Source organism: Sminthopsis crassicaudata, chromosome 4 (genome assembly GCF_048593235.1).
Source record: "Sminthopsis crassicaudata isolate SCR6 chromosome 4, ASM4859323v1, whole genome shotgun sequence".
Classification (NCBI taxonomy): domain Eukaryota; kingdom Metazoa; phylum Chordata; class Mammalia; order Dasyuromorphia; family Dasyuridae; genus Sminthopsis; species Sminthopsis crassicaudata.
The window spans coordinates 164674769-164746857 of record NC_133620.1 but is presented as its reverse complement, the minus strand read 5'-3'; positions in this window follow the sequence as shown (position 1 = coordinate 164746857).

Sequence of the window (72089 nt, the reverse complement as noted above, 5' to 3'; positions counted from 1 at the left end):
GAATTTCAAAACATCTCTTCCCCAATCTCCCCATGGGAAAAACACTTCCACAAATACACAATCATCCATAGAATGAGTGTGTTTAAACAGAGTACAATGGTAGTGAGGTATAGGGAACACATGCAATTCATAGTTCCAGACCTGCAGGATCTAGTTTCTCTCCTTCTACAATCCTCTCTGAGATCCAACTCTTGATTGCTAAGCTAGTTCTCTCTTGAAGCTATAACCAGTTCTCTGCTTCTAGAGGTTTTCTTCATCCCTCCAGCGATTGATTTTCTTTTAATCATGGTCTATCTGGAGTATGTTGTTTTTGCTCCCTAACTAGATATATATCTCTTCTCAGTGAAATATCTATATTTCAAAGCAAAATGGTCCCATTTTTCCTTCCTTTCCCTTCTCTTTCCCTTTCTCCTCTTTCTCCTTTCTTCTATTAAGATGAGGGGATTGTTTTAGATGACTGGTTAAGGGAACCTACCTAGTTAAATAACTGGTATGTTGTAAGGTCACATTAGAAACCTAGGATTCTTAGTCCAGAACTTGTTTCATTATACTGTTATAATTTATATTACAAATATAAATTATAATAACTATGTTATAATATGTAAATTATAATTATATTCTAATTTACACATTAATGTGCTACTGTGCATTTTGTTATATCATATTTCAGAGGTAACAAGCAAATATTGTTATGGAAATATTTAATTCATTTTAGAATTTTCTGATTCATTTTTACATTATTACAGAACTTGGAAAACAAAAGAACTGCATTCAAATCAGGACTCCAATACTAATTAGTTATATGCATATAGGATTAATAATAGTACCTATCTCTCAGTGTAAACTAGGAATTACATGTTATTTGTAAAATGCTTTGTAAAATCTTAAACCACTAAGTGAATGCTAATGAAGGTATTATTACTATCCTTAATTAATCCTTGAACAGTTAAGTTTTCCAATTTTATGGTATGAAGTCACATTGAGAGTCTTGAAAACAATATATCACATTCATATGCCATAAGTTATGATGAAATAGATAATAGGAAGACTTATGTGAACTGATACAGAGTGATGTGAGTAGAACTAGGAGAATAATTTATACAAGGAAAAAAAGATTATAAAGAAAAACAACTTTGAAAGACTTTAGAAAATACAATCTAGAGGGCTGAAAATAAAGCATGCTGTCTGCCTCCTGGAGAAAAATGATAGACTCAAAAGACAGAATGAGATATGTTTTTGAATACAGTCAATGTGGAAATCTATTTTACTAAACTTCACAGCTTTGTTGAAGGGTCTATTTTATTTGTATTGTTTAAGAGAGAGGGAGAGTGGGAGAAAGAGAGAATGAAAATTTGTAAAATTAAATAATCAATAAGAGAGTTTAATCTAAGGGAGATGAAAATATGAAAGGGCCAAGTTGGACACATGTAGTTTAAGACCAAGTTGATAGACACACAAGATGTCAAGTTGTTCTATTGTTTGCACTCAGCCTGGCCCCTCATTACAGTCATTTGTTCTGCATGGTTAGGGCACAGTTCCACATTTTGCTTTTGGCAGCTGAGAGCTATTATTGGGCCCCACAACATCTGTTTTCAACAACAGTGGGGTCCCTGGTCAGCAAAACTAATTAAAAAAGAAGTCCAAAATGAAATACCATAACTTATGTTGTGCATGTACAGTAAACATGGTTACTAGTGAAAGAATGAAAACTCTTTCATATGGTTAGAATTATTTACAAATCTATGACAAGTGATGAAAGGCTTCAGCCTTATTCTGAGTGTGGGGCTGTAGAGAATGGCATAAACCAAGTTCCCTGATGTGGGAAGCTTCACTAGGGGTATGCTAATTGGTCATGGTAACCCTCTAGAATTATCAGCTGTACATGTAGCAGTCAGGAACAGATCCTACAGATTAGCTTATTCATTCTCTCAATTTTAATTTCCATCAAATGTTCATTCGCTAAGATGTTAGTAAAGATTCTGGGAGCTTGCAGAAATGCTAAAATACTCCCCTTCAACTTCACAGGACAGAACAAAAAAAGTTTCAATTGGGCATCTGCCTAATAGTATGGTATGACTAAGCAGCTAGTAATATAGTAAAGACCTGATTTCAAATTTGGATGAAGATATTTATTAGCTGTGTGATGTTGGGCAAGTTATTTAATATCTCTTGTCTCAGTAGTGTTATCTATAAAATTTATTGCCTCTTTTTTGCCAGCTGTAAAATGTGGTTTAATATTAGTACCCACCTTCCAGAATCTTTGTGAAGATAAAATGAGAAAATATTTATGAAGCCCTTAAAACACTAGATACATACTAGCTATTATTATTCTTTGTGGGAGAAGAAAGGAGCAGATGAAGAGTAAAAAAAAAAAAAGCAGAATTAGAAAATTGTAGAATTTCAGTTAGTTCCTTTTTCATTCTGTTGTTACAACCAAGGAAACTGAAACATACTTCTTTCTCTTCCCTTTTCCACTTAGATGAATATATTCCCAATTGTTTTATACTTGAATAGACCTGTACTGATGATGGAAAAGAGCTTTTTTCTGCTTCAAGACATTGCCAGTGGTCCAAAGCATATTTAGCATTTGAGCGTTAAGAGAAGGCACAAAGCCTTCACACCAACTCTGAGGTTTTCCACATCAGTGAATCAAGCTGGACGAGACATTTCTCATTCCACTAAGTCCACTGGGGCTTGGGGTAGATGGGAATAGCCTATTTAGTTCAGTCAAAGCAGCTTAATCCTGAAGGGCAGCTGAGATAGTCAGAATTAGGAGCCCAAGGAGAAACTGTTCTTCATCTAGTTCAGGGAGCATCTATCCACCTGGGTACAATATTGAGGATTAAGATGGAAGAGAGCAACTTCCTATTTCTATGACTGACAAATTATGGCCTTATATGTAATGGTCTATATCTTTTAACAGTCACTCATTATACCATTTCCCCCATGTTTTTCCATGACACAGATTGATAAGACTGTATTATGCTTTAAACAGTCAGTTTTGGTGACTGGAAATATTTCCACATCTAGCTGAACTAGAACTTTTCAATCCTGCATTTTTCATGATATATATATTTATACATATAGTATTAGGGAATTGCCCAAGAATACTGAGGAATTAGGTGACTGGCTCAAGGTCACACAGCTGGTATTTATCCAAGGCAATACTTGAATCCATGTCTTTCTGACTCCAAGGTCACCCCCATTCACCAGGTCATGCTTCCAAATAAAAAAATAAACAAACAAAAACAAAAATCTCATATATAAATAATAGCCTGGCCTAGAGTACTAATGCTTATAGTTAGGAATTCAGATATTGTACACTGGGTATATGCTGCAAGTAGTTTTCTAAATTATCTACTATGTCATGGGATTATGTCTGATTGGTGTTGGTGGAAGATCATCCCCATGCTGATGAAATAAATTACAGATGCCAATTCTCTCCCAGCTATTACTCAGTTTTCACTCCCCTCCACATGTTAGCAACTTCACCTCAGAAACACTGTACCTGGAGTTCAATGTAGTGATGTCATTTTAGTCCTCTTTGAGAGCAAAAGACAAGAACCAACCAGCCAAGAGATTTTTCTGCTAAAATTTAAAATCCCTTCATATTCTCAGATGGAGAAAGGAAACTTTGTTCAATACTTGCAAAATAATTCTTTCTATACTTAAATATCTCTAGGCTTATTCCAGTTTCTTTTTCACAAAAGATAAAATGCCTAGCTCATTTTGGTTGTATGTTTCATTTGCCTATTAATATATCTAGTTGAAAAGATGAGAGATAAAGTCTTATACTCAAGTAATATGCACTTATTACATCCCAGGGATATTTTTTTTAATGGAGTAATAGGATCAGAGGGGTCATGTGCCATCATGGATCTTGAGGTTCAAGTTCTAGCTCAGATAGCTTAGTAATTATCTGGTAGTGAGATTATTGGCAAGCCACAATCTCTTAGTACCCCTGGAAATTCTGTAAACTCAATCGTAGTTGAATTGGTTAGCTATATCCATAGAAGGATTTTTTTTTTACATTGGTAGTTCTTCATATAGAAGAAATCTCAGATTTCTATTCTGTGCCCCTGAAAAAATATAGAGTAAAAAACAAAGTCAAAATTGGGAGGAAAAAAAACATAGGTGCAATATAGTATGGATTATAGTAGAGAAATAAGATAAATCTGATTTTCAGTTCCAGTTTTCCATCAATTACTAGTTAAGTGGCATTAGGTAAGTTGCTCAGTATATTGGTCTCATTTTCTTATTGTGTATATTGTTGGATGGACACTATTATCTCTTCTGAACCTAAAAATTTAGGATCTATTATTGTAAAGATTATTCCACTCTATTAAGCAGTGATCAAATCACTTTCAAAAAGTCCCATATTTTTCCTTAAGGAAAAAAATGGAATATACACATATGAGAAAATTCTGAATTTGTCCATCCCATGAAGCATGCATTGAGTGCCACATTATATCCCTTTGATGTTCCTTAGTCTTTTGCTGGTACAATACATGTATTTAAATTCAGTGCAATAGATCCGGGATTTATGGTAGATCAACCATATAGTTGTGTGCCAATCTGTAATGATCCTTGGCTTCACATATCGTGCTGGGTTACCAGAGCTATCAGCTAGCCAAAGAGCCATGGAGATTTCTTTGGAATGCTATAGACTCAGCCGTGAAGGTAGAATCAGTTTGGATATTTTTCTATTCACAGGAAATGTGGGCAGCTAACTGCTGCCCTAATTCTGAGTCGGTAGAAATGTGGTAATTCTATCCTTTTTATAATGGATTGTCCTTAATGTATTTTACAAGGTGAAACTAAATGCTTTTGAAACTTCACCAAAAAGTGATAGGTCTGCCTTCTGTTCTCTTAACTCCCTTCAGACATTTGTAAATATATAGAGTTTTGACAGGAATGATGGCACTTTTGTTGTGTGGAGGAATTAGGGATTCTAAAATCAATCCCTTTTAGCTAAACAACTCCAATGAAATTTTGTTGATAACAAACTATAAAGTAAAATAAATATATGACCTTTTTAAACTTAGTGTGACAATAAAATTTATGAAAACATAATCTAAATGCCATTTACATTCTGTATAAATACTTATTTAAAGTTTTTGCATCTGATTATCTCTGAATTCATTCATTTAATGATTATCTCTTAATTCATTAATTCCTTTTTTACTTAGACACAAAGAGCATATTGGAAGATGCTCAAGTTCACACTGAAGGAAAATTTTTAAAATTGAAAATCCCATTCATTCTTTCAGAATAATTTTAAAAAAGCAATGCTTTCTAAAAGTTATTTTATTGCCAGTCTATCTGTCTGGAAATGTCTCACTTATACCTTAGGTTAGGTATCTGAAAATCATCTTTAGAGGGAATTCTGTTGAATAGATTTATTAAGCCTCCTGTCTGATGCTTTTAGCTCCTTTAAGATTGTCTGTGCTAAATAAACAATGGAAAATAACAATAATATCTATACATTTATGCATTTTATAAATTGAGTATAAAAATAAGATTTTTTATTTTATTATTATTATTTTAAAAAAGCTCTTTTCAAAGGTACTTTCTTTTTATTTTGTACTTTACCTGGTTCTAAGAAGTAGTTTTGCTCTATTCCTTCATTCTGACTTTTAATGGAGTATCACAGAGAAGAAAATGGAGGAGAAAGAAATCAATCTTCTTTCCAATTTTCTGCTTGAATTATGACTTTTACAGAGTTTAAGAAGATTCTAGTGGAAGTCAGTGGTCTCTGAGGTAGGGAGATCAAGAGCCTTGCTTATTCCTTCTGGTCTACAAAATGGGAGCCAGCATCCCCTTCATAGCTGTAGCTTATTAAAGATATATGATCAGGAAGATAGACCATGTGCACCTTTCTCAAGAAACCTCTCTCAGTAGTTGTTCTCTCTATACCATTCCTCCAGGACAAGCTCCCAAATTCCTCTCCCAAAACCAAGACCATTAGACACTAGCTATTCCCTAGCGACACTTTCAAGTTCTCTCAATAGAACATTCATATCAATGGTAAGCCATGGGAGACACTGGACAGAATCACTGTCCTGCCCATATAAAAGAAGGAGCTATTCTCCATGAGCAAAGCAGAATGTCAGTAGCTCAAAGGAAACACGAAGAGCTCAAATCCACAGTCATCACTATCCCACGTGTTCTAATGGACTACTTTTGCCCAACTTCTGGCAGTCTTCCAAACTCCTATTGGACTTATCAGTCACACTGAGCACACTATACTCTGACCATCTTAATTTGGAAATTTCTGTAATACTGTGACAACTGGAACAAGATTACCAGACTTATTGGAAGTGATAAATTCTCCTCCAAAATTTTAAATGCATTTTATAGTTTTTTGAAGATATCATTTTATGATTTGATGAAGATATCTAATCATTTAATCAGTAAATATGTTTCAAATGTCTATGTTATATATATTGATATGTTTTAAATGTGCCAGGGACTATGCTAGGCACCAGAGAAACAAATATAAAAAAAGAAACAATTCATACTACAAAGGACATAACATTATAAATCTTAGGCTTCTTTTGAGAAATTCCAGACAATGATGGCATTCTCTGCCAATCCCACCTAATTACCCAGGACCTTATCAGTCCCTGCTTTCATGAAGCTTATATTCTTCTAAGCTCTCTTAAGTAAGGGAATGATATGGTTTGCTTTGTGCGTTAGGAAGATTGTTTTCAGTTTTCGAGGGATAGATTGGAAACATAGAATGTAGAAGAGTCAAGGGATCATCCTTATTATTCACAAGGGAGGTAATGAAAATCTCAACTAGCATGATAACAGTAGAGTGGGAACAGCTGGAAGAGATATTATAGAGAGAATTAAGATTAAATGTTGAGGATCAAATACCTGGAAGATCAAAGAAATTATGAGGTTTCAAATTTGGAAGATTGGAAAGTTACAGCGCTGTGAATAAAAATAGAGAAGTTGGGAGGACAGGCAGATAGTTTGGAGGAAACTATAATAAATTTGCTTTTGGAGATGTTGAATTTGAAGTGCTGGACATGTTTGCCAAGATAGATGAAAATAGAACTAGTACATAAGTGTATGTGTGTGTGTGTGTGTGTGTGTGTGTGTATGTGTGTATGAGATTATAATATATATTAAACACATATAAATATACATTTATATTATATATACACAATATATAAATGAATAAATATAAACATGATATATAATAATCATGCCATAATAGTATATATTAAATATGTATTATATAATATATATATATATATATATATATAATGGATTTGGGAGATTGCTATACAATACTATATTATAAATGTGTGTACATACAAATATACATGCATACACACACATATATGAATGGATTTGGGAGACTCTGTAGAGAGATTATAACTTAAGTCATGAGTAGATGAGATCAACTAAGGAGAGAGCTGAGAAAGAAAGGCATATAGAATTGAGGACAGATGATCCTAGGAGAGAAGAAGAAAATTTAAAGGAAGGAAGGAAGGAAGCTGTTGCTCATAGAAGTTGTATGGAGTAAATAAAAAATATTCTGAAGGAAGAAGCATTGGCATCTCTTAGAGAACTGTGAAATAAGAGATTGGGGATGGATTGGAGAATGCCTAGGCTGGAAACAGGCCCTTTGCACAATGTAGGTTTTGACTTGATAGGTCTTAAAGGGAAAAGGAGAAAAAAAAATGAGGAGTTAGCATATTACAGGCATTGGGAACAGCCAGTACAAAGACATGGGATGATGAAGTTCTGTGTAGAAAACAACTGCAATTGGGCCAGTATAATTGTTCCCTAGAGTGCATGAAGGAGGGTAAAGTATTAAAAGATGGCAAGGTAGAAAGGGAGCAGATTATGAAGAGCTTTACATGACAAATAGAAAACTTTCCCTTTGATTTTGGAAGAAATAAGGAGCCATTGGCATCCACTGAGCAGGGTGGAGAGTGACATGGTTTATATCTAGACTTTAAAAACACTTTTAAAAAATCACCCTTGGCAGCTGAGAAGTGTGTGTGTGTGTGTGTGTGTGTGTGTGTGTGTGTGTAGGGAGAAATCTTGAGTCAAGGGACCTGTTATAAGATTATGAAATAGTATAGGCAAGGTATGATGGGGGGTATGACCTAGGGTTATGGTTGTATAAATGGAGAAAAGGGGACAGAAATAATGCTTGTGAAATAAAAAATATTCATTTTGAGAAGATTGCATAGTATTGTGACTATGAAATTCAGTGCAGAGTATATATGAATATATATGTACATGAATCCAATAAATATGTATCTAAACTTTTTTTGGCATTATCTTTGAATTGAATATTCATCCCACCTCTAACAATAGAGTTTGAAGTTCTATTTTCTTTAAATCTGTATTCAGTAACGCCCTCGGCATTTCTCAAATTACTATTGTGGGTTAAGAGAAGAAGAAAACAAGAATGTTAAAAATATATTGTGTCTTTATGCTACTACTACAAAAACTGAGCAAACCAACATGTCAGAGAAGTCTTCATTTTCAAAGGATGAAAATGAATTTGGGATTTATTTAGTCCTATCAAGTTTTATTGTTGTTCTTGTTTTTATCCTTAGTTTCTAAAGAGGAGCAAGACCTCAAAGAGGTAGTAATAATATGCAAGTGAATTGGATTGAATTGAGGGAGGGTTGTGCAAAGTCATTAGCCTCACCTTTGCCTTCACAGTCATCTAGGTCCAATGGCAAGATTTAGATCAGTACGACTGGAGTTAGCCCTGGAAGAAGTAGGAGACTTTAAACTTTTTAAACTAAGGTTTTTAACAGATGTTAGTTTGACTGAAGCAATATCCAGTCAGTGATTAAGGCGAGATAAGAAATGAGACAGAGAATGACCTTTTTTTACTCAGTGGAAAAAAAAAAAAAAAATTATCTGGGAGTGAAGACCCTCAGGGTTTTTGGCCCAAACAGAAACTATTGTTATTTATATTCACTTTGAACCAATCTGGGCTCAAACAATGACCAAGTGGGTCTTGGCCTGGTACCTATTGTTGCTCAATTTTTGAGAGCCAAAGTGATTTGGTTTTTAAGGCATAGTCCTAACACTTATACCTCAATACATCTTGGGAGATTTCTGCAATCAAAATTTACACTCTTTTGGACAAAGCATCCACTGATGAGGATATGATTCCCTCACTGAATTGAGGGAAGAGAAGAGAAAGAAGAAAGAAAAGGAAAAAAAAAAAGGAAAAGCAAAGAGCTGTGTTGCCCAACTAGCCCATTCCAGGTGGCATCCTCAAGGGGACAGCTCCTATTTCTACTTACAGAGGGTTATTTCTCCTTTCTCAAAGAGGACCTTGACAGGGAAGTAATGCCATGACATGGAAGTAAATTGGATTAAAGTGAGGGAGAACTGTGCAAGATCACCTGCCTCACTTTCTTCTCCAGAGACTTCTGGGTCAAGCTCTGATCAAGGAGATGTTGTATCTTCAAATCATTAAATCAAATTAATTTAGATTCAGTGAAAGTCATAGCTATTCCCAAGATCACTTTGATAATTTAGAGGATGATTGGGTCCTCAGCAGTGGTTCTCAAAATGGGGTCGAGAATCCTGGGAGTGTCTGAAAGCTTTTCGAAGGGTCTACAGATTTAAAATAAATTTTTATTTCTAATATTGCAAATATCTGTAAATATAACCCACACAAGCAAGAAATCTTTGGACAGATCTTCAATAATTTTTAATAGTATAAAAGGATATCAAGAACAAAAATTGGAGAACACTGTTCTAAAGACTCGAATTCTAAAATGTTCAGGGAACACAAATCTTGGGTCATAGATTTAGAGTACAAAGGGAACTTAGGGGCCATTTAGTTCAACTCTGTTATTTTAAAGATGAGGGAACTGAAGTACAGGGTTCCCAAGGGACTTGTTCAAGGTCATTCAGATAGTAAGAAATACATGATAGGTTTCAGATCTAAGTCTTGAGACTTTAAATATAAATTCTAAAGAATTTTTGACTTTCTCTCTCTCCAATCCCCACTCCTTTAGTAGCTCATGGGACTTTGATAGCTTTTGCTTATAGCTCTAAAGCCATGTTGCCAGAAGTAGACCTAGACAATCATATTATTGAAACAAAATTAATTGTAGTTAGTGATTTCAGAAAGGGAGCAAATGGGTCTATAATCAATGCAGTCAAATAGAAATTTTAAGAATTGAGCCTGTTAGGGAGATCTCTCCCCCCCAAACAATAACAACAACAACAACAACAAGATACTTATGACACGGATACAGGAACATTTCACTAGATATGAAGTTCAAAATGGAGGTGGAATAATATGTTCCATGAAAGAGAAGTGGACCTAGTTTCAGCTATGTCATTAATTAGCTGCGTGATTTTAATCAAATCACTTATGTTCAGTTTTCTTCTCTATAAAGTAAAAGGCACAGCTTCTCTAAGGTCCTTTCAAGGTCTAAAATTCTGATTCCAAGAGTCTCTTTCAACCTAAAAAGATAATCTATTTTCCATGCAAAAGCATTACAATTACATGTTACAATTATAATTTGCTTTTGAATTAAGATGTTGGCAGATATGGAAGTTTATACTGATGGAAAAAACAGTTTAAGGTCCCCCCCCCCCCCCCCGGAGGAAAAATCATAACTTGTAGCACCAAAAAAGTCAATGAGTTTATAAATCATTAATTTACCTATTTATCATTCTAGAGGAAGTTAAGATTACTTTGCCTTCTGTGTCTGATGCAGACCTCATAGTTTGAATATGAATCACGTACTAATTGCAAACATATTTGACTACTTTTCCTTTCAAAATTAAAATTTAATTACATTTTGGTTGTTATTTGAAACATGCCCACTACTAAAGGTTATGCTACTTTATGGTTAAAGAAACTAATGTTTTTCAAGTTCTTACATGCATGACAAAGCTAACCATTTATGGGAAATGAGACACAGAAATTGGTACATTCTGTGATTTCTAGGAAATTCACTCTAGTCAGTGTGACCTAGAGTAAACTCGAGCCTGTCCAAATTTAAACTTTACCTGAAAGCCACTGTCTAGGCTTGCTGCACTAAACTGCAACCTTAGAAGACCCTGAATGTTAGGAAATGGAACTACTTCTGTTTCTAGATCTTTCTTATACTTCCCATGTGCCCTTTGCCTCTTATTACAGTAGCATGAACCCAGTGAGTTTTTAGTTTGCTATTGATGGTGAGTGAGATATTTCACTTTTGTGATTACTTTGATTCTGCTATTTCACAAACTAAGAGAGAAGATTGGCATTCTATCTCACTTTAATAAAACATATAAGGATTGATGAAAGATATGTTGCAAAAGTACTCCTTGAATATTTATATTTGGGACTCAAAAGAAGGAAAGGAAGAAAGAATTTAGTAGGCACCTACTATGGATAATATGTATTAATTGCTTGAGAGGGAAGGGGCTATTATAATTTTCATTTTCCAGTTGAGAAAACTGAGGTAGAAAAAGGTTAAATAATTTGCCCATTGTCACATAGCTAGCAAAATATCTGTAGCTGGATTTGAACTCAGGCCTTCCTGACTCCAGGATTAGCACTGAATACACTGGAACACTTAGTTCTCTCTATGAAAATAATTTAATTATACTCTGACTTTATACATGGGATGTCTGAGTTCTGTATGGGGAAGAGAATGATTTGCCTGGGACTAGAATCCAGGTCTTCTAAGTCTCAGGATAGGCCTGTTTATTATATCATACTTCCTAACTCCCCAGAGAAAAGTTTCATAAATATAAGGTCTTAATTGAAACTAGTTTGAAAATAAAAAGCTTGAGATAAAATGCCAAATTTCTGCATAGGTAGACAAATTTTTGTTTCATGGTGTAATAGGATGAGTCAGTGGGATGAGCAAAAGGACTCAAGGTCTTCAGTTGGAGGCTCCTGAGTCTGTCTTGTAGCAGATGACAGTAGTTGCCATCTGACAGTTATTCTGTGGCTTAGGGGAAATGGCTTGTGGTTACAGTCCAATCCCTTTTGGACAGGTATCCACATCATAAAAACCACCACTAAATTTGGCATCAGATGAACTGTTCTAGGCCAGAATGAAAGTAGGGCAGAATCAGCATTCAGACAGGAGTGTCTTGACCATCTAACCTGGTCACTTTGGGTCAGAGCTAAGCTGCCATCTGAAGTGATACATGAAAATGTTACTAATCATTATCATCATATTAGCTGATCTTTGGGTAAACTTGGGAGTTCAGAGTCTTTCCTCATCTGACACACTTTGCAATCATTTCAATTCATAAAGAGAATGAAACAAAATCTCTATAAAGTCAGAATGGTTTTCTATCAGCCTGTTTTTAATATAACCAGATAAGAATACCAATACTAAAGTATTAAGGACAGTTTCTATTACTCTGTAGAAGGTCATACTATCAGGTAAAGAATGAGCAATGAAAAGGTAAAAGAAATCAATTGTTGATGCCCCTTCAATCCCTTTCTTTCTTCCTTCCCTTCCAAATAATTTGTTAGTAAAGTATATCTCTTACTGAGCTGACAGATACCTGGAAATCTTTCCACTGTGTAAGTCAAAAGCAACAGGGACTAGGGGAACTCTATAAGCAGAGGTGTCCTTTCACACATTTTTTATGTCTGAAGGGGAATAGAAATATTATCAAGTTTTTTTCATTAAGAATCCATTTTAAATAAGCAATGTATAATGGTAAATGAAGTGGCTGATTTAGAACTAGGAAGCTGGTTCAAGCTCTGACTGTAACATATATCCACCGTGTGACCATAAGCAAATCATTTGATCTCTCTATACCTCAAATTTCTTATCTGTAAAATGAAAATAATAGCAGCAACTTCTGGAGATTACTCTAAGAAGACAATGTTGAAATATGCTTCGTAAATCTTAAATTGCTATAGGAATGTCAGCTGTTATTATCTGATATCTTCAAGACTCCATACCTGTTTATTTTGATGTCACATACAATTAAACATGACAGCAAAGAGATAGAGCATACTAAACCACTCCAGGTATTCCAAGGACATTTCCACCCAAGAAGTAAAAGCAGTGCTTTCAGGGGACCTGAAGACATTTAAGTGGGCAAATATTTGGGGTATAACTCATTTGGAAGGTAGCATAGCTAAGTTTGTTCTCACAGGGGAATGTGGGTGCGCCTTTCTCTGGTCAGCAAATGAGGTCAACTTAATGACAGTCTGAGGTGAACACAAATTTTATTTCTTGGCCCAGGCTGACAGCATAACTGTCAAGAAGGCACACAAGATGATTTTTAGGAGTGAGGAGAGAAGGGCAAACTGCTTGTAAAGTGCTTAAGAAGTGCTTATAAACATTGAAAAGGGACAAGGTCCTGGAGAGGAACGCCAACTTTCCAAACCAAACTTCTGCAATGTAATTCTATTTGCTGAGTTATAACTGGAGATAAGTTTCTGGTTGAACTTTACAGTACAAGGGCTGACTTTTGCCAGAAGGAGTCAAGTAAACATGGCAGAGAAATATTTCTCTCCTTTAGGGAATATTGGCTTTTTTGTTTCCCTGGAACTGTGTCTCTTTCCCTACCTGGAAGCATTTATACTCATAATTGTATCAAACAAATGTAAAATAGATGAATTAATCTGGAAGGTACTTAGTATCAACACGTGATAACCTAGACCCAGCACTAAAATATGTCAATACAAATGTTTTCTTTCTACTATGTTCACTTTGCTCCTTTGTATAAACATAACTTTTGGAGAATGAGGTAATAATCTGGAGAGGAATTTAAAAATGGAACAGCTGTTTTTACTAAACAAAATACCCTCTAACTATGACCCAATACTACTCTAAGATGACAAAAACAGTACTCAGAAAAAAGTTTAAAGACATGAGGACAGAACTGGTCTAAATGATAACCTAGAACTCTCACCTCAGCTGTCATCATAAATTGTGGTCTACATAAAAATTCATATAATGAAAGGAAATGATCCATCGTCAAAAATAATCTTTTTTGCTTTTCATTTGAATTGAAATCAGACTCTATGAGGCTTTTTACTTTTAAAATTATTTTTAAATTTTAAGAAGGGTGCCTATGAAAAGAAAGAGGAAGTTTGGTATAAAGGTAAGAGGATTCTGCTTAAGAGTTATAAAGATTTGGCCTTAAGTCTTGTCTCTAATAGGACCCTGGGCAAATCAATTAATATTCCAGTGCTTCAGGCAATTGGTAAGACTAGAAATTTCAGAGAAAATATTGAATGTTGGTAGAGGATGTTTCTTTAATTATAATTATAATTAATTATAAATTATAAATTTTCATTGCTCTAGTTTAAAAAAATCCATCAAAACTTCATTAATGAAGTCCTCTGAATATTCTCTAGACAGCTTCCAAATTTACCCTGTTACTTTAAATATGGCTGGTCATCATGCTTCATCATGCTATATGTCTCCTTCATATACTATTTGCCACTATTAGTCTATATTTTGAAATCAGAAGCACCTTGTAATGACAAGGCTATTTTTTAGCCATCTAAGTCAATGGTGTCAGACTCAAATAGAAGCAGATCTCAATGGACCAAAGATTGTTTTAGAAAATCACAAATTAACATTATCTATGTTGTATTTTTATTTATTTTGTTAAAATTTTATCCAAATTACATTTTAATTTTGTTAGACCATACTTAGGAATCAAGCTGGCTGAGGCTTTGCATTGAGACTTCTGTTCTAAAACTCTTTAGTAATTTATAGCAAAAACTTGTCCCAGTTAAATCTTATTATTAAGCAAGTCTTACTGTGATGTATGCAGAATTAAAGAAAACTTGATTTTTTTTCCCCCTCAGTAGACGACATCCTCCATGAGGCTTTAGAGATACCCCGTAAAATAACTTCCTGAAGAAAACTACCCAACAATTAGAATTGTCTAAAAGTGAAATGGATTATTCTGAAAGGGGTTGGTTCCCTCCATTGCTTGGATATCTTCAAGCAGAGACTGGGTGCTTATTTTGTGTATCTTTTGATTGAAGTGGTTACTGAAGTCTCTTTCTAATTCTTTAATTCTAAGATTTTGCCATAATACACAAGTGTGGAAGGCTCCTAGGAGGTAGTTCATACCAAATTCATATGTACATCCTTTTTAGATTGTATCATCTTATCTGATTTTTTCTTTAAACAAAGTAAAAGTTCCATTTTAGAGTAATGGCATATTGAACTGGCTTCTTTCTTCTAGATTCCTTGGACACTGTTTAAGGTGAAAGACTGTGCTTTCCCCTTTGTTTTCCCTGAGCTTAGCACAAAGCACAAAAATTATGAGCACACAGTAGGCTCATAATAAATGCTTATTGATTGGTTGGTTGTTAATTTTGGCATTCCTTCTTTAATAGCCATAGGGAGGGATAGGTGCAACAGCAGTAGCCACCACCAGGGGATGCCAAAGGATCAGCACCTGTTAGTATAGCCATGGAAAAAAAAAAAGGATAAAAACATTCTCAACAGCAAAGGGCTCTTCTTATGGTTTGGATTTTATATATACATTTGTAGCTTATTAGAGATGAAAAGGGCAATGCTCTAATTTTACAGATGAGGAAATCGAGGCCCAGAGAGGTAAAATGATTTCTCCAGGATGTTTAATGGTAGAGAGTCAGATCTGGAAGTCAATTCTTTTTTGTGGTCTTTCCCCTATAATACAATGCAAAGCCTTAAGCGAAATACACACCTGGGGCCTGGTAAACTACTGAGCTCCTAATTTCCTCTTCAGCTCTTTGGAAAGGTTGGGGAATTGTCCCCTTTCCAGAATTTCTAGACTGAATCACATGAACTAGAGAGCTACTTTCACAATTTGTTCAAATCCCTAAGGGGCATTTGGATTTGTCCCAGCTACCTCCAATTTTGCTTATGGAAAACAAGTTTATTTTTTTTAAAAAAGCTTTTTCTTTGCTTCTTTAAATCTTCATGTTTCATTAGGTTCCACAGGGTCCATCTTATTTCTTTCTATAGTCAGAAGGTACATTGCTGCTTTCTGGCTCTATGTCAAAAGTACCAAAATCACTCGTGCCAAAAAACACATCAGGGGCTCATATTTTAAACCATATTGAAAAGTCCATGCTACAATGCATGCTAAAACCCTTCTCAAACTGATGCAGATGCGATTACTCACATTTAAAACCTATGCCAGAGACTTGTACTAGAGTCTCTGGTTTTAAAACTAATGAACAATCACAATCCATATTATAAACCCAGATTTAAAAAAAATTATACTAAAATATAAATTAGAATTTAGATCAATAGCTCATTTAGCAAGAAATCTTTTTTTTTTTCAAGGACCAATTTGGGTGTTTAACTCACCTTTTCTTTCAAGTGGCCATCAATGATTATACTTCCTCTAGAAGTGACAGCTGCCTTCTCTGGGTTGGATCTTGGATCAATGAACTTAAAAGTTGTCAGAGTTAATCAACCCACCAAAATACAAACAAACAATTGGGAGGCTTGTTTCAGCTAATTCCTGCAATTGTGCAGGTTGGGTGGGCAATACTTATACCAGGGATTCAAAAAAATTTTTTTTAAAAATTGGGCCAAGTATGATCTCACTTCCAGATAAGAAGAAGGCAAAAATCAAGAAGATGGATCAAAAAATGCAATATAAAGCAAAATATATGTAGCATTTCATAATTAAATAGCAATTTCCTATAGAATATATGACTAAGTACCACCTCTGCCTGGTCTATGTCTTGGACTAGTTTCTTGTACTCTGGCTGGACAACTTTCAAATTTGTATTGGTGATTCAGATCAGGGATCCGTTTTTAGTATTTCTTTTGTTCAATATACCCCCATGGCCTCCATATTGGGGTTTTTGATGTGAGAGCTCCTCCTTCCTCATCCAAACTTTTATTCTCTCCTTGCCCTTCCCTCCTAATCTTATGAGTAGTGCCATGAATGCTATTCAGGTTGATACCCATCCATTTTGTTATGAAAACATCATTCTATTAATATAAATACCCAACGGCATTTGCCAGGGCTAACTAGAACAGGTGCAAAGTCTTCGGATGTTTGCTCATACTGAGAAATGAAAAGAGTGTACAAACAGTTTTCTCTGGTGGTGGCAGTGGTGGTGTCAATGTAACATTCATCTCTCTTGCATTCCTTGATATTCAGGGAAGATAGCCCATGAAACTTAATATGTCTGGCTTACAAGGTAGTAGCAGGGAAAGGAGGAGGAGGAAGAGAAAGATAGGGAGAATACTGGCTCACCGACTGTTTATGCCAATCCCCTCCCTTCCTCCTTGTGCTCTATCCCAATATGGGGCATACATACCCTGTGCCTACTGTTGGTTCTGTTGCCATGGATCAAAAGAGATTGCCAACACAAGTATTCTGCTGATTTTGAAATCAGAAGGCAGCCCAGAGGCTCCTGATGTCTCAGCTCTGTTTTTAATTTTATCTGAGTGACTGCTACTCTGTTTTGCCTCTGGTTTCAAATTCACTTTATAGTTTCCTGGGTAAAGGGAAGCCACTGGAGAAACAGCTCCCTTGAGTTCCTGTTTGTTCTTTTGTAATTTTCAGTGGGGCCATTGCAAAGAAAAGGCAGTTGTTAACTGAACTGGCCACAAGAGTAGATAGGAATTTGTAGAATGAGAACTTTTACTGTTCTTTCTTTTTGTCCTTCTTCCTTTATCCATTCCTTTTTCTTCTTACTCCATTGAATATTTGTCAAGTGTTTACTATGTGTAAAACATTGTATTTGGTGCTGAGGGAGACATAGAGACAAAGAAAACATGGTTCCTTATTTCAAACTCTTTAAATGGCATCTGGCAGACACAAATGTTATTTAATTTGATCCTCACAATAATTTTAAAGATTAGGTGCTCTTATCCATCTGAGTTCCAATCCAGTCTCAGACACTTACTACCTGTGTGACCCTAAGCAAGTCACTTAAATTGAGAAAACTGAGTTTAAGTGACTTAACCAGAGACATAGATCTAATAAATGGCTGAAACTAAATTTGAACTCAGATCTTCCTGGCTCCAAGACCAGTGTTTTACTAGTGCCAACTATTTGACTTAAGGGAAAGTATGGCTATAAGGAAACAACAAAAAAAAATAGAATAAGTACATAAAAAGTACCAAAAATATTTGGAGAGTGTCTCAATATTTATGAATTCCAACTTATAGTGGTTATTTGTGATTTGGATTTCAAAAATACTCAACTTTTAATGAGAGTTGGTATAAAAGATTCATTATTTTTCAGTCATTTGACTCTTTGTGACTCCATTTGGATTTCCTTGATAAGATATTAGACTGTTTTGCTATCTCTTTCTCTAGCTTACTTTACAGATGAGAAGACTGAGGCAAACAGGATAAAGTGACTTGCTCAGGGTTACAAAGATGGTAAGTCTCTGAGGCTGGATTTGGATTCAGGTCCTTCTGACTCTAGATCCTAGCACTCTATCCACCACATCTACCTAGATGCCCCCAAAACATTCATAGAATCACAGAATCCTAAAGTTTGATCAGCTCTTTGAGTTCTGGTCTAGTCTATTCGAAAAGCAAGTATTCCTAACATATATCAACTAAGTTTATATTAGTGCTCTTTGGAATCAAATTTTGCCATTACTAATGCTTCTTCCCAACCCTACATATCAGGGAAATTCTCAGGTAAAAAGTCATACTTAGAACCTGTTTTTAGAAGTCAGGAAAGCAAATATTCCTAACATATATCAACTAAGTTTATATTAGTGCTCTTTGGAATCAAATTTTGCCATTACTAATGCTTCTTCCCAACCCTACATATCAGGGAAATTCTCAGGTAAAAAGTCATACTTAGAACCTGTTTTTAGAAGTCAGGAAAGCAAAAAAGCATTTATTAAGAAATTATACAAATGCTTTATAAATGTCATCCCATTTGATTATCACAACTACCCAAATGCTAAATATTATTTTCATTTTACAGTTGAGAAACTGAGGTGAACAGAGATCAAATAAATTGCCCAGAATCAATAACTTAAAAATATCTAAAGGCTAAATATAACTCAGATCTTTCTAACTGCAGACCCAGTTTTTTATCTACCTTACTAACTAGCTAACTGCTTTTGGATATTAAAAAAAAAAAAAACTTTTGATTTCTATTGTGAAAAATGCTTTTATATCTTTTTCCTTGTACTTGAAATCCAGAGCAGATCATTAGTTTTTGCAGCTATTACTAAGGGCAATAGGATGAGGATGAAGAATAACTTTATCACTCTGTGTTTGTAGTTACTAACAAGGCTCTTATTATGTATTATAAGATCAACGTCTTATACTTATTTAAAAACATGATTTTCACATTGAAAATTTCATCTGATCACAAATGTTATTCTTCATATTTTCCAGATGTGGAAACAAATTTCAAAATCCTTCTATCTTATGATGCCCTGGTCCTTTCAGCACATTATATTGTGTTCTCATGGCTATAATACATAATGTCTTGCAGATTTTTTATTTACCATTGCTTCCCTTATAGGGTCGAATCTCTAAATTTGAATTTTGACCTGAGGCCTCAAAACTCTTGACTTCATCCTACCTCTGACAAATCTAATTTAATTACATTTATGTTACAACAAAGATAGGGATATCAGACTTGAGTGAAGAGGCCTAAATTTTAAATAAAAAAATCACTTTTCAATCTAAGGTAAGCACTTATTAAAAATCCCGAAGATAGTACTTCCACAGGAACAGGGAAGTGCTAAGTTCAAAATATCTGCTATCTGTAGAACAGCACCTCTAGAGGGAGGGCTTGCTAAACTTTTTTTTTAGGGCTACTTATCCACCTTTGTTATCCATCTGATTGATCCAACTTTCACATGTGGCTCCAAAAAGCTATAGCATGTACAGTAGTTATACCCTGATAAACCATTTCAGCAGATGGACTAAATCAGTTGGGGGTAAGTAACAGGTCTCAAACTCATCAGTGAATTGAAATGGGGAGTGTCTATCCCAAGCATGTGAAGACTGAATGAGTAGATGAAAATTCTTTGTTCTAACGGCCATGAACAGGCTGAAGAAGGCTCTCTAGAGTGCTTAGAATTTGGCCCGGCACTGGAGATGCCAGAGTTATCCACTTCACTCTGGGCCAACACCAGTTGACTTTTGTCTTGTCACTGGACTTTGATAACTCTGGGAGAATGAGTCTGTCTACTTTGTGCAGTTCTGCCTCACTTAAAACCAATTTGAATGCAAGTTAAGACATCACACTGTGATGTTACTGGTCTTCAAAAACAAAGAACGAACAAATGAACAACATATGGGAGAGTTCTAAAAAGAAAAAAGTCTGAAGCCATTTGAACATTTGAAGGAAAAATAAAAAACAAAAACGTGATATGGATCTCATCACTTTTAAACATGTCTTCTAGTCTCTGTATAATGTTGAAGAAAAGTGGCATATAGTGGGCCCCTTGCCTTTCTGTTTAGGAAGCACTGAAAAGAATTAGACATAAGAGCATTTGGAACCAAACTAGACTTTGGAACTAGTTGCATTGTAGAGCTCACAATACATTGGGAGTGGTAGGTTAGGATTGAGGCAGAAAGACTATATTTTCTAAATGGGCAAGAAATCCCAAGAGTTATATGAAAGGAGCTAATGGGACCACTATAGGAACCCTACCCTCAAGGTCAAGAAGTCCACCCCATCACAAGTGAGAGATCAATGCCTTAACTCAGATGGTCTCATAAAGGCTTCATAAAAGGGATGGTGAATATCATTTTGAATGCCTTTTAATGAAATTTAAGGATAATGAATTCTGAAGGTTCACATGGTGACAATTATCTTCTCCAAGTATATGAATATAATTAGGATGGCATGCTTAAAAAATGACATGAACTCTTTTAGATCAGAGGATTCCTTAATACATCATTCCCTTCAGTAATAATAGTGGCCTGAAAGACCAAGCCCCATTTAGTGTCAAGAACCCATTCATAATCAGGAAGAATCAGGTTCAAATAGTCTCAACTATAGCTGCTAGATGAAATATGTAGGCCTTAGATGTGAAATTGGAAAACCATGAAATTTCCAGGGCAAATAATTCCCAAAGGCCTTTGCTTCTGAGGTTTCTAACATGTCACCTTACTATGTATGCTGTACTAGAGGTCTACAAATTGTGGTCTACTGAAATCAGTGCTGAACTTAGAATCAAGAGACCAGCATTGGAATCCCAATCATGACCTTTTCCTGAGTGAGAAAATCCCAGATGACAGTTAGACTCCTTGAGTCCATGTTTTCTCACTGTAAAATTCTGATTTCTAGCTATTCTAGATTTTTACAACTTATTCAGAATCATTTTTTCTTTTGAGAGTATATAGAAACTTCTTACAGTCATGTCAAATAAGCCAGATAGGAAAGGTATGACTGAAGTTCCACTATAGAATAATCATTTTGAAAGGGTCTTCACTTTAAATGAATTTAATATGGTACCTTCCTACAATAGAAAGTTAACTTCAAAATAAATGTATACATTCATTTAAAAAATAGCATAGCTAAGGCTGTAGCTGGAATAATTAAGAATACCATTCCACCTGCCTTGAAAGTGAAATTGAATATAAACAACCTAATTTGAGGTTTTAGGGGAGGTGAAAGAAAACTTGCTCATTCATTTATTAAACCATTTTACTAAAATCCAAGTCGTCTTTGGTGGTCAAATGAACTGCAAAACAAAAAAGGCCAATGTTCTGTCTGGAGCCCCTATTACTCTAAAGCATAGCAGCCAAAATTACCTGTGACCTTTCCCAGTAGGGTGAGCAGGAACCCCTCCTTGGGAGAGCAAGCGATAACGAAATTTGGACTTCATCCTTTCATGGGTTTGCTCCTAGGAATGCTTATTGGCAGGATGCTAAGAATAAACCAGTTATTGAAGAGGGGACCTGGGAAGTTGACAGGCATGGCTAAACCCAGCAGGGAAATTTGATGAGGAAATAAGATGCTTTGTAGATGGTGTGTAGTGATTAGTCTTTTGAATGCTGGGATTTATTATATAAGTGAAAGGGGGAAGGGAGGCTTATTGTACTTCACAGATACCACTTATACTGGTATTCTTCGAGCTAATGAGACACATAATGCCACATTTGTTTAATACATTTCTAGCGAAACCCCTTTCTGTGGAGAATTTTAATAAGACTGAAAACCAGAAGAGTCAAAGCTACACTGTTTTTTTTTTTTTTTAAGCATCCACCCCCCCCCTAAAAAAAGAGGCAAAAGGAACAAGAATAAAAACCAGTTTATGTGACAGGGTTTCTTTAAACAGAGAAGATGGACTTGGGAAGCTGAATGGAGGTTAACAGTGAGATTCATAGGTGATTATGGGATAGCTCCATGATGAAACAAAAGTGAATCACAGAACTCAGTCCTAATTTTCTAAACCCAAGGATGACTTGTATGCCTTCATTCAGAGCTAGAGCACCGCAGATCTTTTCCCCAGGGCACAGGGCACTTTAAGTACATTCAGCCCTCATCAGTATAGAAACAAATGAGTTTAACACCTGGTTAGCAAAAATAATAGATTTAAATAGGAAGCCATCAGTTAGTACCGTCCTCTCTCTCAGCAGCAGCACCGTACATATGCACTTACTCAATTATCCTCATTTTGGAGTCTCTGTCCTCTTTTGTTTCAGTTCCTTTCTTACTCAATTTGTCTTTAAAAGTTGATTTGAGGACATAGATTTTTGTGTTGCTTTCCTCTAGGTGCCAAAATTGCTAGTTCCAATTCTGCCCACACTCCTGCCTTCTCTTTGAAAAGCATCTTTCTAACTTTGCCATGTAGCTGGTTAAAAGCAAGTGGTTAGCAATTATGCTAATTAGCTGTGAAAATAAATTGGCCTAAACAGGTGAAATAGAGGCTGCAAGGAACCTGAAACTACCTAGTGAACTGCTTCACCTCCACCCATGCAACCAGAGTCAAGAGACTGCCTCAGTGACTTGGAGCTGGGCTAAAAAGATTTTCTAACCTTTTGTGAGAAGAATTTAACCTAATCAGATTAAAAACTCAAGTTGACTTTAAATATATTTCATGTTTCATATCATACAGATCATTGTTTCCATCTGATATTGCACAGTTTCTGGTAATTTGTGATCTCCTTGAGCACAGAGACAGTTATTTGCATCTTTTTGTGTCTTTAGCACTTAGCACACCTGCCTAACAAAAGGTAGGCACTTAATAAATGTTTATTGACAAACTGAAAAAAATAATTACCTCTCTAATGTCAAAACTAATCCAAACATAGCTAGATTAATGGACCACTATACATTTTTGTACTTGATTTTAACTGTATATTTTTTTCTCCTTATTACATTTTGTTAAATATAAATTAATATAGCTAGCTTTTGTTAGTTGACATATATTAATCTTACTTGAAATAACATATTTACTCTTTAAGTATGAATCAGTAGAGAATAAAATTCATTTTCTTAGGAAAAATCTTGGAAGAATAATTAAGAATAAATCTATTATGTACCTATAAATGACACATTGTAGTATATAATTCTCTTAAGTATACAATATTGGATTTTCTCTTTGTGTTAAAAGTGCATTAAGTGATTATAAGGGACTTGTTTGGGTCAAAGGTACTATAAACTGATTTACATATGATCCCCTTGGTTCACAACATCACAGTGTGAAACTTGCTTGCCTTCCTTCCTTTGAGACAATTGGACTCAGGCAGCAATGAATAACTTGTTAAAGCAAATACTTTTATTTTTTTAAGAATCCAACTTATTTACAAAAAATGTGTGATTAAAACCACATATTTAATCAAGGCATACCATGTGAGATGAAACAAACTGATGGGTTAGGGCAGGAAAGGCATTGTGGTAAAAGGGGGAAAAAAACAAAACACTGACTTGTAAAGTTAGAAAAACCTGGGTTTAAATCATAGGTTAGCCACTTATCCACTCTATGATTTCACTTTTCAGTCCCTTAGTGTCCTTATCTGTAAAATGAAGACACTGTACTACTTGACCTATAAGGACATTTCTAGCCATAAATCTATGACTTGTGACTGCACAACATAGTCTCTAAGCTTGAAAGAAGAAAACGATTTGAACCATCATTTTATATACTTATGGATAAAAAGAAAGAACATATTATTTGAATTGATTTAGGAAATAGAAATTTTATTATCCTACTCAATTATTAACTGTTACATTAACAATATCATATAAAATCCAGATTGCAACAATATCTTCACACTAATTAATTCTGCTGATGGGATTGTAAAACTTGGAGTTTGAAGGGATGTTGAAGGTTGCTGAAGTGCCTCATTTTATATAGGAGGAAACTGAGGAAAAAAAGGGTGAATAACTTTCACGAGATGGTAAAGCCAATAGCCAAAGTGATATTAATTTTCAGCTGAATTTTTAAAATATTTAAATGAAAAGCATATAATATGTGTTTTGAAACACCCATTTTTTCCATTTCATAATGTTTTTACATGTTGCTAAATAAATATTTTGAAAAGTAAATATAAACTGTCTCTGCAGTAATTATTCCACATCATAAAAGATACAGCATTGTGTAAATATGGTACTACTGAATACTGGAATTAGGCAAGAATGTCTGCTTTGTTGTTGTTGTTTCCTGTGCCAAACCAACAATATTTGGGGGTGTTTATTTTACCTTAAAATGGAAGAACCAGAGGGAAATTGCATTTGCACCTTAAATTTAAAGACTATATTTAATTTATTTTCTGCAACAAATGAGTTACAGTAAAGAGTATTTCTTTCATGATAGATTCCAATGTCATCTTTTAAAATTTTCCCTTATCCTTTCTTACTGAGGTTTTTCAGTTCTCTTTTCTAGTTGAGTTGTTTTCTTTTTGCTTTTCTATTTTATCTTAGTCATCAATGTAACTTTTTATAAACAGTTTCAATATGAATCTTTTATGACTGTTTTTTCAGTCATCTGAGTTATACTGAATGCTGAAGGCAAAAGGATATCTCTACTCGGGGATGCTGGCTAAGAGAGAAGCAACATGCAGTCCACACAAAGGAAATCCAATCCTTTAACAGCTCATTAAAAAAGCATTACCTTCCACCAGTGCTGACCTCCAGCCATAGAAAGGATAAAGATGGCTGTCTGTCAATCATGTTTACCTAACGAATTCTGGCACAATATGATGATGAATGGACAGATCTAAAAAGAGACGATATTGCTCAGAACTCTTCGGTACTCTTAATACCACTTTTAAAGAAGCAAAAGACCTCATCAGTAATCTGAAACTACTGCTTGGGGACTAGGGCTACACCAGGGCTAAATTTGCCTGGTACTGACTGAAGATACAAGATACATGAAGTGCCAGAGACACATTTTTAAAACATCCTGTGAGATTTTGATGTGAGTGTATTCAAGAGACTGCAGTAATTTCGTGTATCTTTATTCAATACTGTGATATTTTGGAGATCTTTTGGTCTTTTGAGAGTAGAATGAAGATTAAATGGTGGACTCTTTTTGACTGACAGTAATCACAGCCTCAGGGAGTCCAAAGGAAACTTGGAAATTAATTTAGTCCTTCTTCCTTCTTTCCAGGTAGGTGTGCACCAATCAGACTCTTGATCTTAGAGGTCATAGGATCACAGATCACAGAATCATGGTATCATAAGGCCAGAATTGAAAAATACCTCTGAAACTATGTACTCCAAACTCTTCATTTTACAAATGAAGAAACTGAGGTTCCTTGGCAGCTTAAGTTAGAGCTTAAGTTAGGCAGAATCATCTATTTCAAAATTCTTCCTTAAACCAGAGAAAGATTTTTCTTTCTTAGACTAGCAACATTCAAGTAAAGAGGTTCTAAAATCACTCTTGCCAATGCATTTTAAAATTTCTCATCTTTATAGTGTGAAAATTCTTTCCATAGTATAATCTAAATTTTGCTGTAATTTGGGTAACATCATAATCCTCTATGGATTTTGTAAAAAAAATTTTTACTGCCATCCCTGCTCTCTCCTCTCCCCCCAAATTATTTTATGTTCTTAAAGCTTTGGATTAAATTTATCTCTGTTCACCTACCCCAATTTTGCTTTTTTAAAGGTAAATAAGTGACAATTGCTCTAACCTTCTTTTACAAATTCCAATTCTAATAATATGAAGCCCTCAAGAAGTTTATATTGGAAGCCATCTTGTCAAGAATGTTTTTCCCCTGAGTAGGAATAAATAGGGAAATTTTCAATAATAAAAATGCAAATTAGGGAGAGTGTTTACTTCCTTCTTCCCCATATTCTCCCTAAAGTACAGTACCCTTTTCCCAATTACTATTTATTGATGATACATACAAATGTATATTTGCATATTCAATATAGACACATATATACATACATACACACACACACACACACACACACACACACACACATATATATATATATATATAAAAAACTGGGGGAATATATATAAGTGTGCGTGTTTCTACCCTGTGCTTATTTGTTGTTTGGGTCTAGATTGTAAACTTCAATAACACAAGAATTATTTTAAAGTCTCTTGTGCCTCAAGCATATGGGACATTGATATTCATTGATTTTGATAATAATCTTTCAGACTTTCTCCCTATTGTGGGCAATGCAGTGTACAAATGTAGAAGACTATAATGCTCACTAATGAAGATCTTATAGAAAAAGGCTATTCGGTATTTTCTATATACTAGAGACCTATAATTCCTAAAGTCGTTTTTTTTTTTAAATAATAACCTTATTTTGCTGATTCAAATATAATTTTTGTTCTACCATTGCTATCAGGCCCATTTCTTTCATAATATTCATACCTTGTCAGCCTTTTTCCATATTCTATTTATATAGATTTTTCAGGCAAGTAGATAGAGCAGTGTATAGAATGTTAGATTTAAAGTCAAGAAATCCTGTATTCAAATCTTACCTTAACAAATTCTCTGAGTTACCCTGAGCATTCTCTCAACCTTCTTTGTCTCAGTTTCCTCATTTGTAAATTGATAATAACAGCATCTACTTTCAAGAGAGTTGTGCAGAACAAGCAAGGCAACATATATAAAATGCTTTGCAAACCCAAAAGCACTTATATAAATGCTTGCTATTAATATGGCATATCTTCAATATTACTGTATTATTTTGCCTTAACCTGCACGTTTTGTAGATAGGACAAAATTAACATCTGTTTAAGTGTCAAATACTTCTTTTTTTTAAAAGCTATTTACAGCATTCTGAAAGTAATCTTCCCTAGCTATGACTTCAATTTAGTGATCTGAGACTCAGAGCTGAATGAAAGAAGAGCAAGAATTAAGGGAAAGAGTTGCTGGCCCCATGGTCTGTTATCACAGGTCTACTAAGGCATCTGAAAAAAGTAACCTTTGGGGGGCAATCAGTATCATATTCTGTTGATGGTAGAGCAGACACAGGCTAGTGATTAGTCAAACATTGGATTGAGGGAGGGACCATCATCCCTGAGAGATGGAAGATAAGGATTCAAATGAAAAAGCCAGGTATTGTTGGCATTAGAATGTCTTGAAAGCATTGAACTCTGAGGGGCTATAACAAGAAGGAAAACTAGTTACAAAGCAAAATTTTAGACCAGGAACTCAGTACTAAATAAGAGGAGAAATACAAGGAATGGTGGAGAGCTGACTGTCTCAATTTGTTTCTCCAAAACTTAAGACTTTTTACTATCAAAAATGCCAACCATAATAATCACTTGAAACCAGACAAGACAGTAAATAAGGCAGATGAAAAGGCAAGCTTCCAAGTCCTGAATCTCAAGGTTTCTAAAAAAAGGAAGAGATAGATGCGCTATGCTAGAGCAGCAGAAGGAATAGAATAAGCACAGGTCAAAACACAAGGGAAGAAATCTTGGGGAGGCTAGAAAGGAAAAGGTCTTTCTCATTCAAGGAGTTAGAGGAAATACAAACTGTAAGAATTCATTATCAAAAAGTATGAAATTGATAATATAGATATATTATTCAATATTTAAACCAGAGGAGGTACATATTCAGATAATTTAAACTGTCCAAAGGTTGCCTTCAGTGTAGTAAGTAGTTGTTTCATCATTGCAAATCATAAAGTGGAGACTGAACTGGATGGTCATTTTATGGGAATATTGTAGTGGAGATTTCTCTTGAATTGCACTAGATGGCCTCTAAGCTTCCTTCTACCTCTAATATCCTACAAATCAACACACACATTCACATAGTTCTTGCATCAGTAGAATTAAATCAGGCAACCTCCCTTTTGAAGTTATCATAAAAATTCATTAAGGCAACATCCATCTTTGTTTATTCTAAGGATTAATACATCAATCATTCCACATGTCAAGGCCCGGGGCTCCCATTCCCAGAGATAAGAATTGCAGATGTGGATGCTAGAAGGGCTGAGAACTTTGCAGTTTTACCAATCTAAATTCATTGGCTAGAGATGGAGATAATATCTAGCTTGGGCAGTGGGCCCATGGACTCTGAGGACAAAAGCTTGTAGAAGTCAGGAGTCAGCCAGGAAAAGGAAGAGGAACTAAGAAAGACAAGATTTAATGATAAGATCGATATAAACTTTGTAACTTTCCCCTTTGATTTGTTATTGTAGCCCCCCTCCCACCATGTTTCCCTCTAGTGCATGTTAGTAAAACACTTTAAACATACTTAAGGCCATTGATATTTACAAGGAACCAGAGAAGGGAAAGGCCTTGTTTCCTGTCAGCCTTAGCTGTGTTCTGTGTTGAGAAACCTAGTACAGAATGGAAATCCAGAAATCCAGGGCTTTCTGGTGGGAAAGAAAAGTAGAATTTGGGAGTGGTAGGGGAGATAATTCTTACTTTGTATAAGGCACTATTTTAGGTTACTGAGATACAAAAATAAAAACAAATTTAAAAAAAAGACTATGCCTTCAAGGAACTTACATTTTAATTGGAGCATTTAATGTATAAAAGTATAAATAAATATAATTTGAGGAAGTATCAAAATATGACAATTAGAAAATGACTCCTGAATATAGTTAAGGATGCTAAAAGATGAAAGTGGGGATAAAGCATATCTTAAGTGTGGAAAACTGCCTATTCAAGAGTGAAGAAGAGAAAGGGAACAGACAACTGTCCAATTTGTTAAAGATTTGGAAACTGATTAGATATAGTGATGAAGAAGGAAGAGTCATGGGTGGTTGAGAAATTGCATATTTGAAAGGATGATTGATGGTGTTTTCTATAGAAATTGTGAATTTTGAAAGAAGTATAGGTTTAGCAGGGATTATAAAGGAAGAGAATGACCTCTGCTGCCACACTCCCTAATACATCCCATCTCTATGAAACAGAAAGTTATGGTGTCTTAAGGAATGGTGAATTTGAAGAATTCAAAGAAATGTGGAGAGAACTTATAAAGTGATGCAAAGAGAACCAAACATAACCAAAAGACTAATATACACAATGACTATAATTCTATAAATGATGACAATCTTAGGAAACAAAACTCAGAGTTAAAACATCAGAAAACATTGACTAATATATAAGGCTTACCTCTTCCTCCTCTTTTTAAAATAAAAAAAAAGCTACACTTTTATAATGTTTTATAGAAATTACACATTGTTGAGGAATCTGTGAGGATTTATATAATATGTTACCAGTCATGAAAAATTTTCTTCTCTTTTATATAACAATGATATCATATTAATTATAAATGATTTTATATAACAATGATATCATATTAATTATAAAAATCCTCCCCTAAATTATTATTTTGCCCAATTCAATCCATTTTTTTCAGAAAAATATTGCATAGTTTATGCTAAAAGTCAGTTTTCTAATTGCTTCATAGATCTGAATATACATATGCACATATGTGTGTATACATATAATCTAATATATATCTAATATAGTTTTAGCTTAATTTTCTTCAAGATAGAGACTTCATCTATGTACACATTTGATTATTGAATCACTTCTCTTTTTAATCTCTCTCATATGTAGTTGCTAAATTAATATTCCTAAAGCAAAAATTTTACAATTTTATTCCCCATCTCAAGAAACTTCACTGACTCCCTATTGCCTCTAAAATAATATAAAACCTTCTATACTCCAATATGACTCCAACCCATCAAATTTTAATTATTCTCCCACATATACTTTATGTTCCTTTCACACTGGTCTACTTACTGTTTCCCATAAATGATTTTCCATCTCTGTTACATCTTCATATATTTGTACAGATTATCCCCCATTTCTTTTCACTTCCAACTTTTGAATTCCTTTAAGGTTCAGCTCAAATACCAGAATTTATGTTCCTGAATTTTTCATTTGTAGGTGTTTTCTTCAACTTCCTCACATTTCTTTGTATACATTTCTTTTCTTTTTACTTATCTCTGTATATGTTCAAGAGAACATAAACTTTTAAAAGTCAGGAGCTGTTTGTTTTTCCTTAATCTTTATATTCCTAGAATCTAGTAAAGTACCTGGCACATAGGAGGTACACAAAAAAGTTGGTTGATTTAAATTGGTGATAGAATTTTAGAACTGAATCCTGTCTTCTCAGATGTTCTTAGATCCTATTTTTGTGTTATTGGCATATGTTCTATTCAAAAATTTAAACAGTTGATCTAAAATAATTTTTCCCCAACCTAGTATTTATGAACATATGTAGAGTTAGAAGATAACCATAAAAATCATCTTGTCTAGATGTGAAAAATGAGCTCAGGGAAAGTGAAATTTCTTCATCATTGTCACATAAGTAGGAAGTTGCAGAATCAAGTCTCAAACCCAGGTCTCGTAACTCTCAATCTAGTGCAATTTCCACAAAGAGGTAAACAATGACTACAAAAATGTCCATGGAAAGAACAAAATCAAGTGTTAAGGACCATGCCTAAATGTGAAAGGGCAAGTCAATTCTCCAAAAGTCCCCACAGCTGTGAATTGCAAATCAGCTTTTACTGAAGCAAATGTTGCTTGTGGATTGGGAATGAAATAAATTACAGGCAAGAGAGAAGAGGAGAGAGGTCAGAGATTGCAACTTTCTGTCAGCCTCCTGTATCATTATCATCCTCTCACATGAAGGGATCTATTCAAAATTAGAGCCCCAGTATCCACTAGCAGGAGGCTCCTATAACACCCAACAGCCACTAACAGGAGGCTCCCATAAAAATCAAGAAACTGAATTACTATAATTGTAATGATTTGGGAGTTTGATCTTGGAGAAGAGTTGATCAAATGCACCTTCTATCTTCCCCTTCTTTTTTAAATTTTTGGACACTTGGGGAATTATGAGAGTGAATTATTGCATATACAGACTCAATTGATGTCATTTATTTTTCCTGTATTGCTTTTTAAAAAATCTTCTTTATTTTTAAATTCTTTGTTACCAGATATAGATTCCTAGCTAGTAGGGAACGAATGGGGTATATTTGGAAATAAAGATAATGAAAATATAAGATATTAGTCAATTTTAAAATTATTTCTGTTTCTTTGCTAGACATATTACTCTGTGAAAAATAATATCAGACTAATTTTGTTTCCTTCAATTATTATTGTTTGGAATCTTACTCCTTATTCTATAATCTTTGCACTTGAAAATGGATTTATCATTTTTTCCAATTATGAATATAAGCTGTAGTATAAGAAGTATGGAAATTTATTATACCATCCTTTGGATTAGTTTTTATACACTAAAAATATGCCCATAAAATTCTTAGAATTCTTCATACCTGTATTGCTGTAGAGTTGCCAGTGACTTTTAATTGTGTCATTGGGCAAAGTTTATGTCTCTGTTCAACTGGACTTCTTTGTTTTAGATCTCTCTGCTACACCTCTCTCTGTTAGACTCAATGTTGTCTGTCTTGGTCATGCATCTCTATTGCTATTCTCTGTGTCATCCTCTGGGCTGCAGCAGGAGTGTGGCTTTTTCCCTTTCAGATATGTTTATTTCTCAGCTCTTTAGATTATAGCCCTGGGCTTATATTCATTCAGCTACAGAATAAAACTCTTAGACTTTAAAAAAAAGTTTTTAAAATAATTCATCTCCATTTCCACATTTGATTCTAATTTATCTGAACTATATTCAGAAAATACCTTTTAATTCCTACCATCCAATAGTTACAAAAAATGAATCACAGGAGGGTTCAACTAAAAATCTGCCTAGGACCTTCATAAAGCTCCATTGTCCCTCCCTATCAAATGTGCCTTTTGTTCCATGCAAATCACCAAGGGTGATTTCTATAGAGGTGACAAGACTTGATCAAGGCCACCAGCTAGGATTCAAACCCAGATCTTTGGTTCCAAGTTTAATGCATGCCCCACCCCATTGTATCACTAGAGACACCTGAACAATTCATTTCTTCCCATAATTCCTTTGTAAATTTGGGAAGCCATATCTGAATCAGATCAATTCAAAGCCACTTCTTCACTATCTAAAAAAAAGTAATCTTTCTAATTTGGATGCCTCTTCTACCAATGCAGAACCACAGATCCCCTATGCTTGTACTAAGACTGAAGGCAGTTTCATGAGTTGCTTTTATCAACCACAAGTGCATTACATGGTGGTTATTATATACATGATAAGCTTCCCTGTTCTTCACAATGTTTGCTCTTGAAGGTTGTAATCTATTTATGGACCTTCTAGTAAGGACTTCAAGAATTTATTCTATGTTGTCCTTTCTTCCAAGAATTTAAGGTCCTCCCCTCGACAATGAGACATTGGAACAGCCTCAGTGGAGAAAGGAAAGATCTGGTTTCTTGGTGCCCAGATCACAAACTAGAAATTCAGAAGCTGAAAATTCTTCTCTTCACTCTGCTGCTCATTTGTGGCATGACTTTGCAACAAACATTCTGAAATGGAGAGGAAATGAGAGGGACATATCCAGGATGCTAATCTATTGGACCATGCAATGTAAAATAGCAAGAACTGAGCTAGAGATCAAAGAATTCCTAAGAACTTTCTATTTAGTGCTCTTGGAACTCTTGGAATAGTTGATCAACTCACAGCAGGAAAACCACTTTCAGGATCTCTGTTCCCCTCTCTATGTAAAATGAGGGTTTTGAGTCTGATTCATAGAACTTTTATGAAGCCTTATCAAGCAAACATCTGGCAAAACTGTTACCATAACCATACTTTAATGGTCCAGGTGAAAGTTTATGTATTGTGCAAAGAACACTAGTTCTAGAGTCAGACTCCCTACATTTTAATTCTGGTACCATTATTTAGCTATGTGACTTTGGCAAAAATTTTATCTCTAAAGCTCAGTCTTCTCCTTTATAAAATAAGGATTTGATGCTTTAAAGCCCTATCCAGATATGAAATAATGTGTGATCAAAAATTGTCTTGATGTTTCCTTCTTAGAAAAGCCTCTTTAAATATTGAATTGACTGAAATATGTTTTACTGCATTTTATTTCATTTTCTTGCCAGAGAAATAGCAACAAAGTACAATAGATATAACAGTATGTTTAGAGTCAGGAAAACAAAAGTTAAAATCTTTTTTCAGATATTTAGTAGATAACTTAGACAAATCATTTCTGTCTGCCTAGTTTCTAAAATTATAAAATTGTGATAATAATAACATCTCCCTTCCATAGCTATTTTAAGGATTAAATAAGATATTTGAAAAATATTCAACATAGTTCCTGGAACATAGTATGTGCTTAATAAAAGTTTTCTTCCTTTCTTTTACTTCAAAATGCAAAATGTATGGTAAGAATTGAGCTAAAGTGAGCTAAAGGGAGAAACAAATAACATAATAGTCAATTCTATTTAGGATGAATTAAATAATATATACCAATTTTTGTGCTAGATGCTAAAAAACAAAGAAAAAATTTAGTGCCTATACTCAAAGAACTAACATACTACATATTAATTAATTATAGATTATATACTGCTCTAACCTGTGATAATAGCTGACATTTGTGTAACATTTAAAAGTTTGCCTTAACTATTTTTATGATACATTAGTGTTTTAACTCTATTTAAAACCCTGGGAGGTAGGCACTAAATACATGTTATTCTCTAAATAAGAAAGCTCATGTAAGTTAAGTGACCTGCTTAAGGTTATACAATTGTAATTCTGGACTCAAATCAAGTCTTTCCTGACATCAAGTCCTCACATTCTATCCACTTTGTCTCTTGAGAGCAAAACACTTTAGCATTAAAGTTAACAGCTATATGTTCCAAAGTCCATCCTTGAGTCAACCAAACTGTGCTAATCATATGGTATGTATTATCAATCTTGCCATTTCACTTGAGGAAGAGATCTAGAGTGCTTCTAAATTTCCTTCAGCATTTAGCACTATGTGTGGCGCATAGTGATTGTTCAGTTAATATTTGTTCATGATTTGGTAATTGACTGAAATGTAAAGATGCTTTTCTAATAGGTGATGTCACAGAAAGAAGAGGTACATATGAGAAAGTGTCTAAACTATCTTTAGTTAAGGGCTGTAATTTGTATTCCTACTATGCTCAAAGGGCTATAAAACTGTGCACACCCTTTGATCCAACAATATCACTACTGGGTTTATATCTCAAAAAGATCACAAAACAGGGAAAAGGACCTACATCTGCAAAACTGTTTATAGCAGCTCTTTTTGTAATGGTAAAGAATTGGAAATTAAGTGGATGCTAAACATTTGGGGAATGGTTGAATATTATGGTATATGAATGTTCTATAAGAAATGATGAGCATGCTCATTTCAGAAAAGCCATTCACTGATGCTGAGTGAAATGAGCATAACCAAGAGAACATTGTATACAGTAACAGCAAAATTATGTGATGGTCAACTATGATGGACTTGGCTCTTCCCAGCAATATGGTGATTCAAGACAATTGCAATAGACTTGGAATGGAAAATGCTATCTGCATCCAGAGAGAGAACTATAGAGGCTGAATGTGAACTGAAGCATAGTATTTTCACCTTTTTTCTTTGTTTATGATTTTTCTTTCTCATGTTTTTTCCCTTTTGATCTGATTTTTCTTGTACAACATGACAAAAATGCAAATATGTATCAGAGGATTATATGTGTTTAACCTATATCAGATTGCTCACTGTTTTGGGAAAAGGAGATAGGGGGGGGGATGAAGAAAAACTTGAAACACAAACTCTTACAAAAATTAATGTTGTAGGGGCAGCTAGATGGCATAATGGATAGAGCACGGGCTCTGAAGTCAGGAGGACCCAAGTTTAAATCTGGCCTCAGACACTTAACACTTCCTAGCTGTGTGACCCTGGGCAATTCACTTAACTCTAATTGCCTCAGCAAAAAAAAATAATGTTGAAAACTACCTTTATGTGTGTTTGGAAAAATAAAATGTTATTGAGGAAAAAAATGTATCCCCAGGACAATTTTTGCAGATAACAGCCATTGTCAGGTCCTTACCAGGTGGTCTCTAAGAGAAATACTGATCTCAAAGTTTGTTTTGTTCTTTGTTCTTTGGACTATGCCTTTTTAAAATGAAGAGAACTCATTTAGAAAGTGATTTACCAATGGACTGAACAAACTGTCTCTAATTCTTGTCATTAAGAACTGATAGCCACATGCAGAGTAATGAAAAAAAATACTATATTTTGATTCAAGAATCCTGGATCTAATTCTGGGTTCATTACTAACTAATTGTGTGACCTTGAGGAAGTTCTTTTGATTTTTCTGTTTTTGTGGATTGAAAATATGTGTGCTAACATTGTGCAATGATCACCTGTGATAGACAACATTTCTCAGCAATACAATAATTCCAAAGAATTAGTGATGGAAAATGCTATCTACATCAAAAGAAAGAACTATGGATTCTGAATATAGATTGAACATAATATTTTCACTTTTTGTTTGTTTTCTCTTTCTCATAGTTTTCCCCTTTTGTTCTTTGTTTTTCACAATATTAATACCGTGGAAATATAATTGAACATATATAACCTACATCACATTGTTTGCTGTCTTGGGAAGGGGGAAGAAAGGGAGGGAGGAAGAGAAGAAAATTAGAACTCAAAATTTTATAAAAATAAATGTTGAAAACTATCTTTACATGTAATTTGAAAAAAAAAAAACTTAACATTATGGGGCAGGGGAAGAAAATTTTTGTGCTACTTACCTTCCAGGTTTGTTGGGGAGTTCAATTAAGATAATGAAGGTGAGCATTTTTCAAAAGTATAAAGCATTTTAGAAACTCCAAATACTATCTCTTTTCAGGAAACATCATCATAAAATTGATACAAGATCAGCCTTGGAGACCAAAGAATTATGGTTCAATGACTATCTTTGATATACTCTGTGTGATCATGAACAAATAACTTAAACTTTCAGAGTACCCAGGAAAATTCTCTAAGACAGAAGGTACAGAGGAGTTTCTAATTTGCATTCATAGAAGAAGTTATAATTTTGAGAATATCCTATAATATGGAATTACAGTTCTACACTAAATACCCCTTCTCTCATCAAATTCATTATTAGGATTCTAGAGCTCCTAATGAATTAATCTCTGAGCCTGGCTTTTATAACACGGTTAGGGAAAAGAAACAATTCTTTAAATCTAACTGCTAACTCTTTTCTCTGGAGTACAGCTATACTATTGTTACAATACTAGTATGTTCTTCTATTGCCCATAATCTGGACCTAACTGAAAATGTCAATTAGAAAAGAGAAATCAGCTATGCTATGTTTTAGGAACATAGATTGGTTAACTTGTCCCCGTTTTGAATTTCTTGGATCTCCAGTCAGCTTTTTTCATATGTTTTGAGTTTAGCCAACTTTATTTTGACTAGTGATTGCCTTCTCCCATATATAAACTATGCATTTTGTGAGAAATGTGGTCAAGTACTTTTATTTTGTTTCCATTTAGATAAGTGTGAATTTGTTGGAGACAGCTGCTGGGGGGAAAAGAGACAAATTCCAAATTTCAGTCTTATTAGATTTTATTTTCCTGTCAACTATTTGATTTTACCTTCTGCTGAGGGCAAACAAACTTGAACTTCTTTATGTTCCAGCAGTTCAGTGGTTTCTAAACTTGACCAGATCTGACCTATCATCTTCTTTTAGGTTAGGATTTTTGTTTTGAAAGCAGGATTCTGTCCATCATCTCTTCAGGAGATGTCAGTTACATTAAAAAAGAGAAGGGAGTTGGTTTACTCTTTTGTAATCCCCTTTTTATTTAAGTTCATCTATTCATCAAAAGCTTTCACTCTAAATGAGCCCCCTGGGATGAGTCTTATTTTCAGAGAAGTAGTGGGGGCAGCAGCTTCTAATTGTTTTCCATATGTACAAAGGATCTACAGAAGAAAATAACACACGTGAGCAAAATCAAGGCCTCTGGGCCCCAAGAAATACGGCTTTCAATATATTAGGCTGTCTAGTTCAGAGAAATGGCCTGATTGAGGAGGCAGAGCTGGTGCCATGTGATTGGAACATATGGAAATAAAGAGAGAAAAGTTAGAAGAAATGGAATTAAGTAGCTTATTTATGTCCACTTCTTCTCAGCCCACAACATAATTATCATTTTACTGGGATCCCTGGGCAATCCTGATGAAGTGTGAGCAGATGTATTCACCAAAGCAAAGACAGAATCAAAGCTTGGATCTTCAATATTCATGGAGCATTTGTGAGTCTTTCCAGTCAAAGTGAGTTACTCCTCAGGGAAAATGGTGAAAAGCTTCAGAACGCTTTTCTACTCAGTCTAGTTTGTTGACCTCCCCAGCAAAGAAAAGTCTCTTCTCAAACCTGTAGAGAGTAGAAATTTGGTTGAAATCCAATGTAGGATATAGTGTTAAATGTAAAGCATTTTTTCAACATGTATCATTAACCTATAACACTTTGAAACATTTGTTTCATCCAAAGACTTAGATGGAGAGCTTTTAGCAACATAGGTCTGTTGCTCAGTAAAAGGAATTTTGCAATTACTATTAGCAGTAGACTATAATTAGTTTAATTTAGGTTTGTTTATTTTTTTCTGTGTAGTATATTTAATTGTCTTGCTCCATAGTGCCAAGCTTCTATTCAGATTATGATTGGCATTTAGAACTCAGAATTCAAGTTTGGATTGACAAATCAATGATTAGGAGAAGTTTTCTTAAATATATTAATCTGCATCTTCAGTCTGAACTTTTGATCAATTCACTCTTTTTGTTTAATAAGTTTCTCTTTGGGAACCTATCTTGTTTGATCCAAAGACTGATCAAGTTTAGATTGAATTTTCTTTCCATGTTCTACAACAAATCTCTATTCATTGTTAGAGACACAGGTACAAATTTTAACTAGGGTACAAATAAACTACTGTAGTGTGAAAATATTTATGGCACGCTGTTTTAAATCTTTTCAATTTTGTCTCACTAGATCTTAAGAGAGAGAGAGAGAGAGAGAGAGAGAGAGAGAGAGAGAGAGAGAGAGAGAGAGAGAGAGAGAGAGAGAGAGCGCAATGGAATAGTGTCTGGAGAGTTAGCCCTGGAGTGAGGAAGACTAACATTTAAGTCCTACTTTTAAGACATATGGTTATGTGACTCTGGGTAAGTTCACTTAAATTCTCTGTGTTTTAGGTAATTCTGTAAGAAATATACTTGCAAAAAAAGTGTCAACTTCCATTCATAGAAGCAGTTTTCTTACCTGGGAGTCTTCTATATTAATAAAATCATAATGCTAGGTTCTATCTCTTGAATGTTGAGTACATAGAGAAATAAAGACATTTTCTTGTTTTGAAAAGTCCATTACAATATATATATATTAAAATAATTGAGTTTGGGTGGCAGAATACATTGGGTTGGAGTAAGAAAGGGTGTTTTAGGATTAGCTTCAGATTGCTAGACATACATACTCTAATTAGATGTGTCCAGTAGCACTGTCTGACCTATAATAGCATGGAAACAATTGAGCTTAATGTCTTATTAGAAAAAAATATTTGTTAAAATTGTAATCTACTTGAAAATGATCCAGGGTTAGTTCATATTCTACCCTGTTTTCCTTCTTTTCTCTAAGTTATTGTTATAATCTCAAGATCAAATATAAAATTATATGATTGATATTTAGTGATTTTTTGTAATCCAATCCTTTCCCAACTTTTCTTGCTTCTTATACATGACTGCTTTCTACACGGTCTCAAGCCATTTTTGTTGGTTTTTATATCTGGTGTTTTCATCTCCCATCTTTATGCCTTTACACATCCATGATTCCCTGTTTAATTGGATCTCTTGGAATGCTTTATTTCCTTCAAAACTTAGCTTATGTACCACCTTCTCTAAAATTATTCTGATTAGTCCTGCAGCTATTACTTTTCTCCAAAAACCACTTTATTTAGTATATGTTTCCCCCAAAAGAAGATAAAGTCAAAGATTGTTTCACTTTTGTTTTTGTATGCTCAGTGCTTAGCACATAGCCTAATCCACTTATTGATTAATTGTTTGATGTCTGTCAGTCATTTTATTCATATTTTAAGTTTTTCTGAGGCAAGAAGTCTTCTATATATGTAATTGAATATTTAATATCACATGATTGATTCATGGATTCTGTATTCAATTCCTGTTCTCTCTAAAGCTAACTTAACTTATATGGGAGTCCTATATAGAAAAAAATGTCCAAAATCACTAATATAGAGAGAAATGTAAATGAAAGCAACTTTGAGACTTTACCTCATATCCTTCGTATTGGAAAAGATAACAAAAAATTAAAATGACAAATGCTAGAGAGGCTTCATAGTAAAACTGTGAATTAATTGATCAAATCATTCTGGAAAAAAAAATTTGAATTATGACTCCAGAGTTGCATCTCCTTTCACCTAGCAACAACAATACTTGATTAAAGAGGGAAAAGGAACTATGTATAATATATAATATATATGTCTATGTCTATTTATATGTATGTGAATAGATATGACAGCTTTTTTCATAATAGACCTAAACTGGAAACTGAGGAGCTGTTCTTTAGGAGAAAGTTAAACAAATATGATATATTACTGCAATGGAATATTACCATGCCATAAGAAATGACAAAATGGACAATTTCAGAGTAAATTAGGAAGACATTTATGAACTCATATAGTGTAAAGGGCTAGAACTGAGCAATGCACTTGGATAATGAAGCATGTGAGACTAATTGCCAATTGGACAGTTCCCTATTAACTTGTTTGAAGGTTGACCCTCCCCAGCTGTTCTGTGCTGACTTGATTGGTGTGACAAAGAAGGGGAAGTGACATGTGTGGATGGAGTAGGGGGAGGAAATTGAGGCATTCTCCTGGCGGTGGAGAGAGAGGAAGGTGGTGTGGAGAGAGGAAGGTGGTGTGGAGATTACTAGATCTAATCCATTGACATTAACCCAAAAGACCAAGAATAAAGATTTTTGGTGATCCTGACTCTGGCTGATTTCTGGGAAGACAGAGTTTCAGCAATATAGAATGACTAGAACTACAAGAACAATTAATGCAATGACAACAATATTGGACAGAGAGAGCAGGGAAGGAAGAAAAAGAGAGAGAAATAGAGAGAGTGAGAGAGAGAGAGAGAGAGAGAGAGAGAGAGAGAGAGAGAGAGAGAGAGAGAGAGAGAGAGAGAAGTGAGGAAAGAGAGAGCTTTGAAAGACTTTACCAGAAGACTGAAAATAAGACATGCTACTCACCTCTTGCCAAGAAAGATGATGGACTTGAAAAGAGAAAAGAGACAAAGACAGACAGATAGACAGGCAGACAGACACTCTCACACAGAGCAAGAGACTGAAAAAGACAGAGACACAGAAAAACAAGGAGAAAGATACAGAGAAAAGTAGAGAGAGACAGACAGAAATATGGCCAATGTGAGAATTTGGCTTGCTAGACTATGCAAGTTTGTGATTAGAGTTTTCATTTTTGTTTCAGTAATTGTTGTTCATTTGGAGAAGGGTAGTAGAATGGATAGATTATGAATGTGAATTAAAAAAAAAAAAACTTTGAATGGTAGTGCAGGAGTTTGTTTATTTCTTATGGGGATGAAGTGCCCTGCTGCTACTCTTAGATGAGGGAGTACTTATTTCAGGGATGATGTGTGATACTTTCCCTGGACCCCCAATTTCTTATATACTTTTTGAATGTGGATGACAATGATGTTATTATTTTAGTTATTCATTTCTTTTTTGTTGGTTTTGTGAATCTAGGAGAAGTACTTTTGTTTTCTCATATTTCTCCAAATTAAGTCCAATTTTTGCTTAATTTTGATCCCAACCCTCACTACAATCCTCACCCAATATGACATGGAGGTGACCTCATATTTTTTTGGGCTTAAGGTAGCAGACAGAATATGAGCTAAAGAATGACCTTCCAAATCTGAAAGGATTATAGTGGGGTCACAGTGATTGACTGTGTTTTTGTTGACTAAAAACCACACTAGTGAAATTCAAAGATCAACATCATAGGCATGAATATCAAATGATGATTTGCTTTACCACTATTGCTAATGAAATTTATGCAAAGAAGAGTTTTAATTAGCAATGGGTAGAGGAGGCACTGATAACAAATGAAATTTTAGAGCTGTAATGTATGACTTTAAACTTTTTTTTTTAGTCATCAAAAAATTCTGTGAGAGTCAATTTAGCTTCATTGCAAGACCTTCAAATATTGCCTCTGATAAATTCTGTGCAACAATGGGCAAGTCATATAGTCTCTCAATTCTTCCAAGCAACTTTCTTTTTTATTAAATTATTTTCAATTAACAAAAGTGATTTTTTTCCTCCCTATAACTCAATACCATTAAAACAAAAACAAAAACAAAAACAAAAAACAGAACAAAACTAAACTGCTGTAACAAGCCAGCAATCAACACAAATTTCCATATTGCTCCTGTCCAAAAAATACCGGTTTTACCCTCTTTTTAGAAGGTTTGATCAGGGTTCTCATGATTTTCAAAATCATATATTTTTATAATAGTATTATTATAGTATAAATTATTCTATTGCTTTTGCTTGCTTAATTCTGCATTAATTCATATAAGCTCTCCCAAGTTCCCCTGAAATAATTCCTTTCATAATTTCTGATGAAACTATCACCATCCATTACATTAACATGCTATAATTACATCACATACTATAAATTCCCATTCCTTGGTTGATAAGTATCTTTTAGTTTTTGGTTCCTTGCCACTACAAAAAGAACTTTCTCTAAACAAGTTTCCAACACTAAATATCACAGATGAGTTGCTAATCCACATCAATGGAAAGGATTCTCATGTTGGAGTTCCCCAAAATGGTGAATATATGAATGGTGAAATGGTGAAGATCTGAACTAAAAAAAAAAAAATTACTTATCTTTTGCATAGTGCTTAAAAGGAGACTGACAAGGACTTGTTGGCTAAATCCAATAGCATTAAAATCACATGCTTATTCCACACTGATCTCTTAATTGTAGGAAGAAAAGAGCTACATTTAATAAACTGAATTGAGAGGCAACATTTTGCCCTTGAATAGCAACACTTGTAATTTGGGAAGTGGGAAAGATTAGAATTTTTTTTTTTTCTTTAAAAGTACTTACAATTCCAGTGACTAATTCTCAACAGCAGGGTCATAAACAGTGTAATTCATGTTGGTTTATGTACAAGCCCACGTTTCTTCATATCAAATAGAGGACTTGGGAACAATTTACTTACATGCATTTAAAGAAGGCAAGGGTGGAAGTTTATCTGCTGCACCTGTTACAGAAAGTTGTGAAGACAAGTAAGATGCTGGAATGGTCCCTTGTATCAAACACTCTGGCATTTCAAGAATGGCGGCATAGGCCAGCCAGACTCCCGAGTCCCTGATTCCTCACAGTCTTATCATGACTCACATAGAGAGTGTGGAACAAGGCATTAAAAAATGATAGGAGAAACCTGTTGGCTAGCATAAGAATTAAGTTTTAGCAAAGGGAGATGTAAAAGAAATAACTCCTTTCAGTTTTCTGACCATATAGATCCCAACTTCTTAAATTGTGGCTCATGACCCCTACAGGGTCTTGTAACTGAATGTAGAGGTTGTGAAATTATGATTTATAATCAATAAATTTTGATTTTTATAACTACTTTATATATCTATACACCTTGAGTCACACAAAAAAATATCTTGGGCAAAAAGGTGTAGTGAATGGAAAAAGCTTAACAAGCCCTGATATAATTAGATGGTAGATAAGCTGTTTTGTAAAATGTTTGCTAAATTTCCTGCAGATTGAGGAATTTCCTAAATATCCCTCTGATTGAGGAGAACTGTGTCTTGTTCTTTTTAAAAGTATACTTTGTTTGTTTGTTTGTTTTCCTGAGGTAATTGGGGCAAAATGACTTGCCCAGGGTCACACAGCTAGGAAGTGTTAAGTGTCTGAGATCAAATTTGAACTCAGGTCCTCCTGACTTCAGGGCTGGTGCTCTGTCCACTGTGCCACTTAGCTGCCCCAATTGCATACCTAAATTGACAATCTAAGATGTTTCAAAAGACCTCTAATGTCCCAAGTTAGAATTCAGTGACTTTGCAGTTATCTTAGTAGAAAACTGGAATATGATTGACAAAGGAGAATTGCTAAGCAAGATTTATTCATTATGTACACACACACGCATATGTACACACATGCACACATGTACATACACACAATATTGAATAGAAGAGGCAGCTAGATAGCATAGTAGATAGAATACTGGATATGAATCCAGGAAGAACTGAGTTCAGATTTGGTGTCAGATGTAGAACTAGGTAAGTCATTTAACTGCTCTCTGATTCAATTTCCTCAACTGTAAAATTGGGATAATAGTATCTACCTCCCAGGATTGCTATTAGAATGAAATGATATAATATTTGTTAGGTGTTTAATACAGTGCCTAGCATGTAGTAGGTACATAATAAATATTTATTTCCATTACCTTCTGCTACTTCAGCCTGACATTTTAGTTTTAACCTAATGGCTATAACTTTGTGAACGGAATAACAACTGGCCTTTCTAACTTCATTACATGCATATTCAAAATTGTATTCGTGTTCTAAATCTTTCCTAAAAATGTAAAATATACTTTTTGTTCTCTAGAGGCTTACTAAAATAGTATTCAAGAAATAAAAGATTTAGAACTGAAATATATCTTAAAGGTCATCTAGTCCTACTCTCCTTTTTTGCAGATGAGGAAACCAAAGTCCAGAATTATTAAATGATTCATCCATTTCACATACATTTTAAGTATTGGAGCCAGAATTGGAAACCCAAATCCCTCTAATTCCAAATGTAAAACTCTTTCTATTGTTCTTCACTGTGTCTTTTAAAAGGCCTACAAATCACTTTCTTAATTGGATAATAAGTGATGATAATATTTATTTCAGTATAGCCATATATAGTTTAGGATGAGTGAACAGCTAGTAAGGTTATTAAATTATTCAAACAAATTTCCATTCTATCAGGGATATCAGGGAAAGAATCAATTTTGTGATATCTTTGGGCTCAGTTTCCTATCCTAGTTTTTCATATGGCTAAAACTTAAGGGAGGCAAAGGTGCCATTTTGCAGCATCCAGAATTTTCCTTTCTTTGTTAACAATGATACTGCCAAACAAATGAATTTCATAAATTTCTTTATAATAATCACTCTTGATTCCTTTTTTTTTTGTTTAATGTAAGCTCTAATGCTATGTCATTTTTTCTTTGTATTCTCAGAGCCCAAAGCAATTCCTTACACCTCATAAATGCTTAATAGATGATTATTGAATTGAATTGAATATTTAAATATCTCTGCTTACCAACTGTTAACCTTCCAAACTTTTTTTTTTTTTTACTGGAAGATCCTTCTTTTTTTAAAAAAATATTTATTTTTATACGCATTGCTTTATGGATCATGTTGGGAGAGAAAAATCAGAACAAAAGGGAAAAATAATGGAAGAGAAAAAAAAAAAACCCAGAAAAAAGAAGTGAATATAGCATGTGTTGATTTACATTCAATCTCCATAGTTCTTTTTTGAACGCAGATGGCATTTTCTGTCCAAAGTTTGTTGCAATTACTTTGGTTCACTGAACCGCTGAGAAGAATAAATTTTTCATAGTTTATCCTAGCACATTCTTACTGTTATTGTATACAATGTATTCCTGGTTCTGCTTTTTTCGCTCAGCATCAGTTCATGTAAATCTTTCCAGGCCTTTTAAAATCAGCTTGTTCATCATTTTTATAAAACAATAAAGTTCCTTTACTTTCATATACCACAGCTTATTCATCCATTCCCTAATTGATTGGCATCTACTCATTTTCCAATTCTTTATTATCACAAAAAGAGCTGCTACAAATATTTTTTTGCATATGTGAGTCCTTTTCCTTCTTTTATGATTTCCTTGGGATATACACAGTAATGATACTTCTAGGTCAGAGTATTCACAGTTTTATAGCTCTTTGAACATAGTTCCAGATTGTTCTCCACAATGGGTAGATTATTTCACAACTCCACTAACAATTGATTAGTGTCCCAGTTTTCCCACATCTTCTCCAACATTTATTACTATCTTTTTCTCTCATTTTAGCCAATCTGAGAGGTGTGAGGCAGTACCTTAGAGTTGTTTTAATTTGCATTTCTCTAATCAATAGTGATTTAGGACATTTTTTATATGCCATATAAATTCCATTTTCGTTAAGTCATACAGATGGCTTTACTTTCTTCCTCTGAAAATTGTCTGTTTATATCCTTTCACCATTTATCATTTGGGGATTAACTTGTATTTTTATAAATTTGACATAGTTCTTTTAATATTTTAGAAATGACCTTTATCAAACATACTACCTATAAAGATTTTTTCCAGCTTTGTACTTACCTTTTAATCTTGTTTCTGCTGGTTTTGTTTGTGCAACCCCTTTTTAATTTAATATAATCACAGTTTTCCATCTTGCTTTTCATAATGTTCTCTAGTTCTTTTTTGATCAGAAATTCCTCCCTTCTCCAAAAATCTGATTAAGTAAATTATCCCTTGCTCTCCTAATTTGTTTATTGTATCATCCTTTATGCCCAAATCATGTACCCATTTTGATCTTATTTTGGTATGGTGTATGAGTTATAGGTCTATGCTGAGCTTCTGACATAATATTTCCAATTTCCCAGCAATTTTTGTCAAATCATGAGTTCTTATTCTAGAAGTTGAGTTTACCAAATACTAGATTATTATAGGCCTTGTATCTAATCTTTTCCACTGAGTCACCACTCTATTTCTTAGCCAGTATCAAATTTTTTTGATGACTGCTGCTTTATAATATAATTTAAAAGTACTAAATATAACACCATAGGAAGAAAATAGTACTATGGTACTGCTAAGCCACTATTATTTGCATTTTTTCATTAATTATCTGGATATTCTTGACATTTTGTTCTTCCAGATGAATTTGTTACCATTTTTCTTTATATAAAATATTTTTTTGGCAATTTTATTGGTATGGCACTGAACAAGTACATCACTTTAGGCAGAATTGTCATTTTTTCTTATATTAACTTAGCCTACCCATGAGCAATTGATATTTTTTCCAATTGTTTAAATCTGACTTTGTGTGAGAAGTAATTCTGTTCATATAGCTCTTGGGTTTGTCTTGTCATGTAGACACCTAAATATTTTATTTTGCCCATAGTTATTTTAAATGGAATTTCTCTTTCTATCTCTTGCTGATAGGCTTTGTCAGTGATGTATAAAAATGCTGATGATTTGTGTGGGTTTATTTTATATCTTGCAATTTTGCTAAAGATATTAATTGTTTTCAGTAGGTTTTTTAGATGATTTTCTAGGATTCTCTAAATATATCATCATATCATCTATAAAGAGTGATAGTTTTAGTTCCTCATTGCTTATTCTAATTCCTTTAATCTTTTTCTTTTCTTATTGCTAAAATCAACATTTCTAGTACAAAGTTGAATAACAGTGGTGATAATGGGCATCCTTATTTCACCCCTGATCTTATTGGGAATGCATCTCCATTCCATTCCAAATAATGCTTACTGTTGGATTTAAATAGATACTGCTTATTATTTTAAGGAAAGCTCCTTTATACCTATGTTTTCTAGTTTTTTTTTTTTTTAATAGGAATCTGTGCTGTATTTTGTCAAAAGTTTTTATGTATCTATCGAAATTATCATGCCTCCTGTTGGTTTTGTTATTGATATGGTCGATTATGAAAATAGCTTGGAAGATCATTCTTAAAGCAATACAGTATACAAAACTCTGAAATGGTGAGAACCATAGATTTCTGGGCTAAAAAGATCATTATAAGCCATGCATTCCAACTTTTTCATTTTAAAGATAAGGAACCTGAACCATAAGGAGGCTGAATGACTTGCCCCAAAGAATGAAGTAAATAATCAAAGCAAAATTTGAAGGCAAATCCTTAGATTCAATATTTCTGAGAAGAGTCAGTAGCTACTGGTTTATGATAATCATCCTTACTTAAACAAGAAAATAATACCAGTTCTGGCAGAGGTATAGAAACATAACTTGAATAACAGCAATGAACCAGTTTGATTTCTAAACCATGAAATATTCTTTCCTTACCGAAAGGGAATAAAATCACACAGGATTCCATGGTTTGGTCTCCTAAGCAGATAAGCAGCCAAAAAATTGTATGCCAATCCAAAATTAATCTCTGGTTTTTGTTGCCAAAAGATCAAACTAGAAATCTCCTAAGAATAGGCTTTCTTAGAATATTTCCTGTCCAGTACTTTTTGGTTTGGGTCTGAAACAAAGGTACCAAAATACTGTAAAAAGATGCTGACTCAAACAAAGCTAAAATTTACAGCCATACCTGTTATTATCTCCCAGCTCCCTAGTCATATGACTTTACAAAAATCTTAGTATTATCTATTTGTAATAATTTACTTCTAATGCATTCACATTCTAAATCAGATTTGACTGGAGTTGTAACTAGGACTAGAAATTCAAAACTTTTCTTCCGGGTGTAAAATTCAGGAGGTGTTAAGTCTTAGGAGCACTTACTCCCTTACTGGATCTATTCTTTCAATGGCAACTGCTGCCTTTTCCCAAGGGTACATCTATCTCATTTTAAAAAGTTTAGAAAGCTTCTGGTTTTACATAGCATACTTTTCCTTAGACCAATTCTTCCCAATCTTTTCATTTGTCCCAGGTGTAGAAACTGCTGGTTATATCTCTGGTTTTTATACTATACTTAGTTTTATCACTCAAATGAGACTTTTCATAATCCCTCTTCTTGCCTCAGATATAGAAATTGCTGGATATGGTTCTGGGTTTTATGTATTATTTTAAAATTTTCCATAAGTTAATTTCAACTCAAACAATATCTTTATAATGGTATAAATACTCCTGGTATCTGGGTTTTTAGTAATCTCCCATTTCCTATAGGATGACTAATTTTCAAATAGAATGCATGCCTTTGGATCACTTGCCTGCTACATTTATTTCATGTTACTTTTGTGGCATATTTTTTTCCTAAAAATAGTACAGTATTAAGAAACATTGGAAATGTTTTATGACCACATCATACCTATGGCTATTCTGGCTTTAGAACATAATGTGGCTATGCAGCTCTTTCATAGTCTGGTATTGTGGAACCAGATTTAGAATAAAATTGCTCTTAACCATAACCCTAAATGACTTGAGTTCTAACTATGTTAAAGAGTGTTTCTCTCCCTATTTTCTATTTTCAGAATTGGGCTATTGTACTCTTTTTTACATTTACTAGTTTCATTTTCAAGGAGGTATTTTAAAAAATCCCCATAGAGGAAATATTTTCTACACTTCTTGTGTAAGTTATAACTAGGATGGTGTGACTGGGACTTAGCACTAGGGAATTTTCTTTCTGAAATAATCTTCAGATCTATAATCCACTCTCTTCACAAAGATCCACATTTTGCCCCTCTACTCTGTTTCTTAACCCTCACACAAAAACACTGTCTCTCACTTTGTATTTCTGGTCATTGGCCAAATCTTGCCACCCTTTCCTCTATAACATCTTTCACTCTGGATTCCATCTCTCATAAGGCTATCACCTTTATTACCTTTTACCTGGATTTTTCTAACCGTCTCCTAAATAGTCTTAATTGCCTCAAGCATCTCTTTACTTCAATCGACTCCCATAGATGCCAAATTAATTTTTCTTAAGATCTGACCATATAACTCTCCAACTTGGTAAATTATAATGGTTCTCTCATCTCTAGGATAAAATATAAACTCTATTTATGTGTGAAAGCTTTTTATAACCTGTCTCCAATCTATTTTGTCAGCTTCATTTGGACATGATTTTCTTTCTAACACTATTCAGTTAAGCCAAATTGACTTTCACCATATATATATATATACACATATATATTCACCATATATATATATATATATATATATATATATATATATGTTTTTTTTTTTACACAAGATGCCCCATCTCTTGTCTTTTGCAATAGTACTTCTCCATCACTGAACTCTCCAAGCTTCTTTACCTTTGCCTTATAGAATTTCTCTCTTTTTACAAGATTAGCTTCCCCTCCCAGGCTTTTTTTCTCTTGAGGCAATTAGGGTTAAGTGACACACCTAAGATCAAACAGCCAGGAAGTGTTGTGTCTGAGGTGAGATTTGAACTCATGTCCTCTTAACTTCAAGGTAGTGCTCTATCCACTGTGCCACCTAGCTGTTGTCCTCCCAAGCTATCTTGTTCTTAATTATTACATTTATTCTTTTCATTGTATATATATATATATAGGAATCACTTTATTAATGTTGAATTTGTATTCTCAATATCAAGTACAGTATCTGGTTCATCATTGACATTTAACAAATATTTTGTAATTAACTAAAATACCCCACTTTTGTTATAAATGGTAGAATCAAATGTCTAGAGCTGGAAGGGACTTCAGAGATGATCTAGTTGAATCCCATCACTTACAGATTAAAAAACAAAGTGTAAGCCACTTAACTTCCTTTTGATTTTTGTTGTTCTTTGTTTTGTTTTAAAACAAAGAACAACAAAAATCAAAAGGAAGTTAAGTGGCTTATTCAAGGCCACACAAGCAGTAAGTATCAAAGCAGAGCTTTCTACTCAGTTCTTTGATGAGAGAGAATTATCTTTTTTACTGTTCCAGGTTGCCTTGTTTTGATGGACATCCATTGAACATATCAATCCACTGGAAGTTTCAGGAAACTAGGATAAGGCAAATCCCTGCTAAAAAATTGAATATAGCTCACATTTCAGTTTTTGGGGAATAGGACTAAGGTTTATTTGAATGAAGCATGGACTGTATGAAGAGGAATCATATATGAAGTACAGGACATGTCATTTGAATCTTTCATTCTAAGTAACAATGGATTCTGGGGATCTATAAGAGAAGTGAAGATTTTCTGATAGGATTTTATAGTGGACAACCATAATTAATGGCTATTTGCTATTTGTCTCCTGTTATTCAAAAATACTTAGTTAAATTGAAATATTTCAAATGTAAATGATGTTAAAAATCAGTCAAAATTAGAGCTTGAAAACATTTTGATGCCCATTTAAAAATGTAACGTATAGAATTATATAACCCTCTAATGATATTACTATATTTCAAAATGAAATATTATATTATATAGCGTAATACTGTTCCACCAGAATTTTCCATGTCTTCCTAAAGTGATTTTTGCTGTTTTAACTGAATACTAAGTGATTTCTGAGTGTTGATGATTAAATAAAAAAAAAGATGCTCATTAATCTATAAGACAAATGCTAACAACATTAGCTGGTAGACGTTCAAAAATATTCTGTAGAGTGTTGGATTTTACTTGTGGATTTCAACAGTTTTTCCATGAGATAATGTAGTGTTTTCAAATAATCCTTTTTTTTTTTCATGGTGAGATTGGGTGGATGATTGGGCAGTTCAGAGTTTTGTCAATTCTACTTTTTCCTATGAGTATTAGAAAAGAAAATGAGTGTTTCCTTAGGGAGACAGTCTTTCTGTCTTGGGAATAACAATTTTGATAGCAAAAATAGTATAAGTATCTGACTATCTTTGTCACTGAGAAGTCAAATTTAGGAAACAGTGGAAGGAAGGCCTGGTTTGGAAGCCAAGTGTTAATGTGGTGAACTTAAGACAACTTGGTATTAATTTAATAAACAGTAACCAAGAAAATCAAATGTATGCAATCTTATACAAAATGCTATGGGAATTTCAAAATTTCTGGCTTCAATAGGCTTACAATCTATTCATAATATATGTTCCTTTTTCTGAATATAGAGAGTATCTTCCTTTAGTTCCCTTTATCATTTCTTGCCAGGGTTTTTGGAACAGCTTTCAAATTGTACTCCCTGCTCCTAGTCTTCCTTATCTTTATCATCCTCCACTATTGTCTAAATAATTTTCCTAAAGCAAAAGTCTGACCATATCATGCCTTACTTCCAAGCTTCCCTACATTCTAACTTGAACAACTTAACCTCTACTACCTCAGATCAAGAATATTCAATGTTTCCTTTTTTTCTTTTAAGATAAAATATAGATTCTTCACAAAGGCATTTAATGCTCTTTCCAAAAACTAAGATCTTGGCAAGTGATCTCATCACTTCCTGGCAAATAGTGGGAGAAGAAAAAGCTGCGTCAGGTTTTCTATTCTTGGGCTCAAAGATCAGTACAGACAGCAACTGCAGTCATGAATTTAAAAGATTTTTACTTCTTAGAAGGAAAGCTACAGCAAATCTAGACAGCATATTGAAAATTGAAGCTATCATCTTGCCAACAAATGTCAAAGGTATATAGTTTTTTTCAGTAGCAACATAAGGCTATGAGTTGAATTATAAAGAAAGTTGAGTACCTCAGAATTGATGCTTTTGGATTGTTTGTGTGGAGAAGATCTTTGAGTATGTTGAATAACAAGGTCAAATCAGTCAATACTTAAAGAAATCAATTGAGTTTATTCACTGGAAGTTCAAATACTGAAACTAAAGCTTACATCTTTAGGCCATATAAAATAAGGCAGGACTCAATGGAAAAGAACATGATGGAAAATATTGAAGGCAAAATAAAAAGGGAATATCAGAGAATGAGGTGAATAGATAGTGTCATGGAAACTTGGACATATTTTGAGATATAGAGGAGAATAAAAGATCCTGATGTAACATAAAGAGTTGGACATGACTGAACAACAAACAAGATGTCTGAGTCCAGTTCAATTTTCCAGGTTTACTGAACATTATTTGCCTTCAAATACATTATAGTCAAACTATCCTATTTTCTGTCCCCAAAACTATTTTTTCTCCTGACTTCATACATTTGCATAGGGTTTTCCTCCTTTACCTTCATCTCTAAAAAGCACAGACTTTCCTTCAAGACAAAGTTCATGTACCATCTCCAATGAAAAATATTTTTGACACTCCAAATTGTTAGGGCTCTTTTATTTCCTCAAATTGTCATATAAAATTTATAGATTCATATTTTATACCTCCAAAAAGTGTAAGCTTATTCATGGTAGAGCCTAGTTTTTTGTTATATTTTGTATTTGTTTCTCATCTACTATGCTCATTTATATATAGTAAATACTTGTTGAATTGACTCAAGTATTCATCCTCTTTTTTCCATTCTTTTCATTCTTTTTTCCCTCTTTTTTAAAGCTGAGGTTATGTGGAAATCTAGGGAGAAAATGATTTATTTGTTATAGGCAAATATTAATACTCTGGTGTAGCTTTTTAGCATGTATTATCATGGAAATCTATGTTTTTGGAGACAAGGGGGTGTATTGGTCAAGGCCATATAGACATGGTCACTGTAAACTTTGAAGACCAATAATATTTTCTTGGCTAAAATATTTTTTACAGCCATAGTTGTTTCAAAATTTTGCGAAATGGACAAGATTAGTTTGTTTAAATTTGACAGTTAAAAGTACTTAAATCAATTTAAAATGAGTGATGGCATACTTTATACTTTGAATTTATATGTCTTATCTTTTCTCTCTGCTAATCCAAGCTAATCAAGGAAAGTGAAAAATGGAAAAAACTGAGAAATATATGACAAAGCCAGAACTGGATGATTCAGCTTCAAGTGTTTAGATTCAGACTGATATTGCTGGTGTGAATATATTAAAAAAAAAAAGCTTCATTTGATCTTCCTGATTTTAGGCTCTTCTATTTTTTCTTTCTTTTTTAAATGTTTTTTTTTTTTTATTTTCAAAATATATAGTTTTCAACATTCACTCTTGCAAAACCTTGAGTTGCAAATTCTTCTCCCTCCCTTCCACTCCATCTCCTAGACAGTGAGTAATCCAATATATGTTAAACATATGCAATTCTTTTATACATATTTCCACATTTATCATGCTATACAAGAAAAATCAGTTTAAAAACAAAAAAAAAAAAAACCTCAAGAAAGAAAACAAAAAAGAAGCAAACAACAACAAAATAGGTGAAAATGCTTTGTTGTGATCCACATTCAATCCCCACAATCCTCTTTCTGAATGCAAATGGCTCTCTCCATCACAGGTCAATTGGAATAGGCCTGAATCACCCCATTGTTGAAAAGAGCCACATCCATCAAAGTTGATCATCATATAATTTTGTTGTTATTTACAATGTTTTCTTGGTTCTCCTCACGTCAATTAGCATCAGTTTATGTAAATCTCTTCAGGCCTCTCTAAAATCATACTGCTGATCATTTCTTATAGAATAAAAATATTCCATAACATTTATATACCATAACTTATTTGGCCATTCCCCAACTAATGCGTATCCACTCAGTTTTCAGTTCCTTGCCACTATAAAAAGGGTTAACAAACATTTTTGCACATGTGGGTCCTTTTCCCTTTTTTATGATCTCTTTGGGATACAAACACAGGGGAAACACTGCTGGATCAAAAGGTATGTACAGTTTGATAGCCCTTTGGGCACACTTCCAAATTGCTCTAAATGGTTGGATCAGTTCACAATTCCACTAACAATGAATTAGTGTCCCAGTTTTCCTACACTCCCTCCAACATTTATCAACATCTTTTCCTGTCAGCTTCAGGCTTTTCTTTCTATAATTCATCCTCTACATTGATACAAACATCATCTTTCTTAAGAATAAATTTTATTATTGTCCTATTCTCTAGCTCCCCTGAATCCTATCTCTCACCTCCATACTTTTGCAAAGGCCTTTTTTGTCTATCTGCTATCTTCTATAACTTCCTTCAAATTCCAGCTAAATTCCCACATTCTGTAAGAAGCCTTTCCCAATCCACCTTAATGCTAGTGCTTTGTATCTGTTGATTATTTCCAATTCATACTCTATAATCAGTTTGTTCTGCTCTAAGGTAAACATGTCCTGCAAATTTGTTCCAATGAGACCAATATATTAAACAATATATTCAATATAACTAGAATTTTTAGTTAGCTTCTGGAAATTTTTTTTCCTTCTGCCAGAATGCAGAAAACTTTACCCCTTCACAATAACTCACAAACTTCAATCCTTCTAGTGCCTATTTCCACTAGCATACTTCAGGTTTTTGTCAAAGTAAAATGCCATGTCTTCTAGTGTAGTAGGAGCTGGGGGAAGCCAGGGAGAGAAAAGCCTACCTAAACCAACCCCATCTCCATCCTCTTCCACCGATGGAATTATGTCCTACCCAATTTCATATATCCTGGAGTGCAGGCTAAATTTCAGTAGCAGCTCAAGGCTAAGGACTGGGCTTCTATTTATTTCAGCATATATGTATTTCTTACCCATTTAACATATATTAAACTGTTACTGTTCCTACAATGTTTTAGAAATGATGAATGTTTTCTAGCATTATATAACTCTAAGATGTTAGGGCAACGAGAAGGCTCAATAGATAGAGCACTGGGCCAAGAGTCGGGAAGATCTAAGTTCATATCTGATCTAGATCCTAAAGATCTGTATGACCTTGGGCAAGTCACTTAATCTTGTTTACCTCAGTTTCCTCATATGTAAAATAAAGAAATGGCAAACTACTGTCATCTCTACCAAGAAAATTCCACATGAACTCACTAAGAGTCAGATATAATTGTAACAACTCTACAACAATAATATGGAGTTTACTATTCATGAAAAAGAAATCGTATCTCTTTTCAGACAAAATGCTATCTAGTTATTTAACCTCTCTCTTTGCTTCTTTAACTGCTAACTAGGAAAAATAATAATACTTATAGTATAGGCCAAATAAAGATATTGTGAAGATTAAATAAGGTCAAGTACCATATAAATGTCAGTTATGATGATTAAATTACTATGTGAATTCATAGAAAAAATTGTCTTTAAAGAGCTCCTAAAGATAAATCCATTTTCTTTGTTTAAAATACCTAGATAATAGTATTGTATACACCTATCTCTGCAAATCTTTTATCTCTGCTTACCCTCCCCTTAGATTTTCTAATATTGAATCTCTCCCCAACAGTCCAGTATTCTGAAATACATAAAGGGCAATCCTTCCATTTGGATTATATGATTCAGTCTGTGTCTACTGTATTTTAGGCACCGACAAAGATTCAGAAAAAGAAGCTAGCTGTTTGACTGAATCATTAGATCTCATCTTTCTATTGAGAAAGGGAAATAGATTGCATATGTTATTTCTCATCTAGTATCCATATTTGTGAAATTTTGTTCACAAGTTGCTGTAGAGTTGTGTGTTTTATAACCTGGGAAAATGAGAGCTTTATTTTACATGCATTTTTCAATTAAAATGTATAAATATATGTTAATATCTAAAACTTATCCATCCATTTATTCATTCTGTTTTAATTCAATTATGTAGTAATTCAAATAGTAAAGATGAGCAGTTCTATAGCCATATAACCATATGCCTCCCTAATCTTCCCCACTTCTTATGAACATTATGTATATACTTTTTTTCTGGACACAAATGTATAGTTTTAATGGTATTAAAAAAAATAAACCTCTTAAAATGATTAAAAACTGCTGAGTCCAAGGGCCTGATTTGATGTGCCTTCTCCTTTTCAACTAGGAGATTATTATGCATTTGTTGACCATGTTCAGTTCTAGAAAAGCCTGAACTTTAATAAAGGAGACATTAATTGACTTCTCTCATACTTTCCTTCACCTTATACTCCCACCCTAAAACCCCTGGGAAAAAAGACTTAAATCTTAGATCTAGGGTCTTTGCAAAAGTGGAGAGTAGAGAGAGACACCTAATGTCCATTATGAATCAGGTATGTGACAGCTACCATATACTACAGAAATATTCATAGCACAGACTCCCACAAAGCCTGCATTAACAAAGAAATAAAACAAGAAGCAGTAATAATTTGTACTAATGATGTAAACTCTGAGCCTACCCTGTTCCCATAGTTAACCTTATCCCACACAAAGGAAGACCACACTTCTAGAGTTGTTTTATCTTGTCAGCATGAGTAAGGCTTGCCCAACCCCCTAATTGTCCAAATTAGTAGACTCTGAAGATAAGAGGCCTTTTCTTCCCCTGTGGAGACTCACTAGCGATACTCTTGCCCTACAAGTAACCTTTGTACCAAAAGCACCTTCATTATCCTGTCTTAGCAATCTCTCTTCCTGTATTCCATTTTCACAATTTCTGAGGTACACTTAATGCACTTGTGAGCTTGTTCCTGACTAGGACTCTCCTTAACTTTTCCCTAACTCTTTAGACCTCACTCTTACTACCCCCCTCCCTCTTCACCTCAGATTTTTAAATGACATCCCTTCACACATCTAGCAGCTAAATCTGCCAGTTTTGTCCTTTGATGAGATAAAGAATTCCTTAAATAATACCTTTGTGAATTTTTCACATTCTTAACCGCTTTTTCAGAACCTGGTGTTTCATACTAAGAAGGAAAAACATTTATCTTTGGTACATGTACATTAATTATCACACCAATCAAAAAGCATTTATTAAGTGTTTAGTATAGTGTGTACCAGGAATTGTGATAAGTGTGAGGAATATAAAGAAAAAGGAGGAAAAATTGACTCCAGTCTCAAGGAGGTCATATTCTGTAATGTTCTCTTATCTAAAATGTAATCGTTTCAAGTTCTGGCCCATAACATCTCCTTGTAGGGTCAGATCAATCATACTGAACCATGCTAAATTAGATAATTATTGTATCTATCCATCCAGTGACTTAGCACCTTGTAAGAATCCTCACAATATTCTAAGGGTATATATGTATATCTATCTATATATACACACACACATATATATATATGTGTGTGTATATATATACCCACACACAAACATTTCAAGGATGGCATTCTAAGGGTAACATATATATATATATATATATATATATATATATAAACATTTCAGGGATGGTGGGAATAGACATTACAAAGGCTTAGAAGTCCAAGATGAGACATCATATGTGAAGGTTAAAGAGAATAAATTCCAGGGGCTTCATGTGGATTTGCTGAAGTTTTCTTGATCCTTTGCAGCCACCAAAGATTGTCTATTTTTAATTTCTATCCCATTTTTTAAAAAAAGAGAAGAGAAAGAAAGATATGAAACATGTTCTAATGAGAAAATGGAACACAAAATACAGATTGCTTCGCACTTATTCATTGTCACTACTAAACAAAACTACTAAACTATTAAATAAATGGGCAGTTCAAAGAGCATATACCAATGATGGTACTAGATACCACAAGAGAAATCTATTTCTATAATAAAACTATTAAATAATAAATATATTAAATAATAACATATTGACAATTTAGTATATAAAAAAGCTTGTGCTAGATTCTAGGGAATAGAAATTAAAAAAAACCATTTATTTAGAATTTAAACTAAACTAAACACTATATGTTAAGCTTTGGGACTGTCTTCCCTGCCTTCAAAGAATTGACGTTAGAATGGGGAAGGTAACACAGTGTGTGAGTTGTGTAAGAGTAGATGATATAAGAGTTAAGTGGCATGGGTTCTAAATGGTTGGCAAATGCGAGGGTGGCTCAGCTTTTGTGCGCGATAAAGTGGAATCTAATTTATCTGATCCAGGCTCCCAAAGAACTCTAGAGGGAAGCAAAGGATCAAAGTATAGGTGGCATTGTACCCTGGTAGTTTATATTCAATGTTAGCACTAAATGAGATACTTGTAGGTCCTTCAACAGTTAGGATGAGACTGATTTAGCAGGATATTCAATAAACATAAGGTAGTGTGAACACTTTAATCTTATTAAAGCTCCTTGCCTCAGTTTTCCGTTGTGATTCACAAACCTAGTCTCAGAACCCCTTTGTACTCCTTCTGGCTGCATTATGTTCCAATAATGGGGGAAGTGCCTATCAATAGTGTGACCTCTTAGTCCCTTGAGCCAACCAAATATTGAGGAATGTATCAATGTCTTTTTAGGATAAAAAAACCCAAACCAAAAACCTAATCTGCTTTTGGGGAAGGAGATGGGATATTGCTCTTAGTATGAACTGATTGTAAAGTAGTTTGATGGCCTAGTTTTTGACAAGATAAAATTAAGGTTACTTTTAGTTTATTGTGCCATAAGTAAGACTCTGAATTTTGGTATGAGGCTAAGGAGGGCCAAAATGCACTTAGGTGGCAGGGTTTATAGTGGTAGTACATTTCTGAAGTTTATTAGGTTGGATGACAGCCTACTTTGAACTCCTGAAAATATAGTGAAAATATAGGGGTTCTGTAAATGGTATGGGCAATCACAATACATGGTTTAGAATTTAAATTGTAACTATAAAAGTTATGCTATTATTGCAATAAATCCAATTGGATTTTATTTGAAATCAATTATTCAACTTTTTGAAGGCTACTTCTATTATTAGAAAAACACGGTCAGGGAAACCAATTGGAATGATTTTATTTTAAATGCATTTATTGACATTTTTTCTTCTATAACAATGTGGTGTTATAGGAAGAGCATTTGGTTTAATAGTCAGAAACTCTAGGATTCATCTTCCCATTCTGAGAATGGCTATAAATATAAATAACTTTTGTCCTTTAAACTCCCTGAGTCTCAATTACTTCAGCCATAAATAGGATAATCATACTTGTATTGCTTACTTCACAGAGCTCCAAAAGACATGTGAAGCTGTAAAGTACGATGAAAGGAACATTAGATCTGGAGTCTAAAGATGTGGGTTCAAGAGACAGTTCCATCACTTAATAGCTGTATAAATTGAGGTAGATAGCACTGTAGCTAGGTGGCACAATGAATAAAGTGCTGGGCCTGCAGTCAGGAAAACCTAACTTCAAATGTAACCTCTTACTAGTTATGTGACTGAGGGCAAGACACTCATCCCTGTTTATTTCCTTTTTTTATTTATAAAATGAGCTGGAGAATGAAATAGCAAATCACTTCAGTAATTTTTCCAAGAAAATCCCAAATGGGGTCACAAAGAGTCAGACACTACTCGAAAACTACTGAACAACAAGATTCCTTCCAGCTCTAAGTCAATGAAAACTCTATCATAAGTTTGGTAAAGTAGAAGATAACATATAATTCTAAGTTATTACTGCTCAGCATGAAAATTGAAATGCTTTTAACTTGTGTCTTTCTTTAGAATGTAAGCTAGAAGGTACTATCTTGCATATAGTATGCACTGTTCATTGATTCACTCATTCATTCTTTGTATTATATAATATAAGAATTTACTCACACAAAAAAAAAAAAAAACAACAGCTTCTATGTTTTATAACTGGAAAAGACCTTAAGAGTTCATCTAACCCATCTCACATCTCAATTTTACAATTTAGGAAACAAATTCAGAGGAGGAAGTGCTTCTTGACCAAGATACTTCCTGTAGCAGCAAAGTCAGAATTTAAATCCACATCAGCTATTTCCAAACATCTCTTTTCATTATTGTATTCTAGGAAAAAGGTTGTTGGCAAGGCTTCAATTAAAAATGGTTGCAAAGTTATAGACTTAATCATTCATTCATAAATTGATATTGTACATGCTATGTAATGTTACATTTCCTTCATGGAATCCTCCCAAGATGAAAGTTTTTCTGTAGGGGTAATTTAGGCCCATTTGGAGGTACACTAAGGTCCCAGTTAGCAAATTATAGTTGGTGTGCAGTTAATGATATCCTAGTATCTTAAAGGAGTTAATGTGCTTCCCAAAGTGCCTAATTCATTCCCAAACAGTAACATATACTCCGGGAAAATCTGACTAAGTACTATTTACACTGTGACATTATAGATGTGTAATTATCTTTGTACCCAAAATTCTCAGGAGTCAGAAAATGGTTCACAATGCATACATTTGGGTTTTACAATTTGTAACTTGCTTTGTAGCTCCATGTAAGATGAAATTTCTCTTTCTTAACTTTTAATGAAATTATTTACTGCTAGTGTGTATGTTTTATGTGTGTTATTGCTGGGCTATAAAATGAAGTTTTGGATGGCTATTTCTCTGGAGGGACAATCTATCAATAATATATCAACATTACTCCATCCCATCAATTACTCCATCCCAAAGTGAGAAATGTTCTCTGTCAGAGGTCAACAATCCCAGATCTACAAAAAGGCTGAGAATTGACATCTATAACTTGATGAGAGATGCAAGATGAGGAATGAATTTTGAAATAATACGGGAAAAATATTACTAATGATGAGATCTTTAGTGTTTGGTATGGTTAGCAGAAGAATTGATAAAAATTTAATTCCTGAGGCAGGCAAGGAGAAGAGATCAATTTAGCTTCATGATCCCACCTTCTGGCAATGTCATTCAGTCATAAATCCAAGTTATATCAAGTTTCTGAGACCCATCCTCTGTAGGGAACTCCAGCAGTCTCACCTTGCCATCCTCTGTCAGAAATCCAAGTCATGCCCTTGAGATTAAATTTTCCCTATAAAGTCTAATTATGGGAAAGCCCATGGCTGCTACCTTCCTTTGGGTCAGTATGCCATGGCATTTTGCCTCATGGTGTCTTTCCCCTTACCTCTTCCCCATGACATTTGATCTCTTCTAACCTTACCATACCTTGTGGTGTGTCTCCTGACCCCACTTCTCTTCCTTATATCTAATTAACTCTTTTGTGGTGCTATGTTCCTTTCAGGAGTGCCCTGTCAGCTAATGACATGCCTCAATCTCAATTTACTTTCTTCTGGAAAATGGCAAGTTCCACTAGGAAATTTGTCCTTTCTATCATTCATTATTAAAAACTCTTTCTATGCTCTCTGAACTCTATTTAATATTTATCATTCCTGGTGTCTATTGTATCCCTTCATTTTATCTATAGCCCATTCCCCTAAATAAATCTATCTTTTGCCAAAGAGAATGGTCGTGAATTCTTCACATCACCAAATCCCAACTTTTGGTGCCTGCCATCATCTGATGCTTACATCACCTATATCAGTAATGTCTGAATTCTAAATGGAAACACACATAGAGAGAGGACAGATTCTGTGGTAAGGTCAATATCTATTTGTGGATCATTATGAGGTTACAAAGAGGAACATGCATTTAAAGGAAAGAAACAGGTTAATCCATGTTTAGGGAATATTGTGGTTGCAGAGAAGAGAGAAGGAAAAAAATACTTTGGGCCATGGATACAAAAATTCTTCAAATCACAAATTAAAAAAAAAAGCAACTTAAAAGAAAAACTCTTTGGTTTTGCCTCATACTTTGGCAAAATGGGAAAATATTATAAAAATTGTTGGAGGAACTATGGGATATCAAGCATATCAATACATAATTTAGTGAGTTGTATGTGAATTGATTCAACTGTTCCAGAAAACAAATCAAGACTATTTCTAAATTCACTTAAATGTTTCCTTTTAATTTCTACACATATCCTAAATATGTGGGAACATGATCCTCTATGAGCACCTCCCTATCATTATTTTGCACCTCCAAATTCAGAGTCTCTAGAACTAAAGTTTGACTATAATTCAATGCCATTAAGTGAATTTGGTCCTATTAAAGCTGAGACATATTTTAAAAAGACTCATTACAGTAATACTCCAAAAGATTGTGAATGACCTATTTGCTACCATATCTTTCCAGGAGTGATTTTAAATCTTTAAAAAATGCATCTTTAAAAGGCCTTCTCCCTACTTCTGGTGCTTCCTCTATGCTTCTCTACAGAATACTTGTTTAGTTATCCTATTATTTACCTGTTTTCCATGTGTCCAGTTAAGTAGAGTTGTGCTACAGTATCATACACTACTGATAAAATAGTTTATATCTTAAATCCCATTATTGGTGAAACTGTCCTGAATAGATTAATGTAGTTCATGAGAAAGCATGCTTTGAATTCAGAAAGTTTAGGTTTCAATTCTGGCTTTTATACTTATCATCATTGTAAATTTAGGTAAATCATTTATCCCCTCTGGGCCTCAATTTTCTCATCTGTAAAACTGGATACAAATTCTACAAAAAAAAAAATCTACAAATTAATGCTCCTATGTTGCTAAATCTATTGATTAAACAACACACAAAAATCTATGGAAGATTCCTAAAGGGGGAGATAGTATTTTCTCTCTTTCTCTGTGTCTGTCTCTGTGTCTGTGTCTCTCCCTTTCTCTCCCTGACTCGGTCTCTGTATGTCTGTCTCTTTCTGTTTCTTTGTCTCCCTCCTTCTGTTCCTCCCTTCCCCCCCCCCTCTCTCTCTCTCCCCTCTTCCCTCCCTCCCTTCCTCTCTTGCTTTAATATTTCTAACATAAAGATAATGACCTGGTGGCAAAAACACTGGATTTGGGGTTGAATGGCTGGGTTTAACTCCTCCTGTATGGATCATCATCATCTCTCTGTATGAATTAGGCAAGTCTACTTCCCTGAAAATCAATTTATCACCTCCAAAGTAGAGATAATGCTTAAAAAGTATATACAATCATAGATGTCATAGTAGATAGAGTACCAGCCCTGAGTCATAAAGAACTGGGTTCAAATCTAGCCTCAGACACTTCCTAACTGTGTAAGCCTGGACAAATCACTTAGCCCTGTTCACTTCAATTTTCTCATCTATAAAATAAGCTGGAGATGGAAATGGCAAACTACTTCAGTGACTTTACCAAGAAAATCCTAAATGGGATCATGGAGAGTCTGACACAACTGAAATATAACAAACTTACTTTAATTACTTTTTACTTTAAATTCACTTTTAAATTTACCTTTAGCACTTCATAAAGGCAATAAAATGTGAATTATTATTACAACAGAAAGTGACAGCTTAGTCTTTCAAGTAAATGTCTGTATTACCTTTAAGAGACATAAAGTTGGAGGAAAGGGTTATTCATTCTATTTTGCTTGAAGCACATAGTAGGTGATTAAATAAAATGTTTCAAGTATTGGTTTTATTTTATATAGACATAAAAGTCTCATCTGAGTAGTTTTCAGTTTTTTTTTTAAACTCTTAATATAGTTTAAAGTCTTAAGAGATTTTTTGGAACAGGCTGTATAACTTGGGGAGACTTTTTTTTTTTTTTAACTGTTTTTTTAATGAGGCAATTGGCATTAACTGACTTGCCCAGCGTCACACAGCTAGTTTGTGTTAAGCATTTGAGTTCAGATTTGAATTCAGGTCCTCATGATTCCAGGGCTGATGCTCTGTTCATTGTACCATCTATCCACCCATGTGTACCCTGTGCAAAATGACATAACTGAATTATTCTATTTTATAGCATGAGAAAATTTTATCCCATAATCTTAGAATGATAAATCTGGAAGGGGTTTTAGCAGTCATACAATCTTATTCTTATTTCAGAGAGGAGTATTTAGAGATTTGAAAGGGCTAGAATTTGACTAAAGTTGCAGATTGTTAATGGCAAAAGTTTTTTGTTTTTTGTTTTTTGTTTCCTCCAAGCATTCTGTTTTATTCCAAAGGGGAAACTGTTATAGTGTCTTAGGGAATGGTAAGGGAAAAATAAGCGCGCAGTATTAGACTATTCAGAAGTCAATTCCACAGATGATCCCAGAATTAATTCCATACCTTTTGAATGAGTGAAAGGCATTCACTTGACTCAGAAATCTGACTTTTATTTGGAACTAGTCTCTGTAGGGAGTCTGAAGACCTTTCAGTCTTCTTTCTCTCGCCACATTAAAAAAAAACCTTGAAAAGACAAGGAAACAAGCATTTATGCATTTATTATATATTTATGCTTGCCAGCTTCTTTAAAAATATTATTTTACTTGATCTTCATGATAACCCTAGGAGGTAGGTGCTCTTATTACTAAAATGGAGGAAATTGAGGCAGTTAAAGATGAAGTGATTTAATCAGATTTAAACTTAGGTCTTACTGACACCAAGGAAATAATGGTATATGAACATAATGAGACATTACTGTGTTATAAGAAGTGATAAATATAATAATCAGAGAAAAGCATTGGAAGAGTTAAATGTATTGTAAAGTGAAGTAACTAGAACCTGAAAAATAATATACACAATCTTCATAACATTATAAATGGAAAGAACAACAAAACAACTGAAAATATTAATTTTATTATTAAAAATTTTAAATTAAAGTAATTTTATTTTAATTATAATATTAGATTATTAAAACTATAATAATTAAGCTTGAACCCAAAGAAAAGATATGGAAAAAATGCTTTTTTAAAATTTTCCTTTAAAATGTAGAGAGTCATGCTTGTGGACCACTGCATACTATATCAAATTTTTTTGATATGTTAATTTTTCTAAAATTTCCCTTCTTTTTTTAAAATTCTTTGTTACAAGGGATGATGATTCTCAGGGAGGAGGGCATGTGAGAAATATATTGGGAAAGATAAGTGATATTAAAACAAAAGATATCACTAATTATTTGTAATGGAGGGGGAAATGTCAAATGCCATAGGTGAAAGTATAAATATGTTAACCTCTGATAGAACATTCAAAACAACAATGACTTTCTTTGGCTTAAAACCTATGATTGCTTAGTGGTTTTGAATTTTAGAACAACTTTGAGATCATCACTGTTAGGAAGTTAAAAAGGAAAAGAAAAAAAAGAAAGAAACACTATGCATTTTAACTGAAAATTAAAGGGTTTTTGAGTAGAGTTGTTTTGGAAATTTGTAATTTGAAGAAACTGTTAACAGAAAAGGGGAAAAATAGAGACAGAAGGTATGACTTCAAAACAATGTTAAAATGAAGAAAGGGGAAAAGAAACAGAAAAATGGGTGAAAGTATACTGTGTTTACCAAAGTTCATTTTTTTTTTTTGAGTATGCAACAATATTATCCTTGAGAAACCTCTGTAGCAATTTGTTTTGCAGTTGGTTGTGTTTATTTCACTAAAAAAGAAGGGGACAATACTAAGAAGCTTTTTTTTTTTTTTAAAAAGAAATCATTTTTTAACTGCACAATACTCTTTTCAGTCTCTTTATCAATTGTGAAAAAAATTTCTGTAAGGCCATTGTCTATGATATTTGATTTCATGATTTAAAAAAAAAATCCTACATTTTACATATCATTCTCTTCAGTAAATTGTAAACATTTGACCTATAGATCCTGAGTAAAGGAAAGGAGAAGAGCGGAGAGGAGAGGAAAGACAAAGAGAGGAAAAGGAAAGAAAGGGAAGGAAAGAGAAGGGAAAAGAAGGAAAGAAAGAAAGAAACAGAAAAGAAAGAAAAAAAAGAAAGGAAAGGGAAAGGAAGGGGGAAAAGGCTTTTTTATTAAAGCTTTTTATTTTCAAAACATATAAATGGATAATTTTTCAACATCAACTCTTGCATAGCCTTGTGTTCCAAATTTTCACCTCCTTCCCCCTATCCCTTCCCCTAGATGGCAAGCAATCCAATATATGTTATACATGTTAAAATATATCTTAAATCCAATATATGTAAACATATTTATGTAATTATCTTGCTACATATAAAATCAGATCAAAAAGAAACAAATGAGTAAGAAAACAAAACGCAAGTGAACAATAACAAAAAGAGTGAGAATATTATGCTGTGATTCCATATTCTTTTCTCTGGGTGTAAAAGGATCTCTTCATCACAAGATCATTGGAATTTCCTTCCTTCTTTCCTTCCTTCTTTACTTCCTTTCTTCCTTCCTTCCTTCCTTCTTTCCTTCCTTCCTTCCTTCCTTCTTTCCTTCTTTCCTTCCTTCCTTTCTTACTCCCTTCCCTTCTCCCTCCCTCCCTCCCTTCCTTCCTCTTCTCCCTTACTTCCTCTCCTTCTCTTCTGCCTCCTTTCCTCCCCCTTCCCTCCCTCTGTTCCTCTCTCTCCTCCACCCTCTGTTTTCTCTCATCCCTTCCTTTCTCCCTCTCTCCCTCCCTCCTTCTCCTTCTCCCTTGCCCCTCCCTCCCTTCTCTCTCCTCCCTCCTCCTTCACTCCTCCTCCCTCCTTTCCTCCTTCCTTCTTTCCTTCCTTCCTATCTATCTTTATTTATCTCTCCTTTCTCTTTTCTTTTTCTCTTTCTTTCTTTCTTTCTTTCTTTCTTTCTTTCTTTCTTTCTTTCTTTCTTTCTTTCTTTCTTTCTTTCTTTCTTTCTTTTTCTTTTTCTTTTTTTTTTGTTGAGGCAATTGGAGTTAAGTAACTTGCCCAGGGTCACACAGCTAGGAATGTTGTGTCTGAGGCCAAATTTGAACTCAGGTCTTTCTGACTTCAGGGCTGGTGCTCTAGTTGCCCCCATCACAAGATCATTGGGATGGGCCTCAATCATCTCATTGTTGGAAAGAGTTACATCCATTAGAATTAATTGTATAATATTGCTGTTGCCATATGCAATGATCTCCTGGTTCTGCTTGTTTCACTTAGCATCAGTTCATGTAAGCCTCTCCAGGGATCTCTAAAATCATCCTGCTGGTAATTTTTTATAGAACAATAATATTCCATAACATGCATATACTTATTCAACCATTATCCAACTGATGGACATCTTCTCAGTTTCCAGTTTCTTGCCACTATATAAAGGACTGCCACAATCATTTTTCCACGTGTCCTTTTCCTTCTTTTTTTTTTTTTTATTACTAAAGATTTTTATTTTTCAAAACTTAGGCATGGACAATTCTTCAATATTAGCCCTTGTAAAACCTTGTGTTCCAATTTTCCCTCCCTTCCCCCATGCCCTCCCCTAGATGGCAAGTAGTCCAATATATGTTAAACATGGTAGAAATATATGTTAAATCTAATATGTGCATACATATTTATACAATTATCATGCCGCACAAGAAAAATGAAATTAAACCAGTAAAAAAAAAGAGCAAAATAAAATGTAAGCAAGCAACAACAAAAAGAGTAAAAATGCTATATTGTAAATCACATTCAGTTCACACAGTCCTCTCCCTGGGTGTAGATGGTCTCTTCATCACTGAATGATTGGAACTGTTCTGAATCATCTCACTGTTGAAGAGAGACACATCCATCAAAATTGATCATCATATAATCTTGTTGCCATGTATAATGATCTCATGGTTCTGATCATTTCACTTAGCATCAGTTCATGTAGGTCTCTCCAGGCCTCTCTGAAACCATCCTGACGGTCATTTCTTACAAAACAAGAATATTCCATAACATTCATATACCATAATTTATTCAATCATTCTCCAATTGATAGGCATCCATCTCAGAGTTGTCTTAATTTGCATTTCTCTAATCAATAGTGATTTGGAGCACCTTTTCATAGGGCTAGAAATGGTTTTAACTTTTTTATTTTAAAATTGTCTGTTCATGTCATTTGATCATTTATCAATTAGAGAATAGCTTAAGTTCTTATTAAGTTGAATCAATTATATATATATGCATATGTATATATATATATATTATATATTTCTTAAATGTAAAAATGTTTTCCCAATTTATGCTTTTCTTCTAATCTTGTCTGCATTAGTTTTGTTTGTACAAATTTTAACTCAATATAATTAAAATTATTTATTTTGTGATCAATTATGAGTTCCATTCCTTCTTTTGTCACAAATTCCTTCCTTCTCCACAGATCAGAGAGTTAAACTATTCTATGTTCTTTTGATTTGCTTATAATATCACTCTTTATGTCTAAATCATGAACCCATTTCAACCTTATCTTGGTATGTGTTGTCAGGTATGGGTCAATGCCTAGTTTCTGCAATACTAATTTCTAATTTTCCCAGAAGTTTTCATCAAATAGTGAGTTCTTATTCCAAAAGCTGGGGTCTTTGGATTAGATTGCTATAGATATTAACTATTTTGTCCTGTGAACCTAACCTATTCTACTGATCAACTACTCTGCTTTTTAGCCAGTACTAAATGGTTTTGATGACTGCTATTTTATAATATAGTTTTAAGTGTGGCACAGCTAGGTCACCTTCATTGGCATTTTTTCCCTTAATTCCCTTGAAATTCTTGAGAGAAGACTGTTTTTGGAAGACAAACATATATTTCTCCAAAAGAGAGTACCCTAGAATAAATCATGAACAAACCACTGGTTTCTGACGGAAGTAAACTTATTATTAAGTTCTCAAGATAATCACTTTGGGAAAAATGGTAGATAACATATTGATGACAGATTGTAGTATATAGTGTTTACTCTAAATATCAGTTTAGATAATAGAACATCTCAAGTATACTGTTGTTATTATTACTATTATTGTCATTTTTGCGGTTTGTTAACTTGTCATAACAACTCATGAAACATGTAAAAAACAAAACAAAACAAAAAAAACCAAAGTGGTTCTGAATCCTCTGCAGCCATCTTTTTCTTTTAAAATTATGGTGACAAAAATAGACCACTATATCATTATTTATAACAACTTTCAACATTAGTTTAATTGTTTGTACTCAATATGAAATCTTTGTCCAATAAACAAATGAGCTGACAAACTATTCAAGATGCTAAACTGCATCTCTTTGACATTCTTACTATATATGAACTAGGAAACATACATTGAAATCAATGTTGACTCATGGATTCTCTTCAGAAAGGCAAATAAAAAAATTGGTTTCTTCATGAGTTCAAAAGCAATAAGCAATTTTAGTGGAAAACTTTATATTTCATCTTGCTTCACTATGAAATTAATAGATTGCTTGATCTTTATTGATTTCAGTATAAAAGAAGGCTCAGAGGAAAATTTCAGTGTAAAATAAATCTTATAGGAAAACTATCAAAATTACATTGAAAAATATGTTATATAATCAAGAAATGAAAGAGGTAAGTTTTATTGACAAGTCACATATTATAAAGATTTTTTTTCAAAGTCAAAAGATACTAGATACAACAAACACCTACCATCACTCAAAACAATGAAATTAAACTTATCCAAATCTATTATGAAATAGTTTGTTACTGATTTAGCAATTATTTAAAAACTGGTTGTCTGTATAAGTTAGGTCAATAATTTGTTAGAACAAATTCCAAATGATAGCAAATTATAACAATTCAAAATTATAATTGAAAAGAAGATAGCACATAAAATTATAACAACTTTAACCTGATCCATATAAACAATTTGTTATCTTCAAATAATAGCAAAAGGTAACAAAATATTGACTCTGTTACTGTTTTATAGACTAGTTTAACTAATACAATAAAATCATCAAAAGGAGATCAATTCAAGGAAACATGCTTGATTTTTTTTTTCCCAAGCAGAAAAATGTAACCTCTGAGGACAATAGGGTTTAGAGTACAAGTCATTTGTAAAAAAATGGAGAATTGCAGATTATAGATTATTGCCTCACACAGCAACAAAATCAGCTGAAGAGAATGAAGAAACTAGTCTATAATTCCTTTGGAATTATCTTGGATCACTGTAGTGATTAGAGTAATCAAGTCTTTCACAATCGATCATCATTATAATGTTTTTACTGTAGATTAGGATCTCCTGGTTCTTCTTATTTCACTATCTATTAGTTTACAAGTCTTTCTTCCTATGTCTTTTCCCCCTCCCCCCAAATCCACCCCTCATTATTTTTTATTAACACAATAGTATTCCATCATATTAATATTCTATAACATGTTCAGCTATTCCCCAATTGATGAGCATCCCATTAATTTATACAAATGTAAATATAGATATTTATACACACATATATATATTTACATATCCATACATACCCATACATACATATCGATAATCATTCATAGATGTACATATATATCTATGTATAATCATTTTACATTCATAGTTATGAATAACTGTACTTCCCTCCATTCTTTCTTTTCCTGTTTATCTATCTCTTTTTTATATTGTTCTTTCTCAAAATCTATTTCTCTTTAAGTCATTGCTTGCCTTAATTTGCCCTTCCCTTTAACACCTTCTTTCTCTTTCTTTTATCCTTTTTCTCTTATACTTTCCTGTTGTCACAGATAGAATATGATACTCAACTAAGCATGTGTATATCAGTCTCTCTTTGAACTAATTCTAATGAGAGTAGATTCTTTCAATTTCTATTTTTCTCTCTGGATATAAGGTTAGTTTTTCCTTCATAATTTCTGAAATAATGATGCCTATTCTTCCCCACCTCACTTTTTTGATCATGATGTTTAGGTGATCTAATACATTTTAAATTATCTTCCCTTTCTTATGTTTCTAGATTCACTCTTTTTCTGATGTCACATTTTCATCTTTTATCATTCCTTTGAATTTGTTTTATTGTTTTTCATTATCTCATGGGGTCATTAGGTTCTACTTACCCAATTCTAATTTTTAAGGAATTGGTTTTTTTTAGTCACCTTTTATTGCCTTTTCCCCATTTGGCCAATTCTGCTTCTTAAGGAAACTTTTTTCAGTGAATTCTTTGTACTTCTTTTTCCATTTGTTCAATTCTGATTTATAAGAAGTTTTTTAGTGAAATTTTGTGTCTCTTTTACCATAAAGGCAATTCTGTTTTTTTAAGATTTAATTTTCTTCAGTATTTTTCCCCTATTTTACCAAGCTGTTGTTTTCATAATTTTCTTATATTATTTTCATTTCTTTTCCCAATTTGTCTTTTACTACTTTTATCTTATTCTTTAATTTTTTCTAAGAATTCAACCAGAGCTCTGGCTCCCCTATGATTGATCAGAAATGCTTTTTCTGAACAGTTGTCTGACCATTCTCTTTTCCACCCTACCTTACTGTCTCCAGTCTGAGAAATCCTGAAACTGCTGCTATTTCTGCTGTAGCAGCTGCTTCTAAAACCCTTTGCTGGTGTTGCTGCCACACTCTGTCTGGGCTGGCTCCCACTCTGGTATAACAAACTTCTGCTGTTGACTTCCTAACTTGTCATAGGCTGAAAAAAAAAAATCTCACTCTCACCTCTTGCTGGCTCTGCTGCTTCAAATTTAATCTGAGGAGTTATTTTATTTTTTGACCATTAATTTATTTTAATAGTATTTTATTTCCCCAGTTACATGTTGAGAAAATTTCTAATATTCACTTTTATAAGATTTTATCTTTCAAAATTTTCTCCCTCCTATATCTTCTTTCCCCTTGAAGAGTTATTTTAAAGGTGTTTGGCGGAGAATGTTGGGAAAGTTCAACTGGTTTGCTGTTTGAACTCTTGTCATCTTCCAATGAGAGTATTCTCGACGAAAACTTGAGACTGAAATGGGTAGGTTTTCACAGGTGATTTATTAGGGATATTAGAAAGGGGCATGTGGGGTGATGTAGCCTGATATAGAGGCAGCTTGGTGGCTCTCATAGAGTGGTGGACATGAAATCAGAATTTGAATCCCGCCTCAAAAATTTATTAGCTATGTGACCCTGGCCAAAATATTTAATCTCACTCAGTTTCAGTTTCTCCATCTGTAAAATGGGGATAATAATAGCTTCTATTTCATACTGTTGTTGTAAAGATCAAATGAAATAAATATGTAAAGTACTTTGTAAATAGTAAATTGCTATATTATTTCTTGCTATCATTTTCATCATTAATAACAAAAACAACAATCTGAACATGAAATTAGGAAGATGCAGGTACAATCTTAGCCTTGATTTTTGCTATCTCTGTGATAATATTTGCAACCTCTCTGAATTTCATGGATGAATCGCTCTCTGTCCTATAGAAGGAACTCTCATAGGTAGTAAAATAACTGGTCTTTGACATTGACATTGTAGAGATTTTTATTCTGGTATGGATTGCATTATTTGACCACTGAGATTCCTTCTAACTTTGAGAGTTTGTGATTCTATTACAATCTATTAAGACAAGCCAATGGACAGCCTCCAACATACCAGGTGAGTCCTCTCTGAAGAATTTAAAAAGTAGTATAAAGAAGTTTCACATAGGTGGGTGGGAGTAGTAGTTTTGTGATCTGTACTAGTAGAAGTGATCCCACATCATTGGGATTACAGGTCTAACTAAATAAGCATTATTTCAAATTTTAACAGTCTGTTTTTGGCTTAGATCAGAAGGAATCTCATAGGATATCTGATATCATATTTTGTATGGTATGCATAATATATATAATCAACATTAGCTGACTGAGAAGCAATTGAGAAACAAGCTCTTAGTAGACACAATGGGGAGAATAAATATAAAATAGAGCCATTAAAAATGA